The following is a 72,089-nucleotide window of genomic DNA, read 5'->3' as shown; positions in this document are numbered from 1 at the left end:
TGCTTCCATAGTGCCTGTAACATGGGGAAAAAAAACAGAAAGAAAGAGAATTTAAAAGTAAATCTATCTACCTTAGGATTAATTTCCTTAGTTTTTATTGGTGTAATACTGATTTTTGACTTTTTAGACTTTAGACATAGCCATTTTTATCAAGATGTGTTAATACTGTTTATACATTTGTTCAATTAATAAATGTCAAGCACCTGCTGTATTTCAGATGACATGATGAACAGAGCTAGTAGTGGACATAGAGTATTTAAGAACACACATTCTCTGTGTAGTGGAATAAAAGCAAGGAAATGGTCACAAAATATGCTGTCAAGTGAGAGCTATGATTGAGATAAACATGATCCCTGAGAGCATAGGAGAGGGAGACTTAATCCAGTCCTGATGGTTACGTAAGGCTTCCCTTATTTCAGTTTTTCTCCCATTTCTGAGGATTCTGTATTTGTCCTATTATAACACACATACACACACAGCATGTTTAGCACAGAACCAGTCCTATAGTAAATGCTGAAATGGATGCTAGATCCCATAAGTGTTTCTGACTTTTTAGAAGTATCCATGGCTCTTGTCTCATCCCCAATCTCTGCTCAACTCTCTGTCTTCCTTTGGCCAGATCCATGAGGATGGTTGTGGACTCTTGCACCATCACTTAGGTGCAGAAATTGCTGAAGTTTAGTTGTCTGGAGTGGATAAACATGCCTCCTTGATATGTTAATGAAACTTGAGTGAGCAAAGTCACCAATTTTCCCCAAACTATGGGCTTTTGTAGGGAATTTGTCATTGTCAGTGCACAGGCAGCCATAGATTTTAAATGGAGGAACTTCTTTGAATTTTGAGGAAGTGTTTATGAAACTCATTTTCCTGTTTTGAAATAAGGTAATTAAAATACAGAATACAGTGTTTTTCGAAGTGTAATTTGAAGACTGCCTGCATTAAAATCACCTGGGATGCTTTCAGAATGCAAAGATCGTGAATCCATCATTGCTTTGCTGAATTAGAATTCTGGGAATGAATCCCGGAAATGTGCTTTTTACACTAAGCAGCTTCAGGTAATTCTAATTCACAATCATGACTGAGAATCACTGGATAGTTGTTGACATTATCCATCTGCAGGAGTAGTTGCTATTAAGGCTTCGTTAGAAGGATTTGCTTACGTGAGAAGTCTCTCTTAATGGACCAGGGTGCATTCTCAGAAATACATCATGAGGATATATTAAATCAAAACTGTGACCTCATAAAATGTGTTGTTTATGGACAGAAGAGTCAGTCACTGAAAAGTTGCTGTGAAGTTGAAGGCCTCTTAAACATTTCTTCTTACCTGCAGTCATTAAGAGATCAGCTGCTTCCTCTTTTAATTCTCTGTGAGGTATCAATGTTTTTCTTTAACATCAATATTTAAATAGCTTTTAAATCAAATTATTTTGTGTAAAGAATCTTTTAATGTAATTTCTAAATGCTAAATTCTCAAAGGGGAGCCCCCAAATTTAAGGATTTCCATTTGAAGTCAAATTCCATTCCTATACATGGGGAGATAATTTTTTTCATTTCTGTCTTCCTCCTTGATCTCACAGGCAATTTGAAGAAGAAAATGTTAGGGAGACTTTCATAGAAAGAAATGTATGTCCAACCATTGGGTTTTCTGGTATTGCTCCCTCCTTCATTAGGAGGGCCCAGAGGATCTTGACCTAGGAAGTGACACTTGCAGTTTTATGGTTCTTCTTTTTTTTTTTAAAGATTTTTTTATTTATTTATCTGAGAGAGAGAATGGGAGACAGATAGCATGAGAGGGGGAGGATCAGAGGGAGAAGCAGACTCCCCGCTGAGCAGGGAGTCCGATGCGGGACTCGATCCCGGGACTCCAGGATCATGACCTGAGCCGAAGGCAGTTGCTTAACCAACTGAGCCACCCAGGTGCCCCAGCAGTTTTATGGTTCTTCTTAAGAAACACATTCTCCCTAGTTCATTTCTTTAACTCAGTTATCAGAGTTCTATCTGTATTTAAAGCTATTAATGTCTAGTTCCACCATTAGCCTGTAAACCTCCTGCAGTCAGGATTAGTGTTTTACCTCAGAACTTGATATAGTACTAGGCAAATGGTAGGTGCTCATTAGGAATATTAGTTATGATCATTAAGTATATTAGCTGACTGGATAAGTTAACACATTATTTTTTAAAAACACCTTATGGCTGTTAATGATGATTTCTTCCTAAAATCAGATTTAATAGAGGTTAAATGTTAAAATGCTTATCTCCTGAATCTCCATCCTGGTCACTGTATGGAAATGTTCCTCAGGTGGCTTTTAAGCTTAAAAGTGTTTTTAAATAATAATTTTTGATCAATTCTTTGTTTCTTATTTTGGTTTTGGTCCTTTAGGTATCATTAGACAAAGCCAATGTATGATGCAAATTACTCTGAAGAGTCTTAATTTGTATTCCTGGGACTTTCTATGTACGGACCAGTGCAGCATTTTCTCCTTGCTTTCTCTCCTGTGTTTTATGTAACAATCATTCTGGGAAACCTTCTTGTTGTGTTTACAGTGACCTTTGACCCTCATTTACATTCCCCCATGTACTTCCTCTTAGCCAGTCTCTCATTTATTGATTTATGTTTTTCTACCTTAATGGTTCCTAAGATGATTCATGACTTGTTCTCTGGGCACAAAACCATATCCTTTCAGGGATGTGTCATCCAGATATTTGTCCTTCATGTCCTGGGTGGATCTGAGATGGTGCTACTCATCTCCATGGCCTTGAACCTATATGTGGCCATATGTAAGCCCCTCCACTATCTGACTATCTTGAACCCGCAGATATGCATTTTGCTTCTGTCTGGTGCTTGGGCTATTGGCTTCATTCATTCAGTGGCCCAGTTAGCTTTTGTTGTCCATTTGCCTTTTTGTGGTCTCAATGAGATAGATACCTTTTACTGTGAACTTCCTTGGTTTATCAAACGTGCCTGCACAGACACCTACAGAATGGAATTTGTGGTTATTGCCATCAATGGGTTCATTTCCATGGGCACCTTCTTCCTATTGCTTATCTCCTATACCTTCATCCTGGTCACTATATGAAAACATTCCTCAGGTGGCTTGTCTAGGCCTTTTCTGCTCTTTCAGCTCACATCACTATGCTGATTTTGTTCTTTGGACCATGCATCTTTGTTTGTGTGTGGCTATTTCCCACCATGTCAGTGGATAAATTTCTTGCCATTTTGGATTTTAAGATTACACCTATTCTGAATCCTATTATCTATACATTGAGGGATAAGGACATGAAGATGGCAATGAAAAGATGGAGTTTGAGGATGATCTTCAAAATAACTCAGGAGAAAACAAGTAGTATGCACAAGTATTAAAGGGTTCTGTCAGCAGCTCAAAGTTCTTGGATAGTTTATTCCATGTTAATGGAATATATATTTATATATATATATTTAAGGCTATCTTGTATTTTTTAAGATTTTAATATCCTGAAAGTACACTTTTTGTGTGGCTTATATATTGACTAGTCTATGGAATCTTGTAAAGTTTTAAGGATTTCAAGGCACATTTGCAGAGCTACTGGTGTAGCTGATACTTTTCTCTGTCACTGAGTTGAAAAATATTCTCATGTAAAGAGAATGATTGGTTCTTATAAGTTATTTTTGGCAAGCAAATTAGGCTTGTTAAGTTAATTCAAGGTGCTGTTAACTTTTTTCCTTTATTTAATAGATACACTCAGTTACATGAATATAATTTTTGTCATAGATTAAATATTGTCTCATTCACATATGCAGAAAACAATCTAGTGGATGAAGAAATAGTTAAAATTATAGCTGGTTTCTAAGTGGGCAAAGTTATATCTTTTTCCTCTCAACTTTGCTTTTAACTATTTCCTTTAAATGTGTAGTGACAGTAAAAAGATATGAATTAAGAAATTATATTCATTAAAGAGAGTAGAACTATGATGGCATTTAGAAAATGTTAAATTAAAAAGAAGGAACTCCTATGCAGTATTGCTCGACCATGGATACAGTGCATTACTGAACACCACTCCAAGCTCAAGCATAAAGCCTCTGCTTTTAGACTTGTGGGCCTAACTGTTCATCACCCCACAAATCAAAACAATGCCTTTTGAAAAACTTTACTTGTTGAAATTTTTTTTCTTACAGTGAGATGGAATTTGCTTCCCTATGTATTTCATATTATATTTCTTGTTTATAATCTACGATTGTGCAGAATGAAATATCTTCCATAATGTCTCCTCTTTTCATGGTTGAAAATTAAACATGATGATATATCTTCTAGCTTTAAGGAAAATATTCCTTCTGAGGCTAAACATCTTAAGTCTTTTTAGGCACAATTCCCCATTTTGAAAATTTCGTGAGAGTTATTTATGAGGCAACCTGTAATGTCAGTTTAATTTTCTGTTAAAATCTGTTTCTTTTGGAACCCAGATACAAGCTGATATTGATTCCAGCCATGAAGCAGAGAAAAATATATGATAATATTGCATCATAAATGAAATGTCATTAAATCTGCAGCACAAGATGTATAAGGATATATGAAATAGAAATTCAAAATCTTTGACTGAAAATGACTAAAAATTTAGAAATAAAGAGTAAGAGCCAACTGAAACTCAGAAAAAATTTGGACAAGACAAAATTATAATTTACATTAGCCAAACTATCAAAGCGGTCCAGGTGTCATTTGATAGATGAATGGGTAAAGAAGATGTGTATATTACAAGGGAATATTATTTGGCCATCAAAAGGAATGAAATCTTGCTAGTCGCAACAATGTGGACAGAGCTAGAGAGTATAATGCTAAGTAAAATAAGTCAGAGAAACACAAATACCATATGATCTCACTTATATATGGAATTTAAGAAACAAAACAAATGAGCAAAAGGAAAAAAAAAAGAGACAAACCAAGAAATAGACTCTTAACTATAGAGAACAAACTGATGGTTACCAGAGGGGAGGTGGATGAGAGATGGGTGAAATAGGGGATGGGGATTAAAAAGTACACTTATAATGATGAAAAAAAAAAAAAATAACCCACAAATTCCTTTTCCAAAAAGCAGGAAAAAACAAAAAAAATAACCACGAGAGGCTTTACAGAACGGAGCCAGGCAAATTGTTACTTGCTTGAAATTTTGGAATCATACAGATGTTCCCTTATGCTCCTGGGTTGTTCAGGGAATAAAATACTTCACTCAGTGTAACTCCAAAATCATACTATTATATGTTGCAGTATGAAGCATTGTGAAATCACCCAAGCTGCAGCTGTTAAAATTTGTTTAAGGTTTGTCTTACTATGAAGAAACGGGGTATAAGGGACACTGGTTAGAATTGTTAGTTTGCTCTAAAGATAGTTTTGCTGGACATCAATAGATAAATAAGGAACCAGCTCCTAGATACCTAAAGAAGATCAGAATGGCCGAAATACAATGAAGGGTACAGGATATAAGGATTCAAAGAACCAAGAAAATGAAACCTAATTTAAGATGGAGATAAAATTTTTTCAGAAAGTTGTATAGAACCAGGCAAGTGATACTCAATATTTGTATAATTTGAAAGTGAGACAATATAACAGAATTAACATTTCAAACTTTTATTAATTTGTCAAATAAAAGGCTAGAATCTACATAATGAAATAACAGTGAACTTGGGAAAATTGGTATAAGATGCTTAATTCCAAGGCATAACCTAGAAAAATTATTATATATTTAAAATATAGTATCTTCTGAGCCTCCCATCAAAATAACTGAACAACCTAAACAGGAGAGCAAATCAGGTTGGCATCTGACTTCTTGATAGCAGTATACAAAGAAGGTGACAATGGAGCTACATTTCCAAAAGACTCAAGGAAATAAAATGTGATATAAAAATTAATATATGTCATAAGAGAGGGAGAAAAACCATGAGAGACGCTTTGCTCTAGGAAACAAACTGAGGGTTGCTGGAGGGGAGGTGGGTGGGGGGATGGGATACCTGGGTGATGCACATTAAGGAGAGCACGTGATGTAATGAGCAGTGGGTGTTATATACAACTGATGAATTATTGAACTCTACCTCTGAAACTAATGATATACTATATGTTGGCTAATTGAATTTAAATTGAAAAAAAATTAATGTATAGCCAATATATCTTTCAAATATATCAGGGTTAAAGAAAATGATTTTAAGTATGCAAACTTTTATAAGATGTTGTATGTACAAGCACTTCCTGAGATATCTAGAGGATTCTCCATGCAATTAAGAGCTGTTTGAAGACCCTTCGGCTATACTGTTGTTTAGAATTTAATACATTGTATTATAGATTTAAGACCTAAAAATGAGAGTACACATGAAAAAATAGTATGGAAGGATTAATTCTCTGATAAATTAAACATTTTTAATGGTGGAGATAGAGAAACAAAAATTGTGGAATACTTTGTTGATTTTTCTCATCAGCAATAGGTAGGAGTCAGAAAATATAATGGAACCAGCAACCCAAAAATGGAAGCCCATTTGTGTGTGTGTGTGTGTGTGTGTGTGTGTGAGGTAACTAAGCACATTACAGGAAGACAAAATAAGTTATCAAATTTTATACCAAAACAATATAAAAATAAATTTCAAAAAATTAAAAATAGCAAGTAAAGGAGACAGTATTATGGAGGCCATGTTAACAGTAGCACAAAACAAAACAAAAGCAAGACAGTAAACAAAGTAGGACAGATTTATTGCTTATCAGTGTTCAATCTGAGGTCAAGTGGGAAATACAACAATTGAAAATAAAAATCAGACTTAAGCCCAAGCATATCATTAAATATAGATGATCTTAATTAATATACCAATTAAAAGGCAGAGATTGCCAGAATGGATAAAATAAACAAGTATAAGCTGTAAGAAACTCACTTCGAATGTCACACTATATGTTGGCTCAAGTAAAAGAAAGGGAAAGATATACAAAAGAAACTATTTTTTTTAAAGATTGTATTTATTTATTTGCACGAGCACACAAGAGAGCATGAGCAGGGGGAGGGGCAGAGGGAGAGGGAGAAGCAGAAAAAAAAATCTTCAAATAATATAATCATACTAAGCTAGATATTTTGGGTCTATGAATATAGATCAGATTTTATAGCACAATACTAGAATACATTTTTTAAGTTTACATGTAACATAACTGGAAACACCAATGATTGGTTATTTAATGTCTAGTTCCTTCACTAAGGAGTATAATTCCTGAAGGCAGGTGGGAGTTTTATGCCAGAACTTAACATAGTATCTGGTGTATATTGGTTATTTTCAGTAGGTGGTCAGTGAAAACTTATTGAATGAATGAATTCTTAAAAGCACCTTGTGCTTGATAGTAGAGATTGTTTAAAATTGCCCACAATTGGAAACCAATTGAAATCTTCTTTCAACATTTCTAACATACTTAATTTCAGTTTTTTCTTTTATGTAAGCACAAAATCAGTAAATAGAGGGAACTAATTTGTGGTGAGTGAATTTCTATTCCTGGCCTTTTATAACTTTTGGCCAAGGTAACTCTTCCTATTTTCTATTTCTTAAAACATTTTCATTACCCCAAATAAACCTCATACCTTTTAGCAGTCAGTCCCATTTCCCTTTTCCTCACATCTCCTGGCAACCATGAATCCACTTTCTGTCTCTATGGATTTGACTTTTCTGGACATTTTATATAAATGGAATCTTATGTCATTTTTGTGTGTGTCTGGCTTCTTTAACTGAGCATAATGTTTTGAAGGTCCATCTATATTGTAGTATGTATCAGAATTTCATTTCTTTTATGGCTAAGTAATATTCCATTGTGTGAATATGCCACATTTTGTTTATCCATTCATCAGTTGGTGAATGTTTGGATTGTCTCTACCTTTTGGCTATTGTGAAAGTGTTTCTACAAGCATTTATGCACAATTTTTTGTTGAACACCAGTTTTCAGCTCTCTGGAGTGGAACTAACTGTATGTGTCATATAGTAACTTTATGCTTAGCATTTTGAGGAACTGTCAGACTGTTTACACAGGGGCTGCACCATTTTCCATTCCTGCCAGCAGTGTATGCACATTCCAATTTCTCCATATTGTTACCAATACTTGTTATTTTATTATTTTTTATTATGGCCAATCCAGTGATGTGAAGTGAGATTGCCTTGCGGTTTTTGATTTGCATTCTTCTAGTGACTGATGATGTCACATCTTTTTTTTTAAAGATTTTTATTTACTTATTCATGAGAGAGAGAGGCAGAGGCAGAGAGAGAAGCAGAGGGAGAAGCAGGCTCCCTGCAGAGCAGGGAGCCAGATGCGAGACTCGATCCCAGGACCCTGGGATCATGACCTGAGCCGAAGGCAGATGCTTAACTGACTGAGCCACTCAGGTGCCCTGATGTCACATCTTTTCATGTGCTTCCTGGTTGGCCATTCATTTATCTTCTTGAGAGAAATGTATTTTCAGATCTCTCATTGATTGTAAAATTAGATTGTGTTTTTATTGTTGTGTTTTAAGAGTTCTTTATATTTAGACCTGTATTTTTCTTTTTTTTTTTTAAGACTTTTATTTATTTGACAGAGAGACAGCGAGAGAGGGAACACAAGCAGGGAGTGAGTGGGAGAGGGAGAAGCAGGCTCCCCGCTGAGCAGGGAGCCGATGCGGGACTCGATCCCATGACCTGAGCTGAAGGCAGACGCCTAACGACTGAGCCACCCAGGCGCCCCAGACCTGTATTAGTTTTCTAGGGCTGCCATATCAAATTGCTACCATCTTGGTGGTTTAAAACAGAAATTTAGTCTCTTGCAATTTTGGAGGCTAGAAATCTGAAATCAGTACATTGGCAGGGCTATGCTCCCTCCTAAGGCTCTAGGGAAGAATCCTTCCTTGCCACTTCCAGCATCTGGTGGCTCCAGGTGTTCCTTGGCTTGTGACTGCATAACTTCATCCTAGACTTCCATCTTCACGTGGTCTTATCCTCTGTATTTTTGTCTTTGCCTCTTTGTCTCTTGTTAGGATAGTTGTTATTAGATTTAGAGCCAACCCACATTCTCCAAAATAATGTCATCTCAAAACCCTTATTACATTTGCAAAGACCTTTTTTTCCAAGTAAGTTCACATTAACAGTTTTAGGAGTTGTGGTAGAGTATATAGACACATCTTTTTGAGGGCCACCATTCAATGGACTACAAGACCCTCATCAGAGATATCATTTACAACTACTTTCTCTCATCTGTAGATTTTATTTTCACTTTCTTGACTGTATGCTTTGACACACAAATATTTTTAGTTTGGATGAAGTCCAGTGTATCTATTTTTTCTTTTGTGGATTGTGCTGTGGGTTTTGTTTTAAAGAAACCATTGCCTAGATAAACAAACAGCAAATAGTAATATGTTCTTTGGGAATATGCTATATATTTCTAGGATTATATCATCTGTGGTGGTTGTTGTTTTGTTTTGTTTTTCCATTCATGGCCTGGAGAAACTGAAATGATGAGGAGGAGGGTGGTTTTGGGATGTGCGTGCAGACAGAAACCACATCATGCAGGGCCTTTAGGTCTTGAAAAACATCAAATTTTGAACTTTATGCTAACAATAGTAGATGGCCTTTGGTAGCTTTTATAGTATGTATGTATGTTTACTATGTGTAAGACTCTGTTAAATGTTTTACATGAGTTATGCATTTTATCTGTAACATCTTACGAGAATGAAGTGATATTTTACAGAAACTGGTTTAGAGAAGTAGCACCAGCCAGAGACCTCTTTTCATAGGTCTGAGTTTCAAGTCTGTGGAGTCCTTATCTAAGCTTTAGTTTTAATAATGCCAGATTCTCCCCTTTATTCCTCCAGCCCTGGGGCTTTTCCCCCCCTTTGGCTGCTTTTAAAATGATCCCTTAGGGTTTTAAAAAGTTTATTATTTTTCATTATTCAGTACCTACTTATACATCTTTAAATGATATTATTTTTATTCAAAGAACAAATATTTCTTCTTTTGTCTCCTAATTCATAAATTTCTAGCAGAATGGTCCCAGGAAGCAGATCCTTAAGTATGGGGTTTGGGAATTGGCTTGATCTTGTCCTTGGGAATTGATACAGCCCAAGATTCTTGCCAATGTGGAATGGCATGCTAGTAACCCCATTACCAGCAGGTAGTGGCATTATGAATAATTGTGTTGATTGTATTGAAGTGCCAGTTGAAGCAAGTGGCTATTGGTAGTTGACCATTTTGTTACTAATGATGACATTAGTTACACATAAGGAGAATAGTGTGTGATGGATTCTTCTGAATACTCATAGAAAGAAATGACAAACTCAGATTTTTAGAAGTTCATTTCAAGTTATAGTCTGAGAACCAGAAAAAACATTTTGGAAGCTTTTAAATATCTTACTTTTGTAGTTACAGGTGTAATCTTGCTGAAATCAGCCACAAAATGTAATTTTGTTGTTTGCAGAATTACAATTTAATTTGTGAAATTAAGGGCACTGCTTTGTAAGAAGTGGAAACATATTTGGAATTAACATGCAAAGAGCCTTCCAAACTTCCAGAAGTATGTGTAATTTTTTGTTTTTTAAATGCTGGCTTCCTAGGATTTGCCTCTAGATCAGAGTAGCTTATTTTGTTGAGGTTGTGCTTCTATCCCCGTGCCTATGAACCTTCATCTTTTATTAGATCTTTGTGTGGCTTGGGAGATGCTTTCAAGCCTCATTACTCCTGAGTGGGTGCAGCCTGGCACATAAATAGCCTTCCTGTCCCCCAGGTTTATGATCTCAGGAGGGTTCTTCTTGGCTGGTTCTTTCTGTCAAATGTCTAGCTTCTCTGCTGTTTTCTTTATGGCTACCAGTATCATGGAAATTCCAACACCTTCTTAATTGCTCTTCACCAAGATACCCAAGTTTTTGAGAATACTGTTCATTATGGAATTCTCCATACCAAGGTCCAAATGACGTCAGTCACCTCAGATAGGGCTGCAGGGGTTTTTGTCTTTAAAGCCTTACTCTCCCCCAAGCAGAACCTTTGTACCACTGCATAGGAGTTGGGGAAGAGGATCTTTTTTTAAATAGAATTTTTAAAAGATTTTATTTATTTATTTGAGAGAGAGAGAGCAAGTGCACAAGCAGGTCGAGCAGCAGGCAGAGAGAGGGAGAAGCAGGCTTCCCACTGAGCAGGGAGCCAGACTTGGGGCTTGATCCCAGGACCCCGGGATCATGACCCGAGCCAAAGGCAGACGCTTAACTGACTGAGCCACCCAGGCGCTCCAAGAGGATCTTAATAATAATTTTCTTCACCACTACCAATATAGTCCACATTCTTTTTTTTCTTTAGCTAAGCATTTCTAAATTTTTATAAGTGGTCCTCATGTAATGTGGTTTTGTTTCTTTACTCTCCATGAATGGACTTCAGATTCTTGGTACTAAGTTTGATTCTCTAAATATAATCTGACGAGCACAGAGCCATAAAAGATGGGAAGAGAAGGAAGGAAAAGAAAGCAGTAGAAGGAATATGAATGAAGGTATTGTCTTTCCTTCTGGATGACTATAGCATTTATGACTTAGAAAATTATCTCATAATCTGCCTTCTGCATTACTATGTGGAACAGGTCAGAGGAATGTGTCTGTCTTCCTTTTGCCAAATATTACTTTCAGTATTACACTAAGAGAATTGTTTTCAGATTAAATATAATAAGTGAACTATCTTGTGATTGTTTCATAGAGGCATCTTTACATTTGTATTTATTAACTTGAAGGTATACATTTTGTTTGTATAGTTAATAGATTTAGTATTTAAAAGTATTATGGGGCACCTGGGTGGCTCAGTCGTGAAGCATCTGCCTTCAACTTGGGTCATGATCTTAGGGTCCTGGGATCAAGCCCCGCATCGGGCTCCATGCTCGGCAGGAGGCCTGCTTCTCCCTCTCCCCCTCCCCCTGCTTGTGTTCCCTCTCTCGCTGTCTCTCTCTCTGTCAAATATATAAATAAAATCTTTTAAAAAAATAAAGTCTAAAGTCAATCATTAACTTAAAAAAATAAAAGTATTATAGCTTTATAATAAAGATATTATATAGATAATAAATAAAAATACACATACGATAAAATTCATTCGTCATAATATGTTCTGCAGAAATCTTGATCATTTTGATATTCCACCAAACATTATACCAGTCCACTACATTGATGTGGTAATTCTGTTTGGACCCAATGAAAGGGAAAAAAAGCAAGTATTTTGGATGCCATAGACCTATCTGAGTAGATGGTGGGAAATAAACAACCTCAGTAAAGTTTCTAGGGGTCCAGTGGCTAGCATCCCACTGAACTCTAGTAGTTATTAAATGCCTAAAGTTGGGCTTCAAGTGATTGTGTGATTTCAGCTACCCATCACAAACTGAATGCTGTCTTATTCTTTAAGCCATAAAATTGAGATGCAAAAACAACATGATATCATCAAGTGGAAATGGCACATAAGAAATTGGGCTTAGAGCAGGCCCAGAGGTGTAAGAAGTTGCATTAGATTATAGTAAAGTCCTTTAACAACTACTACTGCCTGATTTCCTGCTCTCCCTCATTATACATCTATGGCTACATGGGGAGTTCCTTAAAACCCATGGACTGAAAATTAAAAATTTGGGCCCGAATATACAGTTGGTTTTGTTTGATATAATTGGCAGCAACTAGAAGTGAAGTCCACAGCTTTACTGCCCCAGTTTAGTGAAGTAATATGGTTAGATACTGGTTAGTTATGGTAGTAGTATGATTACGGCCCTGAAGGAGTGTGGTAAGGAGAAATTCTCCCATTGGAAAGAATTTCAAGCAGTACATTTGGTTGTCCACTTTGTTTGGCTAGAAGCATGGATATATATTTATTCATGAAGAGTTACTAATGGTGTGATTAGATGGTCAGGGCTTAGAATGAATAGAATTGGAAGGCTACTGACAGAGAATTCCTGGGGGAGAGTTCTGATGATACATCTCTCAAAATGGGCACAGATTATGAAAATATAGATGTCCCATGTGAATGTATACTGCAGGCTATCTACCAGAGAGGAAACTTTAGAAGTAAGGTAGACAAATGACAAATTATGAGCACATTAATCTCTTTCTTCAGCCACCTCAGTGCTTGACAAATGAGTTCCTATGCAAAATGACCAGGGTTGGATATCATTCATTGCTAAACAACTTGGAATTCCTTACAAAGCTTGATCTGGCTCTTAGTGTGATCTGCCCCTTTAATGTTGAGCAACTAAGAGGCACAATTTACTGTGGGGATCAGCCAGTGTCCTGGTGGTAAGTTAATTGTATTGAGAGGGTGCCTGGGTGGCTCAATTGGTTAAGTGTCTGCCTTTGGCTCAGGTCATGATCCCAGGGTCCTGGGATCGAGTCCCGCATTGGGCTTCTTGCTCAGTGGGGAGCCTGCTTCTCTGTCTCCCTCTGCTGCTCCCCCTGCTTGTGCTCTGTCTTGCTCTGTGTGTGTCAAATAAATAAATTCTTTAAAAAAATTGTATTGAGACATTTCCATTGTGGAAGAAGTAGAATTCTGACCTTACTGAAATAAGGTATGCAGTTTTTTCCTAACTAAATATCATAGGCTGCACTACCATCCATGGATTTAAAAAATGCTTTTATCACAATGGTGGTATTCTGTATAACATTACATCTGATCAAGGAATTTATTTTACAGCTCAATAAGTGCTGCAGTGATCTCATGACCATGGAATACACTGATATTAACACTTGTTCACTCACAAACAAATGTTCTAATAGAATGGTAGAATGGTATACTGAAGAATTTATGGCTCTTTTGGAAGATGAGATCTTCCTTCTCTGAATTTGGGAATCAAGGTGTAGAAATGGTAGTGGATCCTCTCACTGTTACACATAACAACTCACTCAAAAATTTTTGCTTCTTGGGGCGCCGGAGTGGCTTAGTCAGTTAAGTGTCTACCTTCGGCTCAGGTCATGATCCGGGGGTCCTGGGATCGAGCTCCATGTTGGGCTCCCTGCTCAGCAAGGGAGCCCGCTTCTCCCTGTCCCTCTGCCTGCCGCTCCCCCCCACTTGTGCTCCCTCCCTCTCTGTCTCTCTCTCTCTCTCTGTCAAATAAATAAATAAATAAAATCTTCAAAAAATTTTTTTTCCTTCTCGTCTGCATCACTCTGAGCTCTACTGTGTTGGAGGTCTTGGTGCTTAAGGAAGAAATGCTTCCACCAGAGTAGACAATATTTTTATTAAATGGAAATTAAGACTGACAGCCATTTGAGTTTGACTAGGGAGTATGCATAACTGCAAGTCCTCTAGATTAATGTCTGTGAAGCTGATTCTAATAGAAACCAGTGAGAATTAAGGAGAATTTGCCTATCTGATAAATACGTAAATACTAAGCTTGGATAGCATGGAAGAAAGTGACTAAAAAGTTTGAGATGAGAGCATGTAGATCTTGGATTTTGTTGTGGCAAATTATATTGCAAGGAAATCTAAGTTGTATTTTTCATTCTTAAACCCTTCTACTTTTGCAATATTAGGAAATCCATAAAAATCATACTTAACACTCAGGTTTATCTTATAAGGACAGACAGAGGAAAAAGATTCTCAGTATTCTGGGCAGAAAAAAAATTGCTTAAAACATACAGTGGTGGGCGCCTGGGTGGCTCAGTCATTAAGGGTATGCCTTCGGCTTGGGTCATGATCCCAGGGTCCTGGGATCGAGCCCCGCATCAGGCTCCCTGCTCCGCGGGAGGTCTGCTTCTCCCTCTCTCTCTTTTTTCTTCTTCTGGGATCCCAATTATTCTAACATTGTTTCATCTTACGATATCACTTATCTCTCAAATTCTGCCCTCGTGATCCAGTACTTGTTTATCTCTCTTTTTCTCAGCTTCTTTATTTTCCATCATTTGGTCTTCTGTATCACTAATTCTCTCTTCTGCCTCATTTATCCTAGCAGTTAGAGCCTCCATTTTTGATTGCACCTCATTAATAGCCTTTTTGATTTCGACTTGGTTAGATGTTAGTTCTTTTATTTCCCCAGAAAGGGTTTCTCTAATATCTTCCATGCTTTTTTCAAGCCCAACTAGTATCTTTAAAATCATCATTTCTGAACTCTAGTTCTGACATCTTACTAATGTCCGTATTGATTAGGTCCCTGGCAGTCAGTACTGCCTCTTGTTCTTTTTTTTTTTTAGGTGTTTTTTCAATCTTGTCATTTTGTCCAGAGGAGAATAAATGAATGAGAGAACAAAATGCTAACAGGGTAACAATGACCCCAGAAAAATATACACTAAACAATGAGAAGAGACCTGAAACCGGGGGAAAAAGAAAGGGAAAGAAAGAAAGAAAGAAACAGAAACTGTATCCCAAAATTTTAAAGAGAGAACAACATATATATATATATATATATATATATATATACACACACACACTAAAAATAAGGTTAACTACTGTGAAGGGATAGAATATGACTCTAAAAATGAAAAATAGAAAAAGATTTTTTAAAAAAGGGATTGATAAGATGTTGGTTGAAAAAGGGAAAAAAAAAATTTCCAAAAAAAAAAAAGAAAATTAAAAAATTTAACTTTGAAAGACTAAAGAATCATGGGAAAAAAGCCATGAATTGTATGTGCAGTATTCCCCTAGCGCTGGAGTTCTGCCGTTCTCATTGATTCGTAAACTTGGTCTTGGCTGGCTGTTCTTGCTGATCTTCTGGGGGAGGGGCCTGTTGCCGTGGTTCTAAAATGTCTTTGCCGGAGGCGGAATTGCCCCGCCCTTGCCGGGTCCGGGCTAAGTAATCTGCTCGGGTTTGCTCTTAGGAGCTTTTGTTCCCTGCAAGCTTTCTGTACAGCTTTGGAGGACGAGAGTGAAAATGGTGGCCTCCCAGTCTCCGCCCCGGAGGAGCCGAGAACTCGGTGTTTCCACTCCTCAGTGCGCCCCCAGCGAAAAGTAGTCAATCACTCCCGTCTTCCCCGACTCTGGCCTCACTGTGCACTGTGCTCTGTGCTCACCCGGCCTGTGACCAAGCGTTTCTATCTCTGGCCCACGACCCCGTGTGGAGTCTCCAAACCCAACAGATCCCTGTGGTGCACTCCCGCGCTGCTCCTCCCGGGGGAGGAAGGGGAGTCTCCTGGATCTGCCGCTTGTTGGGTCCCTGCTGGAGGAGCAGTGGCCCAACTGTGCCGTGGATCACGGTTTATGGCAACCCTGACCTGAGAGCCCACTCCTCAGCAACATCTCTGCAGCTGGCTTCCCCGCTCCAATACCTGGGAGCTCTGCTGCACTCAGTCACCCCCGGTCTTTCTGTGACCCTGAGGGTCCTGAGACCACACTGTCCCAGCGAGGGTTCCACCCCCCACTTAGCCACTGGAGCGACGTCCCTTAGTGGAGCAGACTTCTGAAAGTTACGATTTTGTGCTCTGCTGCTCTATCACTTGCCAGTAGCGCCTGATGGAGGCCCCCTCCCCTGCCTCCTATCCTCCCCAATATCACCTCGGATTCACTTCTCCACATGTCCTACCTTCCAGAATGTCGTCGCTTTTCTGTTCAGAGTGTTTCTGCTATTGTTTTCTTCAATCTCCTGTTGAGTTCGTAGGTGTTCAGAATGGTTTGATCCTTATCTATCTGAATTCCTGGGACCAGTCGAAATTTAGGTCTCCTACTCCTCTGCCATCTTGCTCCTCCCTCACCTGTTGGGGAACTTTAATTTACATTTCCTAGTCTCATTTTCTTAGTCATACATTGGAAATAATAAAAACATTTAAATTAATGCATATAACATAAGGGCGTAGAGTAGGCATTCAAGGATAAATGCATTATTTTTATTGTGATTTTGTTGTATTTTGTTTCCATATTACGAGAATTCTGTGTGTCAAATATTTATTTTATGACTCTTATTGTTGATTCTTGCAAGTGAATTTCAATCCACTTAATTTGTAATTCTGCAAGAAAGAAAGTAAATTTTAGTTGTAAGTTGAAACCTAGGAATTTTTTGAATGACAAAGACTGCACTTCTGTTAGCCTGATCAATACATGTTATGGGTTTTGAATGGAAAAATTGTCCTTTATATGTTCATTAAAATATATTTATTGTTTACTATATATTAACCAGTGTATTAGGTACTGCCGTTTCAAGAATTAATCAGGTAAAGGCATGGCTCTTGCCCTTGAGGAGCTTACATTTCAGGCCTTTCACACAAATGGTTAATAATAGTGTGAGGCATAATAAGTATTAGTCCTTGAGACTGAGATAACCAAGGGAAATATCATTAGGTTTTATCATTTTTTATGTGTATTGAGTTAATGGAAATGAAACACAGAATGTCATTCACTCCTATTCCCTATGTATTTTCCACTGTTACTGCATTATCTCTATTTTTTTCTCCCACGCCTTCCTATTAGTATTTGAGTAGGAAGCTAAGTTAAAGAAAAAAATAATCAGTTGCCTCTTAACAAGAGGTTAGGTGAAAGGTTTGAGGGAAGGATTCAATGTTATAGGACTACTTTCCAAATGAAGTTAGGAGAAAGTTTATTAGGATACTGTCCATCAGGATGGGTGGATGGCTTTGTGCAATGAATTTTAGGTTCTCATTTAACATAGTTAAAGGCGCAGGAAGACTGATGATTAGATAATTCAGAAAGAAGGATGATTAATGTTTGGGTTTTAGGGATATATTTTGTGGTGTTCTACTGGTTGAGTAAATATGATTTCTTGAATTATATTAACCCTATTCCTACACTTGGAGACAGCCATAACATGTAGAAATAAACTGAATGCCTAGAATTTTCAACCTATTTTACAAGGTCAATATATTACCAGTTTGAAGTGCTTACAGTAAGGTTTCTGGGCATTAAATATTTCCCTTGGAATGCATGTAGTAGAGTCTGAATCTTTTCATGGCATCTTTTATCTCTTTATTTCTCAGGGTATAAATGGCTGGATTTAGGAGAGGTGTAATAACAGAGTAAAACACAGCAAGAAATTTGTCCACCCAGGTGATGCTGAGTGGCCACACATAGATGAAGATGCAAGGCCCGAAGAAAAGCACCACCACTGTGATGTGGGCAGTACAGGTAGATAGTGCCTTGGATGCACCAGTTTTAGAGCTTTGGCAGATAGTAAGAAGAATATATGTATAGGATATCAACAACAGAATAAAGCAGGTCATGGCCAGAACCCCACTGTCAGCATTCATTAATATTCCCAAATTGTAGGAATCTATGCAGGCAAGCTTGATTACCAGTGGTATGTCACAGAAGAAGCTGTCAATTTCCCTGGGGCCACAGAAGGGCAATTGCACGATCACAGCCATTTGACTCATGGCATGCACAAAGCCAATGGTCCAGGAAGTCACCACCAGCCCAGTGCATTTTTGCAGGCTCATAATGGTCGAATAGTGCAGTGGCTTGCAAATGGCTACAAAGCGGTCATAGGCCATTACCACTAATAGCACCATCTCACCCCCTCCAATGCAATGTACATAGAGGATCTGGCACATACACCCTCCAAAGGAAATAGTCTTGTTCTCCCTGAGAAAGTCTGTGATCATCTTCGGAGTGGTGACTGAAGAAAGCCACATATCAACAAAGGACAGGTTGGCCAACAAGAAGTACATGGGGGAATGAAGACGGTAGTCGGTGATGATTAGGATCATAATGACAATATTTCCAGATATAATAATCAGGTAAAGTATAAAAAATATTAAGAATAAGACCTGCATATTCCATGAGTGGCAAAGTCCCAGAAGCACAAATTCTGACACTATAGACAAATTTCCTTTATCCATTTTATTCAGTACGTCCTCTAAAATAATCTAGAGAGAAGGATAGATTGTCAGTTAGTGGCATGGGAAAAGGTACTTAATTTTTAGAATTCAGTTGAAATTCTATTTCATTGAAAGTTAAATTTCATTGAAAATGAGCATTTATATCTGAAAGTGAAAAATATAATTGGGAAGACAAATCTTGGCAAAATATTCATTCCATTATGCCTTTTAAAAGAAGCTAAAAGCCTAAGATAGCTTTCCACAAAGCAAAGTCTGAGATGGGATTCTCATGTAAATGATTGATTGAGAGGGTACTCTCACAAGAAGTGAATGAGGAAAGTAGCACAGCTAAAGAAAATGCTAAAAAAAAAAAAAAAAGGGTTGCAGTGTCATCTGGAAATTAGCTTCAGTCCACCACTCCAGTAAAAAGAATCTGAGTGGGGGTACTACCAACAACCATTATACTAAATAACTAAAATTTAAGTCATCTATTTAGGAAAATTATAGTGAGCAGGTGTCAAAATCCAGAGCAAATGACATGGTACAAAATTACAGTTTCATTGTATTATACATAATTATTCTTTCAAGCCTCAGTTGAACCTCTTTTATAAAACATCATAAAACTAAATCTTTTGCTTATTACTATAAAATATATGTTGGGACAATCTTTTGGAGAGAAGCTATATAGAAAGCCTTATAATAAATATCTTGGCATAATAATTCAATTGCAAAATCAGGCACATAATTTATCATTAAGATCACAAATTCATTTAGTAAACTAAATGTATTGAAAAAAATGAGAGTTATATGAGAAAGGGATTATATGTGATAATTTTTATTTTGTTTTGAAATTTAGAATCTGATTTATTTAATTTTGGATAAACATGAAAAATATTTCTCTAATCAAAATTTTCAAATACGGATTGTACCATGGAAAATAAACTTTGAGGATGTGGGTGCTTTAAATATGATGCTAATTTTTCTATAAAAAATCTCAATTAAAGACAATTTGTTTCTGATAACTAAAAAAAAAAAAAAGGGATTAACCAAAGAGGAAGGAACTCAGATGCAGAGTCTGACTTGAAGTCTGAATGGTAGCAAATATATAACCAAAATATAACAAATATTCAAGCTCATCAATATAAAATATTTGTGTTCATTTACAGTTGACTTTTGAACAACACAGGTGAACTGTGTGGGTTCATTTACATGCTGATTTTTTTCAGTAGGTACAGTACTGTAAATGTGTTTTTTCTTCCTTATGATTTTTTAAATAACATTTTCTTTTTTCTAGCTTACTTCATTGTAGTAATTGAATGTATAATATATATACAAAATATTTTTCTGTCGACTGTTATCAGTAAGGCTTTTAGTCAACAGTAGGCTATTAGTTGTTAAATTTTGGATGACTCAAAAGTTGTACACAGATTTTTGACTGCATTTTTCAAGGGTCAGCTGTATATTCATGGATGCTAGGAAATCCCTAGGTTTAAAAATATTGCTGTACAAGTTTAAAATATCTATGTGTCATTTCTAAGATGTGAATAAATTGTAGACCTGTGGAAGCAAAGTACATCTTTGACCGTTAGCGCTGAGTGAGCATGAAGATAAAATTTCAGAGATTGTCAGTTATATACCTCTAAATATAATGTAAATATTTATAATTTCTTATTTTGTACAAATATTATATAAGTATAATAATGACATTGTTTATATTTATCCTTAAGTAAATTGAGTCCTTTTCTCACTGGATGTAAAAAGATAATTGCATATCATCTCTTCTCCCTTTATTATTTCTTTCCCTTTGCTTTCTTTTACTTTTTATGTGTCTCTTCCTTTTTTACCCTTGATTCTTAAGGGTGGTGCCAAAGAAAGCAGGTGAATGGTGAAAACCATTACCTCATCATAAGCACTAATTTTCCCTTCCCTTATACTGAGAACTCAGAAGCATAGGATAGACATGAAGAAGATATTCCTAAGAATTAGGCAAAACACACATTTGCTGGGGAAAAGGGGACATGTGTTAGTAGTCTAATAACTTAAAAATAAACATACCCGCCATAGTAGAGATTTAATTTCTAAAGAAAAGAACCTGATATTACACCTAATGCATTCATGTCCCTTGAGAAACTTGAACAATTTGAACTTCACGTTGATACTTAATTTTTGTAAAGACAGATCCCTTTCTGGGATTAGTTGTCAATAACTAATTTTGTGTGTGTTGGAATAAATGATACAGAAGATAGCTAATAGCAAAATTGGATTTCAGTTGTGTTTGACAGAGGATTTTGCTAAAAGATGAACATGTACATTGCTAGGGAACAATTTACCAGTAAGAAATCCTGCTGTTTTTTAATCAGTTTTGAAATTAATATTCCATAATATTGGTGCATTAATTATAGACATATTAATATTAATCCAGTAATTAGGACATTAAGTAGAGTGTGGACTTTTTTTTTATTATTATGTTATGTTAATCACCATACATTACATCATTAGTTTTTGATGTAGTGTTCCATGATTCACTGTTTGCGTATAACACCCAGTGCTCCATGCAGAACGTGCCCTCTTTAATACCCATCACCAGGCTAACCCATCCTCCCACCCCCTCCACTCTAGAACCCTCAGTTTGTTTTTCAGAGTCCATAGTGACTGTGGACTTTTTAACTAGTCTGATCTGGTCTGAAATCTAACTCAAATACTTGTTAACCTTGTGACCATGAACTAAACCTATTTCTGTTTCCATTTCCTCATCTGTGAAAAGAGAGCACTCAATCTAATAGACATGTCATGATGAGGAGTCAGAAAATATACAAAAAGCACTTAAACTTTTCGAGTACTGAGTGCATGATTTCCTTTCTTTGTTCGTTAAAATGCAGCTTAAAGCAGTACAATGTCCAGAGCTTACTGGCAGCAATCTTAGTGAATAGCCAACTACTTTATGTCAGCAAAATACATGGTACCACCTTTTTAAAAAAAATACCTACCTCTTACATTTTTTCTAAACGAACAAGCACATTCTCAGCAACCCTACAGGTTATACAGACGCAAAAGAAGTTCAGCGTGCTACCTGCTTTCAGGAGCTTTGCAACATTCTACTTTTCACTTCTGCTTTTGTCCAAGAGGGGTTATTTATATTTTAAGAAACCATACATGAGGCAGTAGCACATTCTATTAAAGGACCTTTGAAATTCTTAACTGTAACTCGGAGAATTTTCACAAAGGGAGTAATGATAACTTTGGGATTAGTAAAATTGAAAAATCAGGGAAAGGAGACAAATTGAACTACTCTTTTAGGAGTATTAAAATATAGCAACACATTTTTCATGCTCTTTTAGATTCAGTGTTCATCCACTAAAATTTTTTAAATAATAATCATCCTAAAACTGAGATTCTCAATATTTATGTTTTTACAGGAGAAACTTGGACTCAGAATTTAATGAATTGCCTGAGATACACACTAGGTAAGGCGCATAGGGAGAAAGTCCAAGTTCCTTCTACTAGCTTAAGATGCCTTCCTTTTCTCTCAGGTTGTAGTTTTATCTTACTTCTGTAGTTATTGAGTTTTATATCATTTCTCACTGGATATATAACCGTTTTTACTTCTATCTCTATGTTAAAAGTTATCTTACCGCATAACACTGTATCCGATTTGAAAAACTTTATCCTCTTAAATGGCAAGATCCACTTGAGCCAAGATAGCTGGAGGTTGCTAATATCCAGCAGCCATCAAAGAACAGAGATCTTCTAAAGCAGACCTGAGAACTTCTCTGTGGCGCTGCATGCTGGTGGTATGTACACCTTTGTTAAAGAGACCATAGAAGCGCCGTAGGAATAGGATGGGAGGAGAAAAACTGTATTACCATCTTGAAAGGTCAGAAGTTAAACAAGCCACACTCAAGTTGGCATGGGTGGGCATGGGCGATACAGATACAGATATTTTTAAAAAATTAAAGAGAGTCACAGAGAACACGAGATAACTTACCAAACACAAATTTTCTCTAAGACCAGATTGCTTTTTCCTCTTCTCTTATCCTCCTCTGATGTATGCTTGAGATGACATCCACAGTTGGGTGGAGACAGTATCTTCTGGAAGCCTAACATATAGTCACCACTAGAAGGAATCCCTTGGGCGAAAGTCTCCTGTTCTGTATTCTGGGCAGAACAAGAATCATGAAAATAATTTCCATTGGACATCTCTCGGGGATGTCCTTGTCAAGAATAACTTTTGCATATTCTAGAAATCAGAACAAGGAGATAAAAATCACACATAAAGCAGCTATGCATTAAACATTAGTGAAGTTTTAAATTATTTTTTATTTAACATATAAGTACGAAGAAGATATCTTCTGCAATCTTAGTCTCTAACTAGATTATGTCATAAATTCAGTTAAGGTTTTAGTTCCAGTTGCTAGAGAAGTCATATCTTGACGAATGTGATATATAACCACCATCATGGGTGGCTGCAAGATGAGTAGATCTCTGTATGTGCCTGCCAAATCTTCAAGTTAATATAGAGGCCTTAAGTGGGTTCAGCCACGTATACTGTCCAGATGGTCTCAACACCACATCACTCTCTCAAGGACAGTATACATACTGGAAGAGTTTTTGAAGAATTGGTCTTATTTCTTCTTTAAAAATTTGGCAGAATTTACCAGTGAATCCATCATCATCCCAGAGCAGCTTCTGGGAGCAGGGAAGGCAAGTAGAATGCACATTCCAAGGACAGGGGAGGGGGTGTGGAGCCTCCCATTGCCCGGGTCCAGCTCATGGGTCAACTGGTGGTCCTGTCCTCTTTATGACCTCCTCCTCCAATTTGCTGATTATATTTAAAGAAAATTATTTCTCCTTGCAACTCTCTCAGTTTTTGCTTCATATGTATTCAAATTCTGTTATCAGGGACATAAATAATTAAATTGTTACTGCTTCCTGATTAATTGGTTTCTTAATATGAAATTACATTTTTAAAGAGATTTTATTTATTTGAGAAAGAGAGAGCACACAAGCGAGAGCATGAGTGGGGGGAGGGGCAGAGGGGGAGAGGGAGAAGCAGACTCCTGGCTGAGCAGGGAGTCTGGGGAGGGGCGGGAGGGGAGAGGGAGGTTACCTCGATCACAGGACCCTGGGATTTTGACCTGAGCCTAAGGCAGACACTTAACCGACATAGCCACTCAGGCACCCCATGAAATGACATTCTTATCCCTGGCAATATTCTTTGCTCTGAAGTATACTTTGATATTAAAATGGCCTCTGGTGATTTCTTTTGATTTGTGTTCATATGGTATATATTTTTCTATCCTTTTATTTTTTTGAATTTTTTTAAAAAATAGCTTTTTCTTTAGAGTAGTTTTATTTTTATTTTTTTGTGTGTGTTTTTCTATGATGTGTTTTTTGTATTTTTTTTATTTTATTATGTTAGTCACCATACATTACATCATTAGTTTTTGATGTAGTGGTCCATGATTCATTGTTTGCATATAACACCCAGTGCTCCATTCACTACGTGCCCTCTTTAATACCCATCTAGAGTAGTTTTAGATTTACAGCAAAATTGAATGGAATGTGCAGAGAGTTCCCATATACCTCCTGAGCCCCCCACATGCACAGCCTCCCTCATGGTCAACATTCAATACCACAGTGATACATCCTTCCAATCAGTGAACCCTCACTGACATATCACTATCACTCAAAGTCCATAGTTTACATTAGGTTCACTTTTGATGTTGTACATACTATAGGTTATCACAAATACATAATAACATGTATTCACCATTGTAGTATCATACAGAATAGTTTCACTGCCCTGAAATAATCTGTGCTCTGCCTATTTACTTTTCCATCTTTCTTAATCCCTGGCAACTGCTAATTTTATGGATTGCATAGTTTTGCCTTTTCCAGAATGGCATATAACTGGAAACATACAAAATGCACCCTTTTCACATTGGCTTTTTTCACTCCGTAATATGCATTTAAGTTTCTTCCATGTCTTATTTCCTTTTAGCACTGAATAATATTTCATTGTCTGGATGTACCACGGTCTATTTATCTATTCACCTTCTGAAGGAGATCTTGGTTGATTCCAAATTTGGGCAATTATGAAAAACACTGCTGTGAACCTCAGTATGGAGGTTTTTGTTCCAATGCATTTGGGTAAATACTAAGCAGCACAGTTGCTGGATTGAATGGTAAGAGTTTATTTAGTTTTGTAAGCAACTGCCAAATTGTCTTCCAAAGTGAATGTACCATTTTGCATTCCCATTAGGATTAGAGTTCCTGTTGCTGCATATCCTTGCCAGTATTTGATGTCATCAGTGTTTTAGATTTGGTAATCCCAGTAAGTTTATAGTGGATCTTGTTGTTGTTTTAATTTTTAGTTCCTTGATGATACATGATGCTGAACATCTTTTCACATGCTTATTTCCCATTTGTATTTATTCTTAAGTGAGGTTTTTGATCAGGTGTCTTTCTGATTTTTCTTTTAATCAGGTTGTTTTCTTTGTTGTTGAGTTTAAAGAGATCTTTGAGTGTACTGGATAACAGTCCTTTATCAGATACGTCTTTTGTAAATATTTTTTTCCCAGTGTGGCTTGTCTTCTCATTCTCTTAGCATTGTCATTTGCAGAGAAAAAGTTCTAAATTTCCATGCAGTCCAGCTTGTCTGTTATTTCTTTGATGGATCGTGCCTTTGGTGTTGTATTTAAAAGTCATTGCCACACACAAGGTCAACTAGATTTTTTTCCTATGTTATCTTCTAGGAGATTTATATTTTTGCACTTCACGATTGAGCTGTGATCCTTTTGGGTTAAATTTTGTGAAAAGTGTAAGGTATATGTAGGTTTCTCTTTTTCTTTTTTCTTTCATTTCTCTTTTCTTTCTTTCTCTCTCTCTCTCTCCCTCCCTCCCTCTCTTCCTCATCTCTCCCTCCCCCTCTATTTTTTGGTATGTGGATGTCCAGTTGCTCAAGTATCATTTGTTGAAAAGACTATCTTTGCTCCACTGTATTACCTTTGCTCCTTTCAAAGATCAGTTGCCTAAATTTATGTGAGTCTATTTCTGGATCTTCTATTTCATTCCATTGATATTTGTCAATACCACATTATCTTGGTTACTGTAGCTTTATAGTAAGTCCTGAAGTTGAGTAGTATCAGTCGTTTGACTTTGTTCTTCTCCTTTATCCTCACATGTTTAACCTATCTATGTTTTTATATTTAAAGTGTGTTTCTGGGGCACCTGGGGGGCTCAGTCGTTAAGCGTCTGCCTTCGGCTCAGGTCGTGATCCCAGCATCCTGGGATTGAGCCCCACATCGGGCTCCCTGCTCGGCGGGAAGCCTGCTTCTCCCTCACCCACTCCGCCTACTTGTGTTCCCTCTCTCACTGTCTCTCTCTGTCAAATAAATAAATAAAATCTTTAAAAAATAATAAAAAAAATAAAGCGTGTTTCTGTGCTGTAGTATATAGTTGAGTCTGCATTGATGAGAAATATTCGTCTGTATTTTTTTTTATTTTGTGCTGTCTTTGTCTGGCTTTGGTATCAGGGTAAAATTTCCCTCATAGAATGAGTTGTGAACTACTTAGACATAGACATAGAATGAGTAGTTGTGGACTACTTCTCCATTTCCTGGAAGAGTTTTTGAAGAATTGATCTTATTTCTTCTTTAAAAATTTGGCAGAATTTACCAATGAAGTCATCAGAGCCTGGAGTTTTCCTTTGGGAAGTTTAAAAAAATGCTAACAATATCTATTTCTTATATGTCTGTTTAGATTTTCTATTATTGTGTGTTCTTAGGCATTTGTCCATTTCATATGAGTTATCTAATTTGTTGGTACATAATTTTCCATAGTATTCCTTTAAAATACATATATTTTTTATTCTTGTGGGATCATTAAAGGTGTTTCCATTGTGACCCTGATCATTTCAAACAGTAGGCCCTGGACATAGATTTTCTATATTGCTCTCCAAATAAAGTCACCTCCCTCAGGCAGGGCTTCCATGCCTCTCTTGTCTGCAGTGCTCACCCTGGGCAGAACTCTATACCATGGAGCCAGAGCCGGGCTGGGGAGATGGGAGCCACCAGTTACCACAGCCAGCCTTAGTACCACCTGGGATATAATCTCTTTATCTCAGTTTTGGAGTTTGGAGGGATAATGGGAGCTGCTTTTCCTTATGGAATGCAGCACCTGTGTAGCAAAGAACTTTCACAGCAGAGAGGTGGGAGAAATAGGAGCAGACTCTGGCTTAAGTGTAAGAGACTCCCTCTGTTATTACTGAGGTACTTGAATAAATATTTCTCAGTTTGTTGTACGGCCTCTGGTTATTTTCTTAGACTTCAAAAAGTTTAAAGGTTTTATTTTGCTTTGGGTATTTTTGTCTGAAAACTTTTTCCAGTTTCATTGCTGTTTCTCTGAAGATGCTTTTCAAATCCTAGTTTATTCCTTTTTATTGTTCAACGTATGGATATGTCACAGGTTGCTTATCCATTTAGGTTTTTGCAGGTATTGGTGATTATGAATTGAGTTTCTATCAACATTTGCAAAGTCTTTGTGTGGAATAGAAACAATATAATATAGTTGACCCTTAAAGCAGGGGTTAGGGGTAGTAACCCCTTGCATAGTCAAAAATCCATGTGTCACTTTGAATCTCCCAAAACTTAACAACTGATAGCCTAGTGTTGACTGGAAGCCTTACCAATAACATAAAATGTTTTTTTTTATACTGTATTCTTACAATAAAATAAGCTAAACACAAGAAAATGCCATTAAGAAAATCATAAGGAAGAGAAAATATATTTACAGTAGTGTACTGCATTTTTCAAAAGAAATTGGCATATAGGTGGGCCCGGGCAGTTCAAACCCATGTTGTTCAAGGGTCAAGTGTAATCAGTTTTTTTCGAATGTGATTGTGCTGGACAGCAGTGCCTGCAGAGTCTGGGATTCCAGCTAGGACCCCAGAGCTTCAGGTGCAATTTCTTAGAGTTAGACCCATTTTCCTGTTACACAAATAGAACTTCAAAGTTGTTCTCTCCTCTTGGCCAGTGCTCTTCGATTCATTATAGTATGATCAAAGCTTGTCTAAAAAAAATAGAAAATATGTAAAACCTTTGTGCTTCCTAGGCCATTTTCCCTGCCTTTCTCTATCTTTTCCCTGTCTATTCCTAGTCTCCACATGGATCAGGCCACCGTTTCTGCAAGGCTTTGACCTCAGCTGGTTGTCATAGAAGAGTTAATAAATTCATTCATGATATGATATGCATGACTGAAAATAAGCAAATGTGCTACCATTTGTATTTTTGTATATTTAAATAATGAATGTATTAAAAGCAAATGGTTTTATCACTAAAAGAATGAAAAAAATGTAGTGGAATTTCGGGTCATGTGGCAAGCTATACTGAGTGAAGATTTTGGGCAAGGGACTCTTTCGGGCCCCATTGAACACATCAGCAAATATGTCTACATTTGTGTGTGATCTATGTGTAAAGCTGTCCTTGTGCTTCCTACTCTGGCAGTGATGAGTATTTGGCATGGATGTGTCAAATAGAATTTTGACTTTTGTGGGAAATAAGGGAGTTCTCTAAATGCTTTGGGTTCTTTCATTTTCTCTAATAGTTATTGTGGCTGACCCAGGAAATCTCTCATAGCTCCCTAGCTATTTTTAAATGTATTTATCTTTTGACTGGGAGGGTAGTAGTGGAGGCATTGAGGTGTGTGCATCTATAGTAGAATAAATGTGTGTACTTGTTTGTTGTGCGGCTTCTGTTTCGGTTATGTTTCATGTTCACCAACAATTTGCCTGTAGAATGGGAATATTTCTTTATTTTTTCTGTGTGTGTGTGTGTGTGTGTGTGTGTGTGTTTTATTTATTTATTTTAAGAAGATAAAGCCTACTTTTATTGATGCACCAACAGACAGACCTGTGATTTGGAAGGGACAGCAACATTAATACATTAATACTCATCATTAATACAACTGAAACACAAAGGGTCTGATATGGCTTTACAGTGACATGATGCCTTAATAAGTTAGGGAAACAACTACTCGCTAACTGCTTTCTCGTTTCTGTTCTTCACGAACTCTTCTCCCTTTTTGATGGACGCCTTCAGCTCAGGGATGACTTCAGTTATCATCTTCTCTGGGAAAGGGGAAATGGTGCTGATGCCTAGATTCTTCTCAGTGCCCGTTTTCCCCAGCAGTAGTGGTGTGGAGAAATAGGGACACTCCATTTCTTGGGACTTAATAAACATTCGACAACTCCTTCCTTTCCATTCATTGCATCCACAAGGGAGAAGACAAATTGGGCTCCAGCATATGCCACAGATAGGGTGGTAGAGCCTGTTGCAGCTGTGGCCTTCACTACCTCCATGCTGGCCTCCTGGATCCTCCCAATAACAGCTGTCAGCTGGTCCTGGGGAAGGTCCACCTTTAGAGTGGTCAAGGGATGATGGTTTCTCAGCATGGCTGCCAGTGACAGGAACATTGACTTGAACTGGATCCAAACCCTTCAGTTCTATAGTAATTGTTGGCTCTGACAATGCCCAGGGTTGTCACCCCAAAGATTTGATTGGGTTGTATGTTCCATGTTTTTTGAAAACTTCTGTTGTGATTGGGATGGTGGAGTTAATAAAATTTGAAGTGGTGCAGATCGTGGCCTCAGGGCAATGCTGGGCACAGGCAGTAGCCAGGGTAGCCACAACTGTGGCATTGGTCTTGAACAGATATCATCCTGTGTCACGCCTGGTTTTCTCAGGACTTCTACTGGAATAAGCACCACCTCACAATCTTTCAGGCAGTCTGGCAGCTGCTTAGGTTCAAAGTAGCCTTTCACAGTTGCTTTGGTCTCAATGCGGCTTCGATCTGTGGCCATTGGGAGCATGAGCAATATGGTAGAGGATCAGGAGGCTCACCAAGGGGATGTCCTTGAGGAGAAGTGAAAGGGGCTGTCCTATTCCTACGAAAGCCTCTAGCACAGCTCCTTTACCATTGTTCTTGGCCGAGGTGCTGAAGCTGCTGTGGGAGCAGCACAGGCAGGCCAGGCAAGGGCACAGACATGCAGGTGAAGGAGCTGGTGGTAGGCAGGTGACACCAATGACTTCTACACTGCACAGGGCATCATGGCTCCACTCTGCAATGGAACATAAGGAAGTAATTTCTGAGGAATTTGGAATTTATTAGAAATACGTTTTGAGATAGTTTGATCATAGTGTAATAGACTTACCTATTATAAAAGTTGTCTTGTTCTCAATTTGACATCATTAAAGTTAAATAAAACATTTGGTTATTGTTGTGTTATTCACATTATTTGTTTTCATTGAGTGAATACACGGCGTTATTTTCCTATTTCCTTTTGTCTCTGTAACCACATTTGCTGCCACTACCTTAAATTTCTTCCCTGCGACTTCAAGGTTTTTCATAATCATTAAATTCTGGTTTTATGATTGTGGTTATATGATATGTAAAAGTGGAGAAAATAATCTAAAAAATACCTATTGATTTTCTTTTGTTGTCAAGACTCCACTTGTGTCTACAGTTAGACTTGTTAAAAAGATAAAACTTCTTGGGGCACGTGGGTGGCTCAGTCAGTTAAGCAGCCTTGGTTTGAGCTCTGATCATGATCTCAGGGTCATGAGATCAAGCCCTTCCTTGGGCTTTACACTTAGCAGGGAGTCTGCTTCAGGATTCTCTCTCCCCCTCTGCCCTTCTACTGCCCCCTCTCTCTCTTTAAAAAAAAAAAAAAAAAGATAAAACACAACTTCTTAAAGCTGCTGTTTTTTTTTATTTTATGTGTCAATGCATGTCTTACAGAGAGGACTAATGACAAGTTGTGAATGAATCTGTTCAAATTCACAGCTAGAGAAACTCCATTGAACTGTGTTTTATCAATGGGAATTAGTGATGTGATGATATCCAAATGTCATTACATTAGTTTCCTGGAGAATGATAACATGCAAAATGTAATTTATTATTAAATATTATATTGTAAATTCAGTTTACTCTTAAGGAAACCATGAGTGTGTATTCCTAAATTTAGTAACTTTTTTTTTTTCTTTTTGGAGTCAGGGACATAGATTCTGAAACTGAGAAATTTTGGAATGAGAAGATGGAAAGAAATTTTAATGATATTAGGAGCCTTAAAAGTATCTATGAAAACTCATTTTGGAGGCACAAGAAAAATGAGTGTATTTTGACAGTATATCTGTAGATACTGAAACTCAGAGTTACTGTTTTCTTAAGAAGCACCACATGTAAGTGCTGACTCAGACATTAAAATTATTGAGGAGACAGAGAACCAACCTTGGGCCCACAATAAGTGTCAAATCATTCTGACTATGCAGAAAAATGTGATAGATTTTCTGGATATTTGCTTTATTTTCCCTTTCAACCAATGCCATTCTAATACCTAAATAAAGCATATATTTGATATATCTTAAATACAAGTGAGTTTTTAATGGACCTTTTTTTTATAATTAGTTGGAATCATTTAAAATACCTAAAGCCATTCGAAAACAGTGTGGAGGTTCCTCAAAAAGTTGAAAATAGAGCTACCATATGATCCAGCAATTGCACTACTGGGTATTTACCCCAAAGATACAAAAGTAGGGACCCAAAAGGGTACGTGCACCCTGATGTTTATAGCAGCAATGTCCACAATAGCCAAACTGTGGAAAGAGCCAAGATGTCCATCAACAGATGAATGGGTAAAGAAGATGTGGTATATATATACAATGGAATATTATGCAGCCATCAAAAGGAACGAGATCTTGCCATTTGCAATGACGTGGATGGAACTGGAGGGTATTATGCTGAGCGAAATAAGTCAAACAGAGAAAGACATGTATCATATGACCTCACTGATATGAGGAATTCTTAATCTCGGGAAACAAACTGAGGGTTGCTGGAGTGGGGGGTGGGGTGGGAGGGATGGGGTGACTGGGTGATGGACACTGGGGAGGGTATGTGCTCTGGTAAGCGCTGTGAATTGTGCAAGACTGTTGAATCTCAGATCTGTACCTCTGAAACAAATAATGCAATATATGTTAAGAAAGAAAAAAAAGAAGAAGAATGTAGCAGAAGGGGAAGAATGAAGGGGGGGAAATCGGAGGGGGAGAAGAACCATGAGAGACGATGGACTCTGAAAAACAAACTGAGGGTTCTAGAGGGGAGGGGGGTGGGAGGATGGGTTAGCCTGGTGATGGGTATTGAGGAGGGCACGTTCTGCATGGAGCACTGGGTGTTATGCACAAACAATGAATCATGGAACACTATATCTAAAACTAATGATGTAATGTATGGGGATTAACATAACAATAAAAAAAATAAAATAAAATAAATAAAATAAAATACCTAAAGCCATTCATTTATTTTTTTGTTGGTACTAGATTCAAAATATCCTTGAAGGTCTGACTTTTATAAGTCTTGTATACTCTGTATCAGATCAGTAACAGTTTTTGAAAGATCTAAAGTTTTCTTTAAAAACTTTTAAAAACCTGTTTCTAAATTACATTTTAATCTAAGTATTCTCTCTTGAACTCACAAAATCACACCAGAATTTCTTCATGGCTATCTTCATTTCTTTGTTTCACAGAGTGTAGATAATTAGGTTCAAGATGGGGTGACACTGGTGTAAAATACAGCAAGGGACTTATCCACAGAGGGTTTGCTGAAGGGCCAGATACAAGTGAAGATGCATGGGCCAAGAAAGAGAATCACCACTGCGGTGCAATCAAAGTGGAATGAGTAGAAGAGTGACTCTTAATGGTCACGAGGATCAGACTGTAGGAGGTAAGCAAAATCATGAACCAGCTCAGAGAGATCATCCCACTGCTGGCAACAGTGACAATCTGTACGATACACGTATCTATGCAGGCAAACTTAGTAACCAGAGGGAGATCACAGGAAATGCGGTCCACCACTTTGGGACCACAGAAAGGCAAATTCACAACAAAAGCCCTAAGTGAAGACCTAAGAATCATGAGGTCACTACCAGCAAAACACACACCTTCCTGTTCATGATGGTTGTGCAATGTAGGGGCTTACAAATAGCGGCATATCTGTCATATGCCGTGGAGACCAAAAGTTCCATTTCAACTCCATCCAGTAAGTGAAGGAGAAAGATCCAGCAAAGGAAATGGTCTTATGCTTTTTTTTTTTTAAACCAAGTTCACAATCATCTTAGCAGCAGCAAAGGAAGTGAGGGTCGTATCTATAAAGGAGAGGTTCCCAGGAAGAAAGTACGGGGTGTTCAAGTTTCGGATGTAAAACACTGTGACCACAATGAAAAGGTTACCTGACTGTGACCACATAGACAACTAGGAAGAGTGCAGAGAGAAGAAACTATATATCCTGGCAGATGGTCAGCCCTGCAAAATGAATTCTAACACTTCAGACTGATTTAATTATTCCGTGGACTCCATTGTGTGGCTTGTTCTGGGATGACCTGTAGAGAGAAAGAAGAGGGCACTAAGGCCATGGGGGTTGCCAAGGATTTTCATTCATTTGGGTCTTTTAACAATCTCATTTGACTTTGAAATTTAGTGTTAATGTCTGTTACTCTAAGAAGGAAGATACATGTCTAAACTGTCTATCTCTAAGCCTAGCTTATAAGCCACAACCTATTCATATCTCTTGGTTCCCCTAAGCAGTCCATGAGCTCTGAGGCACATGCTTCATCTTCACAGGTTAAGGAGGTACGACCATCTTTCAGAGTTCTGTGGTTTTGTAGGAGATAAGATCCCTTAGTCTGAATTCCTTGGAGGACACAGGGGCCCAGCACAACCCCTTTAAAATTCAAATTTTGAGTCAATCTGGGAGTTACTGTTTGCCCTCAACTATTTTAAGAAATTATATTTTCATTCTAAATCAGCCCCAGAGTTTTGAAGGGCCTGTGATCCAGCAGGTACAAACCTGCTGTGCATAAGTAAGTCAGGTTTAGAGTGACGCAGACCGCTCTCTTTCCCACCAACCCATGAGTGGGCTTCTGATATCTTCATACTCTTGGAAAGCCTTTCTTGGCAAAGACTGTTTTTCCTAACATGACTGTCACTACCCATGATCTGCTGTGGCTGAAACCCACATTCCTAGAGAGGATTACAAGGTCCATAAATTGCAAAGGCAGCTGTGGTTAAGCAGCAGGCTTGAATGTTCTGAGTCTCTGAGTAGCCCCCTTACATTCTAAGAAGAGCCCCATATTATAGTGAAGCAAGAAAGATGCTTTAAGTTCAAGTGAGATTACTTGTGACCTCTAAGTGTCTCGCTTCCCACATTTAGCTTCTGTGCCAGATCCTATCTGTCTTTACAAAATGGTATGCTTTTAACGAACCAGGTTTTATAATTCATACATTAACCATATAATTTTCACTAGACCTCCCTTCACATCCATACAAAGCAACACTGGTCTGGTGATGGGTGGAGCAGAGTCCGCATGTTGGAGCCCGTAGGCTGGGAATGTCACACTAATTACTTGAAACTAAGTTGGTAGACCCGACTGGTTTCAATCTGGATGCTGCTGCTGCTACTGCTGCTGTATGTGGGTGTGCATGTGTGTATGGGTGCTTGTGTGTGATATTGCTAAAACCACAACCCAAGTAAGAAGTAGGACAGTTAATCACACCAGAGATAAAGATCAATTTGAAAGTTGTGATTTCTGTGTTTTTATGAATTAACATGTGAAAAGAATCAGTATGGTGTTTGGCAAGAACACTGAAATAAAGTTGGAAGACTAGGACTGAGAACCAGTTTTACCTCCAAAGCTGGCATATGTTTCTCTTTGAGTATGTTTTCTGATCCATAAAACCAAGTGGTTGAGCTCAGTCTCTGAGTTCCTTTTCAGGCCCAAAACTTAGTGGGCTTAGTATTAGTACATTTCTTTTTTTGGGGGGGGGAGGAAGAGGTGGGAGGAGGGGTAAAGGGAGAGGGAGAGAGAGAATCTTAAGCTGAGTGTGGAGCCCAACACAAGGCTCAGTCTCACAACCCTGAGATCATGACCTAAGCTGAAATCAAAAGTTGGATGCTTAATCGACTGAGCCACCCAGGTGCCCCATTAATACATTTCTTATTATCCTTTGAGGATCTATTACTGAATCCCCATTCTAGAGTTTTATTACTTATTAATTTGATTTTATGTTTTGATCAACTCAGATATAAATATTAGATACAAATTGTTATTTAAATTTTCTCTGTGGTAGTGAGCATTTTTTTCATGTGTCTGTTAGCCATTTTTATGTCTTCTTTGGAGAAGTGTCTGTTCATGTCTTCTGCCCATTTTTTGAGTGGGTTATTTGTTTTTTGAGTGTTGCGTTTGAGAAGTTCTTTGTAGATCTTGGATACTAGCCCTTTATCTGTAATGTCATTTGCAAATATATTCTCCCATTCTGTGGGCTGCCTCTTAGTTTTGTTGACTGTTTCCTTTGCTGTGCAGAAGCTTTTTGTCTTGATACAGTCCCAAAAGTTCATTTTTGCTTTTGTTTCCCTTGCCTTTGGAGACGTGTCTTGAAAGAAGTTACTGTGGCTGATGTCAAAGAAGTTACTGCCTATGTTCTCCTCTAGGATTTTGATGGATTCCTGTCTCACATTGAGGTCTTTCATCCATTTTGTATTTATCTTTGTGTATGGTGTAAGGGAATGGTCCAGTTTCATTCTTCTATATGTAGCTGTCCAATTTTCTCAGCACCACTTATTGAAGAGACTGTCTTTTTTCCATTGGATATTTTTTCTTGATTTGTCAAAGATTAGTTGACCATAGAGTTGAGGGTCCATATCTGGGCTCTCTAGTCTGTTCCGTTGGTCTATGTGTCTGTTTTTGTGCCAGTACCATGCTCTCTTGATGATCACAGCTTTGTAATATAGCTTGAAGTCAGGCAATGTGATGCCCCCAGCTTTGTTTTTCTTTTTCAACATTTCCTTGGCGATTCGGGGTCTTTTCTGATTCCATACAAATTTTAGGATTGTTTGTTCCTGCACTTTGAAAAATGCTGTTTGTATTTTGATAGGGATGGCATTGAGAGTGTAAATTGCTCTGGGCAGGATAGACATTTTAACAATGTTTATTCTTCCAATCCATGAGCATGGAATGTTTTTCCATCTTTTTGTGTCTTCCTCAATTTCTTTCATAAGTGTTTTGTAATTTCTAGAGTATAGATCCTTTACAAACTCATTGGTTAGGTTTATTCCTAGGTATCTTACGGGTTTTTTTTGCTATTGTGAATGGAATCGATTCCTTAATTTCTCTTTCTACAGTTACATTGTTAGTGTATAGAAAAGCAGTTGATTCCTGTGCATTGATTTTGTATCCTGCCACATTGCTGAATTGCTGTATGAGTTCTAGTAATTTGGGGGTGGAGTCTTTTGGGTTTTCCACATAAGGTATCATGTCATCTGTGAAGAGAGAGAGTTTGACTTCTTCTTTGCCAATTTGGATGCCTTTTATTTCTTTTTGTTGTCTGATTGCTGAGGCTAAGACTTCTAGTATTATGTTGAACAAAAGTGAGAGTGGGCATCCATGTCATGTTCCTGACCTTAAGGGAAAAGCTCTCAGTTTTTCCCCATTGAGAATGATATTTGCTGTGGGCTTTTCATAGATGGTTTTTATGATATTGAGGAATGTTCCCTCTATCCCTATACTCTGAAGAGTTTTAATCAGGAACGGATGTTGTATTTTGTCAAATGCTTTTTCGGCATCAATTGAGAGGATCATATGGTTCTTGTCTTTTCTTTTGTTAATGTGCTCTATCAGGTTGATTGATTTGCCAATGTTGAACCACCCTTGCATCCCAGGAATAAATCCCACTTGGTCGTGGTGGGTGATCCTTTTAATGTACTGTTGGATCCTCTTAGCTAGTATCTTGTTGAGTATTTTGGCATCCATGTTCATCAGGGATATTGGTGTGTAATTCTCCTTTTTAATGGGGTCTTTGCCTGGTTTTGGGATCAGGGTAATGCTGACCTCATAGAAGGAGTTTGGAAGTTTTCATTCTGTTTCTATTTTTTGAAATAGCTTCAGTAGAATAAGTATTATTTCTTCTTTAAATGTTTGGTAGAATTCCCCTGGGAAGCCATCTGGCCCTGGACTTTTTGTTTTTTGGGGAGATTTTTGATTACTGCTTCAATTTCATTATGGTTATTGGTCTATTCAGATTGTCTATTTCTTCCTGTTTCAGTCTTGGTAGTTTGCAAGTTTCCAGGAAGGCATCCATTTCTTCCAGGTTGCTTAATTTGTTGGCATATAGTTGCTGGTAATAATTTCTAATAACTGTTTCTATTTCCTTGGTGTTAGTTGTGATCTCTCCCCTTTCATTCGTGATTTTATTAATTTGGGTCCTTTCTCTTTTCTTTTGGATAAGTTTGGCCAGTGGTTTATCGATCTTATTAATTCTTTCAAAGAACCAGCTCCTAGTTTTGTTGATCTGTTCTGTTTTTCTGGTTTCTATTTCATTTATCTCTGCTCTAATCTTTATTATTTCTCTTCTCCTGCTTGGTTTAGGTTTTATTTGCTGTTATTTCTCCAGCTCCTTTAGGTATAAGGTTAGCTTGTGCATTTGGGATTTTCTGATTTTCTGAGGGAGGCTTGGATGGCCATGTATTTCCCTCTTAGGACCGCCTTTGCAGTATCCCATAGGTTTTGGACTGAAGTGTTTTCGTTCTCATTAGTTTCCATGAATTGTTTAAGTTCATCTTTAATTTCCTGGTTGATCCAATCATTCTTTAGCAGGATGGTCTTTAACTTCCAAGTATTTGAATTCCTTCCAAATTTTTTCTGGTGATTGAGTTCCAGTTTCACTTGTGGTCTGATAGCGTGCAGGGAATAATCTTAATCTTTTGGTATTGGCTGAGACCTGATTTGAGACACTTCTCCAAAGAAGACATATAAATGGCTAACAGATACATGAAAAAATGCTCAACATCATTAGCCATCAGGGAAATACAAATGAGATACCACCTTACACCAGTTAGAATGGCAAAAATTAACAAAACAGGAACAACATATGTTGGCGAGGATGTGGAGAAAGGGGAATGCTCTTACACTGTTGGTGGGAATGCAAGTTGGTACAGCCACTCTGGAAAACGGTATGGAGGTTCTTCCAGATGTTAAAAATAGAGCTACCCTATGACCCAGTAATTGCACTACTAGGTATTTACCCCAAAAATACAGATGTAGTGAAAAGAAGGTCATAGCAGCAATGTCCACAATAGCCAAACTGTGGAAGGAGCCGAGATGCCCTTCAACAGATGAATGGATAAAGAAGATGTGGTACATATATACAGTGGAATATTATTCAGCCATCAGAAAGGATGAATACCCACCATTTGCATCAATATGGATGGAACTGGAGGGTATTATGCTAAGTGAAATCAGTCAGTCAGAGAAAGACAATTATCATATGGTTTCACTTATTTGTGGAACATAAGCAATAACACGGAGGACCATAGGGAAGGGAGGGAAATCTGAAGGGGGAGAAATCAAAGAGGGAGATGAACCATGAGAGACTATGGACCCCAGGAAATGAACTGAGGGTCTCAGATGGGAGAGGGTGGGAGGAGGGGGAACAGGGTGATGGGTATTAAGGAGGGCACGTGTTGTGATGTGCACTGGGTGTTATATGTAAGTAATGAATCATTGGACACTACATCAAAAACTAATGTACTATACAGTAGCTAACTGAACATAATAAAAATAAATAAATAAAAGTTTCTCTGTGATAGGCCTTTTACCTCCTTTCTAAGGTAGTATTTTCCTTCACTGTGACATTTTCTTTATTACCTGCTGTACTGTTTTACTCCTAAATGCTTATGCCACTTAGTTATCTCTCTGTTTGTCCTCCTCTAAAAGTACCTTATTGTCCAAAACATTTCTCCATTGTTAATGTTTCAAAACTTTATGATGTGTAGAACCTTTGAGACAGATCTTCCACTTCTTAGAGTTTATTGTAAGGGAATGATTATGTGTATGCTCTAAAATCTTCATAGTAATATTACTGTATATGTAAAATAATTGAAGCAAACTAAATGTCTTACAATTGGGGCTTCCTTTCTTAAATGAGTTACAGGAATTTAGGATGTAATATTTCACTAACAATAAAATTATGCTTGAGAAAACCAAGAGCATGGGAAATATTCACATTATTTAAATGGAAAAAGCAGATTACAGTGCACTTTGTATAGTATTATAATCTTATTCTGTAGACATCAAGTGTATATAGAAATATATACATATAGAATTTATATATTTTATAAAATATCAGGCAATGTAACAATTAACAGATATTTTGGTTGACATGTTCTTTGTATATGTCCCATATAACCTGTCTACACTCCCTTCCCTTGACTGGCAGTCCTAGAGGATCCACTTCAACTGTGGCTGTGCGCAGTGACTTCCCTTCTGAAGAGGCTTGGTCCAGCCAACTAGCATGTGCACTTCAACACAAAAGTATCTGTGGCAATTCAAAATCATTTAAAAATGCCTTTTACAATCCACTTCTTTAAAACACACAAATTACTGCTCTCTGATATTAATGTGATTGTGAAATCCTAACTAGTATTTTAATTTAGATTCTACCTAAAACAACTCAGCGTACCCATATTTTTATGCCTCACTCTATTATATTCCTACACACCAGGATTTCTCAGCACCATTAACATTTGGGGCTGAATAATTCTTGGTTGCAGGGGCTGTCCTTTGCATTGTAGGATACTTAAAACCATCCCTAGTCTCTACTTGCTAGTTACCTGTAGCTCGTCTTCATCGTGGCTACCAAAAATGTCTCCAGAGATGGCCATATGCCCCATGGGGGACAGAATTGTCTCTGCTTGAGAACCACTGCTTTATCTTTTTCACTTTCAGTCATAATTCTATAACCTTAGATCTTGATCACATTTCTCTAGTTAGATCCCTAAATATAAGTCTCTAAACTCATTTATACAGGCATACCTTGTTTATTGCACTTTGGAGATACTGTGCATTTTACAAATTGAAGGTTTGTGGCAACACTGCATTGAGGAAGTGTACTGCCACCATTTTTCCAATAGCATTTGCTTACTTTATGTCTCTGTTGTATTTTGGCAATTTTTTTAAAGACTGTGACTTCTGTCTTTTTTCAAGTTTTTATTTATTTATTTGACAGAGCACAAGTAGGCAGAGTGGCAGGCAGAGGAGAGGGAGAAGCAGACTCCCCACTGAGCAAAGAGACCAATGCAGGGCTTGATCCCAGGACTCTGGGATCATGACCTGAGCTGAAAGCAGATGCTTAACCGACTGAGACATTCAGGTGCCTCATATTTTGGTAATTTTTGCAATAAAATTTTTCATTATATTTATTATGGTGATCTGAGATTGATCTTTGTTACTTCTAATTTTAATTGTTTTGGGGTTCTATAAACCATACCCATATAAGATGGCAAACTTAATTGATAAATCTTCGTGTTCTGACTGCCACCAACTGACTGTTTCCTCATCTCTGTCCCTCTTCATAGGGTTCTCTGTTCCCTGAGACAAAACAACATTGATATTAGGCCAGTTAATAACCCTACAATGGCCTCTAAGTATTCAAGTGAATAAAGAGTCACACATCTCGCACCTTTAATTAAAAACTAAAAATGATTAAGCTTAGTGAGGAAGGCATGTTGAAAACTGAGATAGGCCAAAAGCTAAGCCTCTTGTGCCAAACAGCCATGTTGTGAATGAAAAGGAAAAGCTTTTGAAAGAAATTAAAGGTGCTACTCCCAAGAACACATGAATAGTAAGAAAGTGAAACTGCCTTCTTGCCGTTATGGAGAGTTTTAGTGGTTTGGAGAGATCAAACCAGCCTCAACAGTCCCTTAAGCCAAAGCCTAATCCAGAGCAAGACCCTAAGTCTCTTCAATTCTAGGAAGGCTGAGAGAGATGAGGAAGCTGCAGCAGAAAAATTTGAAGCCAGCAGAGGCTGGCTCATGAGATTTAAGGAAAGAAGGTATCTCTATAACATAAAAGTGTAAGGTGAAGCAGCAAGTGCTGTTGTAGAAGCTGTAGCACGTTTAACTAGAAGATCTAGCTAAGATAATTAATGTGAAGGTGGTTACACTAAACAATAGATTCTTAATGTAGATGAAACAGCCTTGTATGGAAAGAAGATGCCATCTAGGACTTTCATAATTAGAAAGGAAAAGTCAGTGCCTGGCTTCAAAGCTTCAAAGGACAGGCAGACTTTCCTGTCAGGGGCTAATGTAGTTGGTGACTTTAATTTGAAGCCAAGGCTCAGTTACCATTCTGAAAATCCTAGGGCCCTTAGGAATTATGCTAAATCTACTCTGCTTTTGCTCTGTAAATATAACAGCAAAGCCCTATGACAGCACATCTGCTTACAACATTGTTTAGTGAATATTTTAATTCCATGTGGAGATCAACTTCTCAGAAGAACAGATTCCTTTCAATATATTACTGTTCATTGAATTTGCACCTGGTCACCCAAGATCTCTGGTGGAATGTCTAATGAGATTAATGTTGTTTTCATGCCTGGTAATGCAACATGCATTCTGCAGCCCACGGATAAGGAGTAATTTCAATTTTAAAGTTTTTTTTTATCATGTCCAATTAGCCAGCATATAGTATGTCATTAGTTTTTGATGTACTGTTCAGCAATTTATTAGTTGCATATAACACCCAGTGCTCATCACCACATGTGCCCTCCTTAATACCCATCACCCGGTTACCCCATCCACCCCCCCTTCTGTATCAAGTCTTAATATTTATTTCTTAAGGCTGTAGCTACCATAGATATTGATTCTTCTGTTGGATCTGGGCAAAGTCAATTGAAAACCTTTTGGAAAGCATTCACCATTCTTTATCCCATTAAGAACATCTGTGATTCATGGGAAGAGGTCAGAAGAGCAACATGAACATGTATTTGGAAGAAGTTGATTCCAAACCTCATGGATGACTGAGGGGTTCAAGATTTCAGTGGGGGAAGTAACTGTAGATATTGTACAAATAGCAAAAGAACTAGAATTATAAGTGAAGCCTAAAAAAGTGACTGAATTGCTGCAATCTCCTGATAAAACTTTAACAGATGAGGAATTGATTCTTTTAGATGAGCAAAGAAAGTGGTTTCTTGAGAGGAGGATCTACTCCTAGTAGAGAGATACTGTGAAGATTATGGAAATGACAACAAAGGATTTAGAATATTACATAAACTTAGTTGATAAAACAGCAGAGTTGGGGAGGATTGACTCCCAATTTTGAGAGAAGTGTTACTGTGGGTAAAATGCTGTCAAACAGCATTGCATGCTATGGAGAATTTGGTCATGAAAGGAAAAGTCAGTTGATGTAGCAGACTTCATTATTGTATTATTTTAAGAAATTGCCCCAGCCACCCCAGCTCAGCAACCACCGCCCTGATCAGTCAGCAGCCATCAACATGGAGGCAAGACCCTCCACCAGCACAAATATTAAAACTTGCTGAAAGCTCAGATAATGGTTAGCATTTTTTAGCGATGGTGTTTTTTTAACTAAGGTGTATACATTGTTTTCTTTAGACATAATTCATTTACACACTGAATAGTCTGTAGTGTAAACATAGCTTTTATATGCACTGGGAAACCAAAAAAAAAAAAAAAAAAAATTCGTGTGACTCGCTTTATTGTAATATTTGCTTATTTTGGTCATCTGGAACCATACCTGAGGATCTCCATACACACTCTTGTATGTGTTCTGTAGTGTATTGTTTTTAAATGTGGGAACTAATATTTTATTTCTGAATTCATAGTTTCATAAGAAAGAACTAACACTTGTCAGCTTTCAGGATTCCTCAGTCTCTTTCCTCACTAGAACTTCTCCACTCCCAGTAACTGCCAAGCCCACCCAGCCATAAATATTATGGTGCTCTTTTATTGACTCCCATTCTCTTCCTCCTCAGATAAATGGTAAAGTCTAATTTCTTTTCCTTACTTTGACCTAGCCAGTCTTTCCAGAGCCCCATTTCTTTTGTTTTCTAGCCCAATATATAACGAAGAGAAAGCGGGTAATGAATTTTTGTTCGTCCCATTGGGGAGAGGAATTGGACAGGGGTGTTGAGCAGATCACACAAAAAAAGGGAGCCCAGGCTTAGAGAAGTAGAGGTAATTATGAGTGAGGTCACTGGAATAAAGCTGATCCCAAGTGATCTCATTTCTGGTGTTTATGCAGGTTCTAAGAGTAGTTCAGGGCAGTCTGTATTTCTTGTCTAGCATATTCTTATATTTTCTAAGCTCTTCTTTATTCTTCCCAGCCTCACAAGGTCAGCAATATAGCTCTGGCAATTTTTTTATTGGAACTGGTGAAGCTGAAGCAACCACACCGAAAGAAAACCCCACATACAGCTACCTGTTTGGGTGGAAAATGCTTGGATTTTCTTAAATTAGCATGGGTTTTTGAGAGTTGGCTATATGTTTTAATAGTTTAGATGCAGCCTCACTCTCTTTGCAAAAGGCTGCTAGAAAGGATGATGTCAGGAAATTTAACTCTGTATCCAGAAGAAATGAATGCATCTACATAAATGAATCCTCTTGACTTTATCTATTTGTCCTTAATACCTATATCAAATAATAGATTCTCAGTGGATCTTTTCCTAACAAGCCGAGTCAGAATTAATGCTTCTCTTCTCTATGCGCCCATGGTAACTATTTGCCTTTTTAACTAGTGATGCAGTTATTTTTGATATGTCTGTCTTCCAAGATTATGAATTTTTAAAATTTATTTATTGTCATTTTAGTACCTAGCACAGTGCCTGGTAGAAAAATCTTTCCTCAATGAGGATAAATGCAGTCATTTATTGAGGTTCTGCTATTTGCCAGATTAGATTTTTAGGAACTTCATGTAAATCATCTCATTTAATTTTCATAACTCTGGGTGAAATTTTCTTTCTGGCCCATTTTCTAGAACCTATGACACATTTTTCCAAACCTGAGATTGTGCCTTTCACTACTGATTGTAACAAACTCAGTTAACATTTGCTATTTTGTGTGAGCCTAACAGGCAAATGCATTGACTTTATTATGTTTGCAACATCTCGTTTGCTTACCAGTTCAGAAGCAGTTACAGGCAGTGTGTTCAGATGGGAAAATATCTAGATGGCCAGGAGTTCTGAATTCATAGTTCTTTAAGAAGGAACAGATTGCTAAGATGTATCAACCTCTAGGGACTTCCTAACATAGTTTCTGTTAGTATTAGGTAGCGTCCAATAAGTGCTGGTAAATTCTGGGAATCTTCAGTAGGTGATTCTAATGGGAATTCTGTCTGTTGAGAGGATAATACTTCACAAAAAAGTGTTTTGTGATGATTTCATCTTTTAGAATCAGTAACAGTTTGAAAGGACGGATGGAGTTCCACCCACTACAGAGATTGGAGAGATTTTTAGAGCTGGTGGCTTGTTTTCTTCTCTTGTCTTCAGGTGGCTGTGAGACCATTAATTTTTTTAAAATGTTTGGTTGTAAAATAATCATATTAAGTAAATTTTGTTGCTGCTGGTGCCAGCAAAATGAATGACTATTCCAGCCTTATTATTTATATAACTCATTTCCAAATAAAACTCCTACAGACAAAGATATCAGATGGATGGAATCTAAGCCATGTACCTACACCTTGGCAGTAAGTGTGGTTGGGAAATAAATCTTTTAAAAAAATCATTTATTGGCAAGTCATTGTTACTCTAGTGGGATTACCAAAATGTGAAGGTGTTCAAAGCTTTTCAGAAGCCACTAAACAGGGGCGCCTGGGTGGCTCAGTCGGTTAAGCATCTGCCTTTGGCTCAGGTCATGATCCCAGGGTCCTGGGATCGGTCCTGGGATAGAGCCCCATGTCTGGCTCCCTGCTCAGTGGGGAGTCTGCTTCTCCCTCTGCCTTCCCTCCCCCTGGCCCCACTCATGCCCTCTCTCTCAAATAAATAAAGTAAATCTTAAAAAAAAAAAGAAGCCACAAAACATAGAAGTCTCTACATATAAATCATTTGCAATGACCTCAGATATAAACGCAGAAACATGTCACTTCCTACCCGATGGAAGATGTGATCAGATTACTTCCATGGAATTTAAATGTGGTTCAGTCCCTCTTTCTGTTAGCAACCTACAGTTAGATGGGAGAGATAGGAAGCAGTTTTTTAGTGTTTGTACTTTGAATTGATTATAGAGTCAAACCTCACCAGCAGAGAATAAGGAATTAATTCATATAAAATGTTGGTTAATCTGTGAAAACAAAAGAATCGTTTATTTCTGACAAGTTGACAGCAAGCTATTGAGGATATAGGCTCTTTAATTAGGTCCAAACCAGCAATGACACAGAAATGAGAAGAAAGTAAATGATCTAAGAAACTAGAATAAAAATTATGAGAATATCCTGGCAAAGCATATGGTAGCACTGATCTAACATGAATACTTTAGTCCCAGGCAAATGAGGGCTTGCTAGGGTTGTGTGATTTGCTGCCAGAGAGCATTCGAATTGTGTCCCTTTGTTCCTTCTCTGCTTTGCTTTACTTACTTTTTTTTTTTAAAGATTTTATTTATTTATTTATTTATTTATTTATTTATTTATTTTATTTGAGAGAGAATGAGAGACAGAGAGCATGAGAGGGAGGAGGGTCAGAGGGAGAAGCAGACTACCTGCTGAGCAGGGAGCCCAATGTGGGACTCGATCCCAGGACTCCAGGATCATGACCTGTGCCGAAGGTAGTCGCTTAACCAACTGAGCCACCCAGGCGCCCCTTCTGCTTTACTTTCGTATTTATTAGGATATTTGAGATACACAGCTATGATGAAGAAAGAGGAAGATGTTTATGACCTGATATGGCGGTCATACAACCTGATTTTTCAGGATACAGAGTTAAGTGAAAAGACTAAAATAATGTGTATAGGAAGCAAGCAAAAGGGAAAATAAGAGGGGAAGGAGCCATATACCTGAACATTTGTGCAAAATGAAACATAGGCAACAAACCACTAAACAATGAGTTTGGTTACCTACAAACAGTGAGTGGAAGTTAAACAAAGATTGAGGAATTGTTGAAGACATGGCAGTATACAACTTGTGATCCTGGATTGGTCCTGGACCAGAGACTTCCTTTTCTGAAAGGACATTATTCACATAATTGGCAAAAAAATTAAATAAGATCGATAGATTAGATATTCATATCATATTAATGTTGATTTGCAAATTTGAAAATTACATTGTTTTAGGAAATATATACCGAGGCAGCTAGGGGTAAAAGAACACTATGTCTATAACTTACTCTCAAAGTTCAGAAATAAAATTATACATGTATGTATATTACATATGTAACATGCATATATTTATATGTATTCATATATAGTTTATATACATGTAAATATAATTTAATATACTTACCTATCTATATACCTTATATACATATAAAACCAATATTGAATATTAATAGCAAAAACAAAAGTGTTAATTATCTATAGTAGGCAAACTTAAAGCAAAATGATATTTGCAAGTTGAAAATAACTAGGTATTAAGCTATATGCCAAGTGATGCCAAAACACTATGGTAATGGTAAAATGAAAGACAAAAAATGGAAGTGAATAGAAAACTGAAATCATATATGTTTATATGCATGTATATATATTCTGAGATACATGCACACATATAAATATGTACATATATGAAATGTACATATGTGTAATACATATGTGATATACACATATGATGTATAATGTGTGCAAGTATGTGTATACACAGACACACACACACCTATGTGATGGCCAAGCAAAATAATGGAGAAAGGACACATTAATTTGTAGCTGGTGCTGAGACTAGTGGTTTACTAAAAGGAGAAAAATAAAGTTGGGTTCCTACCTTCCCAATACATAAAGGTGGGCTCCAGAAATATTTAACAACAAAATGTGAAAAATGTGATATGATAATAAGAAAATATTGAAGAATATTTTTGTAACTTATGTTTTAAGAAGGATATCTTATAAGGAAATCTTTTAAAAATGAATGAAAAGGTAAGCTTTTATTAAATTTCAGAATACAAATAGTAAACTTTTTTTTCCTGTCAAGGAAACTAGAGATTGGTGTACAAATGACAAATTCAACAGAAATATTTGTAATATATTAAATTAACAAGGGATCAATATCTAGATCACTGCTGCCCAAAGGAACTTTCTATAATGATGAAAATGTTGTATATCTGTCTTGTTCTTGTTCTTGTCAATTGCTATTGAACACCTGAATGAGACTGATGTGAGGAACTAAAATTTCACTTTTATTTATTTTAATTTGTTCAAATTAGAATTTAAACAGATATGTGTTACTAGGTAATGTCTTGAACAGTACAGATGCACAGGATGCAAATCAACAAGAAGAGCACAGAAAAACCATTTTAAGTGGGCCAAGATTAGAGTAGTTCATAGAAAAGTTGAAAAGCTAATAGGTATGAGAGGGGCTCCAAATTCATTGATAACCAAAAGAAGGTGAATTAAAGCAACATGATATTATTTTATATGGAAACAAAAATTTAGAAAGGCAAATTATGCTAAATTTTGTAGTGGGGATATGAGCAATGGATCTTGTTCTATAGGTGGAATTAGAGTCATTCTGGAAAGTAGTCTGTAATATTTCATGAAAATAAGTGGATAAATGCTTTATTGCCCAGTTCTTTTCACTTCGGGGTGTTTATCTTAGAGAAATTCTTACACCTACATAGAGCTGTTGGACAGTTATTAATCATGAAATCGTATATGGTAATAGGAAATCATAAGCAGTTTAGCTGTCCATCATTTGGTGAATAGACAGTAAAGTGAGTTATTTGTACTACTGAATAATATCAGTGCTTTGAAGTAAGAACTCTCTCTCTATATATAAAACAATATGAATTGTATTTAGAGGAAAAGGACATAGAATGGCATTTTGTAAATGAAATCATGTAATTCATAGAACAGTGGTTCCTATTTTATAAAGAAGTGGCATATTTAAAGGGAAATAGTAAATACATTTAGAATGAGTGACTATTTGAAGAGAATTGCAGTCAAGAATTTAGAAGAAAAATAGTAGGAGGGGAGGAGTTAAATGGTGAGGTACTAGGGGAACCCTGAGCTTTTCCTTGCTCCTCGAGCACAGCTGGATCAACATCAAACTATTTTGAACAACTAGGAATATGGTCTGAGGATTAAGAAAGGAATCTGCGCAACTGGAGGGAGAGATTGTGGCAGTTGCAAGACTAATATTAACAAACAAATCAAAGCACACCTAGTTGAAGGTCCACACACTCCTCACTATAAGAAAGGAAGAATGCTGTAGAGGATAGAACAGTGGGAAAGAGCAGCCAAAACACAACAGCAGAGTGCACACAGCATACACCAGAAACACTTCCTGAAGTGCCAGGCCCTGGACAGCGTATGACCTCTTTTTAACACCTCCAGACTGGAAGTAGAGAACCATTTATCATGCTAATGGACATCAAAAGAAAGCTGGAGAGTATCCATCCTTATATCAGACAAACTGGATTTTAAACCAAAGACTTTTAATAAGAGATGAAGAAGGGCACTATATCATAATAAAGGGGTCTATCCAACAAGAAGATCTAGCAATTATAAATATTTATGCCCCTAACTTGGGAGCAGCCAAATATATAAGTCAATTAGTAACAAACTTAAACAAACTCATTGATAATAATACAATAATAGTAGCAATGGACAGATCATCTAAGCAGAAGATCAAAGAGGAAATGAGGGGTTTGAATGACACAGTGGACCAGATTAACAGATATATACAGAGCATTTCATCCTAAAGTAGCAGAATACACATTCTTTTTGAGTGCACATGGAACATTCTCCAGAATAGATCGCGTGTTGGGACACAAATCAGGCCTCAACCCCTACAAAAAGATTGAGATGATACCATGCATATTTTCAGACCACAATGCTATGAAACTTGAAGTCAGCCACAAGAAAAAATTTGAAGGACCACAAATACATGGAGGTTGAAGAACATCTTACTAAAGAATGAATGAGTTGGGTTGCCTCAGTGGCTTAGTCGGTTAAGTGTCTGAATCTTGACTTCAGCTCAGGTCATGACCTCAGGGTCACGAGATCCAGCCCCACGTTGGGCTGTGCATTAAGTGCAGAGTCTGCTCAAGAATCTCTCTCTCCCTCTCCCTCTGCCCCTCCGCTCACTCATGTGCTCTCTTTCTAAAAATAAATAAATTTTTTTAAAAGAATTAAAGAGGGCATGTGATATGATGAGCATTGGGTTTTATACTCAACTAATGAATCATTGAACATTATATCAAAAACTAATGATGTACTATACCATGGCTAATTGAATTTAAATAAAAAATAAAATAAGATCAAACCTCTGGAAAAAATTTTTAAAAATTAAAAAAATCTAAGTGGAAATTTTTAAAAAAGTGTGAATGGATTAAGCAGGAAATTAAAGAAGAATTTAAAAAAATACGTGGAAGCAAATGAAAATGAAAATGACAGTCAAAAACCTTTGGGATGCAGCAAAGGCAGTCCTAAGAGGGAAGTGTATAGCAATACAGGCCTTCCTCAAGAAGCAAGAAAAGTCTCAAATATACAACCTAACCTTACACCTAAAGGAGCTGGAATAAAGAACAGCAAGTAAAGCTTAAATCCATCAGGAGAAGGGGTGCTGCTTGTGCTGGCCTTCTAGGGGAGAGACCCACCATGCTGGCTTAGAGTCAGACCTGCCCTAGGATATATGCACTTGCGAGACACAGGGGCACAGGGTTTGGTGTAAGGGGGTCCCACATTCACTGAGGGCCGCTATGTTGCTCTCTGAAGTCCTACAGTGTTGATGGTGAGGGGGGAAATGGTGTCATCCCACTGTCTTGACCCCAGACAGGGGATCTCACACCCCCTGCTGTTCAGGAAACCCTCAAAGAATAGCGATGGCCATCAATGCACCGAGCACTGAGCACTACAGCTCTCCTGCGTTTTATCTTTGGCCTGTGGCTGGGATTCAAGACTCCAAATCTTAAGGGATTTGGCACCGAGCAGACCCATTCCTTTCCTCCAGAGAAGAGTCTGCCCATCCTGTGTCTGGTGTCCTTAGGATGACTCAAAAAAAAAAAAACAAAACAAAAAACAACAACAACTCCTGTGTTGTACACAGAATCTATGGTGTAGCACAGCGAAAAACAGCGACCAGGTTATCCAGCCTCTGTGCATACCTCTGTCCCCTGCCAGTGAAAGACTGTTTGCTGGCACCTGCAAGGTCTTTTGTCCTTGGAGAGGCAATATACCCCCTTCCAAATATACTCCAGGAAGGGGAACTTTCTCTCCCAATGTGATGCAGGAGATCCCTACAACACTTTGTGCACTCCCGGACCATGATTTCTCTTTATTTAATGGAATTTAGTCTTTAAAATTTCTGGGTTTTCAACTATAGTTAGTGGACTGGCTTTTTTTCTCTTTAATTCTTTATTACATTAAAAATATTATTAACTCCAAATGGATTAAATTTCAACTAAAAGAAGTATATTTGCAAAAAAACCAAACATGTCCTGTAAATGTAATGATGGAACAAGCATTTGATAATTTCAGTATACATTATGAATATTTTTAAAAATCTACAAACAAAACAAATTAATACCAATTTATTCTGAGGATGTGTTTGGTCCTCAGTCTACTAATGGCTGCTTTCATCTCCTGATTTCTCAGAGTATAAATGATGGGGTTCAGTAAAGGTGTAATAATTGACTAAAACACAGGAAGAAATTTATCCACTGAAAAGCCCCTGAATGGCCAAGTGTAAATGAAGATAATTGGCCCAAAGAACAGAGTGACTACAGTAATGTGAGCAGACAATGTGGACAGAGCCTTGGAGAGTCCACCAGAGGATCGACATCGGACAGTTACCAGAATGACAGTGTAGGAAATGAGCAGGAGTATGAAGCAGATGAAAGACAACAGTCCACTGTCAACAATTACCAGCAACTCCAGAATGTATGTCTCAGTGCAGGCAAGTTTTAGAACACGGGGAAGGTCACAAAAAATATCGTCTACTATGTTAGGGCCACAGAAGGGCAAGGTGATAGTAAAAACCATCTGGCTCATTGTATACACAAAACCAACAGCCCATGATAGCAGCACAGAGCCCATGCGGACCCAGCGATTCATGATGGATGTGTAGTGAAGAGGTTTGCATATTGCAATATACTGATCAACAGCCATAACTATGAGAAGAGTCATCTCACTGCCTCCTAAAAAGTGGAGGAAGAACATCTGAGCCATACAGCCCCACAAAGAAATAGTTTTATTCTCCTTGAGGAAATCTGTGACCATCTTAGGGGTTGTGACTGTGGAAATAGACATATCCAGGAAGGAGAGATTTCCAAGGAGGAAGTACAGTGGTGTGGAGTACAGAAGTGAGTCAAAGGTTACAGTGACCACGATGAGAAGGTTTCCTGCCATAATTGCTACATAGGCCAACAAAAATATGAAAAAAAAGAAAATTTCAAGTTCCCAAGTGTTGGTGAGTCCTAACAAAAGAAACTCCATTACCATTGAGCTATTCATCATATCCATCTAGTCTATGTAGGGGTTTTCAGAAAGTCATTAAAATGTAGAAAATCTGGAAAAAGTGACAAGTTAACCTGTGATAGTTTTGAAGATATTACCATATAGAAAGTAGTATTTGATTCATATATATAGAGAGCAGATGGACATTTCTGAAAAATACAGCAGATTTTTTACAAGTAGGTTTATGTTTCCTTGGTTCCTGCAAGCTTATCTTCTTTGTACCCAGTGCTTTCCTCTGATATTTCATACTTGTGTGCAGAGTGATTCTTGACTCTTCTACTGGTTCACATGTCTTTGACACTTGTACTTTGTGTGTGTTCCCATATTGAACTGACACTGATAGATCACTTTTATATACTTTTTTATTTAGATGTTTTAGTCCCAACTTTTTTTTCTTGTTTTCTTCTTTTTGAAAAACTATTACTGATACACACCAACCACACAGACACAGATACAGAATTACACGTATACACATAAACGCAAATACATACGTTCTAGTTCTGGAGCTCCAGAACAGATTGTGGAAAATCTACTCTGAATATACATTTTTGGCTTAATAGTTCATGAAATATTCAGATGTTATTGTTTAGCCCAACTATAAGAATAAGGGAAAAAGAAGAAAATTTGAACCAAGAGCCTAGATTTACATTCTAGTCCTGCCTTCTACATTTACTAGGGAAATATACTCTTAACTCTTTTGAACATTGATTTTATTTTTCTATATGCATAAACTAATACCTACTCTTCAACCTCACAGATTGTTATGAGACTCCCAAGGATAACACATATGGAATATATTTGTGTATTTCATTGTATACCCATAGGTATTATGTATGTGCATTTACAAAATTCTGTTTTTAGCATTATCTCATTTTCTGGTGACTATAAAGATACCCAAACCAATAAGAACCATAGAAGAATTTTACTATGGAAGACTTGGTAAAGAAGACTTAGTCTAAATGAATATATTTTTCTCTATTAAATTTGAATGATATAATTACCTAGTTGTCTTCATTATAAAGATTTATTATCATCGTTGGTATTCTATTTCATGTAGTAATTGAGTCACATACTAGTTATGCATAGTTTCAAAACTGTGCGGTCCTCAGTCTCAAAATACTGAAGGAAAAATCTTGAGAATTATAAAAGTAATTTTTATAGTTTGATAAGTAAAATTGGAAAATTATGAGCAAAAACCAATATTTATTAATTTAGGATTTTTGGAATTTTACGAGTCTCTATAAAATATATCCAGCCAAGTGTACATATAGATGGATTCCAATATGTTATTATAGATGAAATCATTCAATATGACAACTTGTACATATTGATATGTACAAATAAAGATGAAATATCTTTAAAATATTTATTTTTTCTACTCAGACACAAGTAAAAATAAGTTGAGTATGAAAAAGAAAAGAATTTTTCCTAACTTAAGCCACAGTTAAGCCTCAAATGGAAAATTTAAACTTTTGAGTGGTGTATATCATACAAATACAGTGAACTGAAAAGAAATGAAAAAATAATTGAATAAATGTGAATCAAAAAAGCAAAGCCAACTGCATTGAATATTTTATTTAAAAAAAAAAATGAATCAACATGGTTTGGTTTCTCTCTAGCAGGAACTTTGTCTGAGAATGGGATGGATAATCCATGACTGGAGAGCCTAGCTCTTTCTGTGACATTTATGTGACTTAAGGATGAAAAATGAGTGCACTCTTTTCAATTGTGGTTGCTTGCCTAGGGAAAAAAATGCTATGGGATGTCCAATACTGTGTGTCTATATTTAGTAATAAGGTCTTTTCTATACATTTACACAAAAGCACTTAAACAGTGTATGTGGAAATACATAACTGACAGTTCTTTTAATAAGAATAAAAGCTGTACAGTTTTTATTGATCTTGAGGGTTTTTTTTATGAATCTTTTTTATGAGAGGATTAAGTCATGTATAGATTAGATAACCTCATGCACGGGTAATAGTCACTGACCACAAAAAAATGTTTGGAATGTAAAAGTCAGATTTGCTGTCAGAATAACCAGTATAAATATTTTCTAATTAAAAAATAAACTTGTACATTTAATAGAAAAAGGCTCAGCATTATAGATACACAAAGAGCTTTGTTCTCATATATTGATCAAGTTTAAAATACTAAAATTAATTGCTTTAAATGTAGGTAGAAAAAAGGCCAGTGGGTTTAGAAGAATAGGAAATAGTCCTTGGGTTGCAAAATTACCAAAGAAATTTATTAGCAGTACAATTAGGTAATTACATTGAATGAAATGTTATATGACTTCAGGGAACAAAATAAATGTACTTGAGTGGAAATTTTTTTAATTGATTTAAATTAATAATTTATCTCACTTATTTCATGTGTTTTCTGTGATGAAATAAATACTCAGTGTGGGAAAGTAATAACAGAGGTTAAGTAATAGGAAATCAGTGTTTCTCAGTTTCTTGATATGAGACTTTATTATTTTATGTTTCAGACTTATCACAGATGCTATACTTAGCCAAGGAAGAACCTAATTTTTCCATTATTTTAATGTTCTAAATTGTCTTTTTATCCCATAGGGATAACTAATTTAAGTTTATGTTCCCAAAATACAAACTCAAACTATAAAACTGACCCCTCAAATCAGGAATGTGGCTCTTGTTCTTACTGAAACTAGATACATTCTTTAGTTGCTAGTTGACCAAAATTACCTTTTACTGTTGCCCTCATGATCGGAATAATGTGGTTTTCATTCAGTTCTAAGTTTCTTATAAAACATCTTCTCCTTTATTAAAGTATACATTTGCAGATTTTGTTAGCACTGCTATTTAAACCTACCAGTTCTGAGGAGTGGCCTCTTCAAAAACGTGCAGATACAGTTAGATCCTGAATATATATTGTTTATCTTTTTTTGCCTTCATGAATATACAGGACAGTGATTCGCAGGTACAAAAAAAGAAAAAAGAATAAAGGACAAGAAACATAAATAAGATGCAGGCTGGTGATCAGTTCCCTAAAGGGAATTATTAAAATAAACATGCTAGTGTTGCCAAGAGTTCAGAACAAGGACTTCTCTCATTATTTAAGTGGATTGTGAATTCACCAAGTATCAGCCATGTGAACTTTCTCTAGTAAGTGCTTTCCAGAAAAAGCACTAACTCAAGTGTTTTGGTTGGGGAAGGATGAGCACATTTATAGAAAATGATCTATCATAAATGATAGACTTGAGGAAATTATAATTCTGTTAATTAGATTTCATCAATCTCAATATTTATAATTAGTAATTGCATTTATTCAAGTAAAATTAAAATAGTCTACACTGAGCAAGGCATATAAGGAAATTCATATACTATAGACCAGTTCTTAACAGAAAAAAAAATCTCATTTTACTGTAGAAGGGGAGAGAAGAGAGCGAGGAGAGAGAGTAAGAGAGCAAGTGAACCAGCACACATAAGAATGAGCAAAAAGGAGAGGCTTTCATCATGGTAAGCAATAAATGATTAGTTAGTGGAGTTTAGCAATCAACCAACCATTCTAAAGATTTAGAATTCTCTAGTCCTTTACAATTATGTAGAACTTGATTATGACTCAAGACTATGAAAGGGAGATCATGGAGGCAACTATAGTAAAACTTTTATAGTAAAACAATGTAGATAAGTAAAATACTAAAGGCTAGCAGTGTAACAATGTATGATTGCACATGAGTTCATTTGCTACAGAAATTTTTCTGTTTCCTCCTACTTTAACTCTTCCATGTTTGTTTAATTGGAATGCTCTTTAAAAGATTACAAGAAAGTGAGGGGAGTACATGTATGATAAATGTGGTGCCACATTCATTTCCAAAGTCCATAGAAGACATTCCTAATAGATTTCTCACTCTTTCTGACTGAGCCTAGGAATTTTTTTTATTTAATAAATTCAATTTAGTTAACATTTTTTAAGATTTATTTTACCCACGCAGCCACTAGCAATTAGAATTGCCATGAAAAATAAGTCTTTTAAAAATTTCTGCTGTTTTTTCAGTTTAGTGTGGTATTTGAGATGCAAGAAAGAAAAGGATTCTTTAATATAGAGATTAGGAAGATAATATTAGAACAATATTGGATGTCCTGACTTGATTACCCAAATCAGTTGGTAAGGATGGTATGCATAGAATTTTTCAAGATAAAGCTGAACTGTTAGGAGTACATGGTCTAGGGCCAAACTCAAGTAGGGCAGATATACTTAAAAAGGAAGAAAAAGGGGGATAAGAAGGGAAAATACGTAAGTTTGATATTCAAGGTATATTTCAAAGCTTTTGCACAGCAAAGGACACCATCAGCAATACAAAAAGGTAACCTACTGAATGGGGGAAGATATTTGGGAGTGATATATCTGATAAGGGGTTGATATCCAAAATATATAAAGAATGTATACAACTTGGGGCACCTGGGTGACTCAGTCGTTAAGCGTCTGCCTTCGGCTCAGGTCATGGTCCCAGGGTCCTGGGATTGAGCCCTGCATTGGGCTCCCTGCTCCGCGGGAAGCCTGCTTCTTCCTCTCCCACTCCCCCTGCTTGTGTTCCCTCTCACTGTGTCTCTGTCAAATAAATAAATAAAATCTTAAAAAAAAAAAAAAAAGAATGTATACAACTCAACACCAAAAAAACAATCTGAATAAAAATGGGCAGAGGACCTGCATAGATATCTTTTGAGGGAAGCCATACATATGGTCAAAAGACTCATGCAAAGATGCCCAATATGACTAATCATTAGGGAAATGCAAATCAAAACACAGTGACATGTCATCCAGCTTACATTTGTCAGAATGTCTAGAATCAAAAAAGCAAAACATAGTAAGTGTTGGTGAGGGTGTGGAGAATAAAGAACTCTTATGTTCTTTTGGTGGGAATGTAATTGGTACAGCCACCAAGGAAAACAATATGGAGATTCCTCAAAAAATTTAAAATAGAATTACAATATGATCCAATAATTCCACTGCTGGGTATTTAACCAAAGAAAATTAAAATACTAATTTGAAAAGATATATGCACCCCTACATTTATTGAAGCATTATTTACAATAACCAAGATATGGAAGCAACCAGTGTCCATCACTAGATGAATGGATAAGGAAGATATGGTATATATACACAATGGAATATTACTCAACCATAAAAAGAATGAAATCTTGCATTTGCAACAACATGGATGGACCTAGAGGGTGTTATGTTAGGTGAAATGAGTCAGAGAAAGACAAATACCATGTGATTTCACACGAAACAAATGAACAAAAAAAACAAAAAGCAGAATTAGATATATAAATACAGAGAACAAACTGATGGTTGCCAGAGGTGAGGCAGGTGGGGGGATGGGCAAAATAGGTGAAGGTGAGTGGGAGATACACTGGCTTTCAGTTATGGAAAGAACAAGTCAGAGGAATAAAAGGCACAGCATAAAGAATATAGTCAATGATATTGTAGTAGTGTTGTATGGTGACAGATGGAATTATACTTCTGGTAAACATAGCAGCATAATATATACAATTTCTCAAATCACTGTGTACACCTGAAACTAATGTAATACTTATGTCAACTATACTCAAATAAAAGTTTTCATAATAAAATATTAAAATATTTTTAAAACTGAGACATTTAAAAAATTTATAAAAAGACATCTTGGTCTCCAAGATGTATGAATAGTTTTAGGTCTTCTAATTGCCTTTGGAAGTCTTTGTAGATTCCACAAACTCAATATTTATATTATTAATAAATTCAGGCTTCCTACCTGAAACAGTCCATTAACTATTCCCTCTGCTTTCCCTTTAGCTACATTATATTCTCTACTTAAGAGGACAGAGGTATAACATACTATAATGTATGCTGGATCCCATCCTTCTCTTTCTCAAAACACATTAACGGCTTTATGTTGAAAATAAAAAGGAATCTACTAGGCCTGAAAATTCTGGTTTTCCTTTCTATAAAATCTCAGCGTAGATCTTCTCCCTTTTATTCATCAATTTCCTTCACCAAGGTCTACCTTTAATACTTACAAACTCTTTCTCACTTCACAGTGTCTGTTTACACTGGCCCTTTTGCCTGGAATGCTCTTTTCTTTGCTCAAAGCTCTAATTCTAGAGCTTACTTAACTGGTTGGTATAAATGTCTCCCCTTAAAGTGGTCTTCTGAGACCACCATGCCTAACATAGATCCCTCCCCTTGGTTACTCTCTCCAGAACAGGGAACAGGTCTGTATCTATAACCATGTATCTGTATTGCTTTAGACAGTGATTGGTACCTAGTAAATATTTTTTTAATGTTTTATGAATGATGAAATTCAGTTGCATTGAGTGTCCATGTGATCTGGTAAAGCAAGCTACACTAAGCTGTTCATGGTTTTAATCTTTAATATTTCAGTTGATATTGATTTTTTGAAAACTATTTGAGTACTCAAAGATATGTTGGAAATATTTATTTTTAGGCATATTTTTACCTTCTACTAAATATATAGTGTATTGAGGCTATTGTGAGAATGTTACCCTCATTCAAATCACAATTCCTCTGTGAAGACTTCATAATGGTTGACAAATATTGACAGATATTTTAACACCTATTAAGTTACTAAATACAGTTTTAGGGAAAAAGATTTGATACTAAACACCATATAGTGTGTTGTCATACTAAAGTTACCTATTTTTACATACTGAGCCATTAAAACTTTATAAAATTTTTGTAATAATATTTATGATTAGGTGTTTTAAACATTCATCAGCATTGTTTCCTTGAATTCTTTTTTTTTTTTAAAGATTTTATTTATTTATTTAAGAGCGAGAGAATGAGAGAGAGAGCATGAGAGGGGGGAGGGTCAGAGGGAGAAGCAGACTCCCTGCTGAGCAGGGAGCCCGATGTGGGACTCGATCCTGGGACTCCAGGATCATGACCTGAGCCGAAGGCAGTCGCTTAACCAACTGAGCCACCCAGGCGCCGTTTCCTTGAATTCTAAGACAAGGAAGGACAAGGAATTAATGAATGCACATTTATTAATGTATTGAATCTGTGTTATGAACATTTTCCATTAAATTTTTAATAAAACTGACATTAATACTATGAATTTTGAGGGAAATAGATAGTATTTAATATTTTCATTGTAGTTATTCCAATAAATATTGGAGACTCAAAAACCCCAAATAGCAGAGACCACAAATAATCAGTTGTTATAGATATTATTTAGGAAGTGAGCCAGGAACCAAGATGCTGGCTGCTGAGTCTCTTAATAGCTGCTTTCATTTCCTGATTCCTCAGAGTATAAATAATTGGATTAAGGAGGGGGGTGATTATAGAGTAAAACACAGAAAGAAACTTATCTACAGAGTAACTATTGAATGGGAAAGCATAGATGAAGATAGCAGGGCCAAAGCAGAGAGTGACCACAGTGATGTGAGCAGATAGTGTGGACACTGCTTTGGAGGATGCAGTGGAGGAGTGCTGCCAGATGGTGACCAGCATGACAATATAGGATATGAGCAATAGAATGAAGCAGACCAGGGAGAGGAGTCCACTGTTTGCAATCACCAACAGTTCTAGGATATAGGTGTCAGTGCAGGCAAGCTTGATGATCAGGGGAAGGTCACAGAAAATGCTGTCCACAACATTGGGACCACAGAAAGGTAAACCTACAGTGAAAACCATCTGGCTGGTGGTATGTATGAACCCAATTGCCCACGAGAGCAGTAGAAACACAATGAGTGCCCTGCGATTCATGATGGTCTTATAGTGCAAGGGTTTGCATATGGCAACATACCTATCCATGGCCATAGCTATCAGAAGAGACATCTCTCCACCCCCAAAGAAGTGCATAAAAAACATCTGGGCCATGCAGCCCCACAAGGAGATGGTCTTGCGTTTTCTAAGGAAGTCTGCAGTCACTTTGGGAGTTGCAGCAGAAGAAAGACAGAAGTCAAAAAATGATAAATTTGCCAGAAAGAAATACATGGGGGAGTGAAGATGGTTGTCAACTATCACAGAGATCACAATGAGGAGGTTTCCTACTATGATGGCTACATAGACAAGAAAGAAGATTGCAAAAAGGAATATTTGAATTTCTTGAGAATTGGAAAGTCCCAGCAAGATGAACTCAGAAACACTTGATGTGTTTTTCGGGAGATCCACATTCATCCTTTTGTACGTTTGTCAGAAGTTGCCTAGATGAGGGAAAAAACAGGATGTCATAGAGACTGACAAATCAGTAAACCTGATCTTTGCTTACATCCTGTGTCACATGCAGGCAAACAACCCTGTTGGTAATATGACTGCTTCATAGATATTTTGCAGGAGATATTTCACAGGACCACATGACAATAGAAAGTGTGAAGGGAATGGAGCCAACTAAATGAAATGTGTGTGTTGGTTAGTAGGGGCAAGGTCAGTTGGACATTGAGAAAACCTCTCCCTTGTTCAGCTGCAGATCAGACTGTATGTGAACACTTAACTTATTAGAATGATGGAAAAGAGTTTTGGAAGGCATCAGAAAAATAGATTTTTATCTTTTTCAGGAAGTGCATTTACTGACACATTTTTGTGACATTCTCAGTATGTGGTAAAAAGTTTGCCATATTAAATATTGCTGAAATCACATAATGTGCATTATGCTTCCTGAACTGATTATATAGTCCATGAGCATACTGTTGATAGAAGGTTATATGTGGAGACACTTATAACTGAGATCAAAACCAATTACTGAGAAAAAAACAAAAACAAAACAAAACAAAAAATCAATTACTGAGAAAGATTAAGCTTTTTAGACTTGAATGACCCAGAATGACTCTCAAAACTACAGATGCTCATCTACATAGTGCTTAACTCTTCATATGATTAGACATAAAGTGTGTCCTATCTGTGCATTCTTAGCCAATTGCTGTAAAATTGAATTAAATAATCTATTTTTATCTGATAACTGTTTTTAAGTCATATGTTTTCATATATGATTGTATAGAAACATCTAAATCACTATTATTAAGATTAGTGAACTTTACCATGGTAGTCTTTTTTTTTTTTTTTCCGACCATTGTAGTCTTGTTCCACTTTCCTCCATTAGTGAGGGGTAAAGGGTAAGGTGAATCATTTACCTTTGTAAACATGACTTTAAAAAATTTGAAATGTGATGGATTGTTTGAATAGAGTGCCATCTTGGGTTACTTAGCCTCCTTGGACCTATCCTTTCTCACAGTTACTTCCTTAAAGTTCTTTTAACCTTTAACTTTGCCAAAATAGAAAAAGTCATAGATACTATGTTACTGACTGAGGTGGATTCAGCTAAGCTAAATGAACTTTTAAAAAATACACACATATCAAAGGAATAGGTCAGTGCTCGTTGTATATACATTCACTTTTTAAAGACCTTCCTGTTTGCCTGATTGTAGCTCTATTTTTCAAGTCTTAAATCCAGGCTTGTTCATCTCCAGTCCTTTCCTTGCTTTTATGAGAGCCTAGACCCAGTACTAATGCAGATTGTCAGAAAAGAAAATAGAATATATATAGTTTTGGGGTACATTTTCACCTTTTAGTTACACAGTTCAAATTTTTTTTTTTTTTTTTTTAAAGATTTTATTTATTTATTTGAGAGAGAGAGAATGAGAGAGAGTGAGTACATGAGAGGGGGGAGGGTCAGAGGGAGAAGCAGACTCCCTGCCGAGCAGGGAGCCTGATGCGGGACTCGATCCAGGGTCTCCAGGATCATGACCTGAGCCGAAGGCAGTCGCTTAACCAACTGAGCCACCCAGGCGCCCTACACAGTTCAAATTTTTAAAAATATAGTATATCTAAATAACCATAATAAACATTTAATCGTATTCTTTTTTCTATGTATAGTTACTGTCACTTAAGACACACAGTTATTGTAAATGGCTCATAATCTTCCATTATGTTTGACACCATCATTCAGAGTAGCATAAAAACTTCCTTCTTTCACAAGGTAATAGAACTGAAAATGGAAATCTTTGTTAGTTCTCATTCACAGATGTGAATGTGTATTTCTTCTTAGTGCTTCATACCCTTGCTATAAGACAATGACTTAAGCTGTAGCCCCTGGACCTTCTGTATTTGTCTGAAGTATGCAATAAGTACATTTGCAGGTGCACATGGGTCTGGCAGAGATAGAGTCCTAGACAAGATACTATCTCTAATTTTTTTTTTTCTTAATGAGTGTTTACTTGGCCATTTTCAGACTGTTGCCATAGGGAAGTTAAACTTTCTCACACGGTTTTCTAATAATTCCTAACAAGTTAATGATAGCATCAATATTTTATGAGTGGTGACATTCTGTGATTTTCAAAGCCGTGAATCAGGCACTTTATCCTTGCAATTCTATCATTTATTTCTTTTAAAAAATTACATTTCTAAAAACAACAAAGGAACGTTCTCTGTATTTCTGCTATAATTCAAAGAATAAGATCATGGGATAGCCAAACAATTTGAACATACCTAGATTTCTTTTCTCTAAGAATAATTTACTTGGCCTGGATTGCTGGATTATCTTAATTTCCAGTAGTCCTTGGTATGGTGTTTCTGATTTTTGTATTTTTTTTCCAGTTGTGACAAAATAAGGTATATTCCAGTTTAATTTTCCCCTTTCAGCCCTCCCTTTAGTTATCTTTTTGGCATTTGTACTTATCACTTATGGACACATTTAAGGTTTTAATGAAAATAATGAGATAGATGTGGTATGTAAGGTAGAGTAACAGGTCAGGATTATGTAACCTACCGGTTTGCACTTGGACTTCAGAAGTAACATCAATATGAAATGGATGCTTAATCTTCATCATCCAGTGATTTTATTTTCTGCTCTGAACTTCAAATGAAGACAGCAGTATATCAATGTATCCCTTGGTAGAAGGCCCAAAGGAGGAAACTCATTTGATTGTTTTAAATTCCTGAGAGACTAGTAGTAAAAAAGTAATTAGGATGTTAAAATACACTTTTGACTTTACAGAAATGAGACACCATTTTTCATCCATAAAATTGATAATACTTTAAAGACAATTTTCAGTACTCAGGTGGTCAGTGGAAAGAGGACTAGAGTTGAATTATGAGAATTTGTATGATGTTCATTCTTTTGTTGTAGTTTGTTTTCTACATTAAGCATTGATAAATGTGATATGTAGGAAAATATAAATATTCTAGATTATTTTAATTCTAAATTTTATTAAGGCTGAAATTTTCATATTTAAACTCTAATCTGTTTGGAATTTATTGATAAATAATGTGAGATAATTTTTCATCTTTGCAATTAAATAATAATTCATTCCACTAAGAATTTGTTATGCTTTCTTTATAACCTTTTCAATTTGCCGATAGATCAGGCTCTTCTTCAGGTATGCTCATTTACTGTTTTGTTTTCCCGATAATTTTTGAGGAGGTACTACGCCTTTTACTACTCATTATGTTTACAACATATTTAATGTATGGAAGGGCAAGTCTGCTCTCACTGCTTTACTCATTCGTAGTTTTCTTGGCTAGCTTCTTATCTTTTTATTCTAAATTAAATAGATTTATTTTTTAAAGTTAAAACAAGTTACAAAGATATTTTGATATCACAGTATTAAACTTATAAGAAAGGTAGAAAAAAATGAACAGTATTACAAATGTCTGCTACTTTTATAACACAATAAAATTTTCTCATCTTCATTATCAACACATTTTTTTGTTAAATGTAATTTTGCATATTTCCTACTTTTATGCTGTACTTTATATGATCTTTTCTATAACATAATTGGTTTTAATTGCTATTGTTTCCTTTTTTTTTTTTTTACATGTTTAAGTTGTAAATGGTATCATTGTAGAAATCTCATTTGTAATTTTTTCCCAGTTAATTGTCTCCTTTGTTTTGGGTTACTGATAAATGATCTACAGACATTAATAATATTTTTTCTAATACATTTCTTGTGCCTTATTTCATTAACTAGAATTGTAGAGCAATGTTAAATTAACAGTGATGATAACTGGCTATGGCAGTTTCCCAACCATGACCCTTCCTTCTTTCTTGAAAGAAAAGCAGATTTTCTTGGGATCAGGTGTCTGTGCACATCCATGGAGTCTCCAGACCTATCCACAAAGCTGCATCTCACTAGCCTGAACCAATCACAGTTCTTCATTTTCCTCACCAGTGACTAGTTTAGCAATGAGGCTAGACCGTGTAGCAGAGACTGCTGAGAAGCCTTCTCCCATTCTTCATTAGTAACAGACACCTGAATTCATTAAGTGACATTGTGCATTCTTCCTTGCAAGTAAAAGTGGCCAATAACATAAAAGTAAACAGTATTATCAGGCAGCTACTTGGTAAAAATTCTTCATAGGGGCTGACTCCTGGGAGAGTTATGCCCTTTGTCTCTCCCCACCTCCATATTTTCTGAGATCTAATTGGGAAAGTGTTAGTCTTTATACTAACATTAAGTACTGTAAATATTTATAGTCAAATGCTATCAGTTAAACATGGTACACATATAAAACAGAAGGAGTTTAATTACTCTAGTGACAATAAGGCTGAAATGCTAACGGCAAATGTTCAGGGAATCCAAAGATGAACATCAACTGGAAGCTACCCTCAATCTAAGCTGGAGGGAACAAGAGAAGAAGACACAGTCTTACCACAGCCCAAGGGTGTGGCCATATGTTCCATTTTCTTCTTCTCCCTTAACAAGTTTCTGTAAACATAGAGGCTTCATCCAACTCAAACTTATTATCTCATAGTTGTGTAGGTCCACAATCCAACATTGGTGTCACTGGAATACAATCAAGTTGTTGGCAGGACAGTATTCCTTACTGGAGGCTTTGAGGGAGAAACTGCTCCCAGACTCATGCTGGCTATGGGCCAACTTTAGTTCCAGGTGGTTGTAGAATATCATCTCCATTTCCTTGCTGATTTTTAGTCAGGGATTATTCTCACTTTCTAGGCATTGCCTATATTCCTTGATCATGTCTTCTTCCTCTTCAAAGCCAGAAACAGTGCATTAAAGCCTCCTCAAGTCTCATCCTTCCTGGCTTTTTTTTTTTTTCTTTCTCTGGATCCATGAAAGGTTCAATGCTTTTAAATACTCACGTGTTAGATTGAGTCCACCCGGATTATCCAGGATAATCTCCCCATCTGAAGGTTTATAAACAATTATATCTCCAAAGTTCTTTTTGCCATGTAAGGTAACATATTCACAAGTTCTCTGGTTAGGGTGTGGACTTATTTGGGAGACCATTATTCTGGTTATAACAGCTTATATACAAAAGTCAGAAGTGTTGTGGCCCATTTCACTAGGAGAGCTAGAGCCATGGAAGTGTTGTTGAGTTCCAGAGTGAGCCACAGAAGTACTGCAGATGTTTGGGCTAAGGCAGTGTGAATGTGTGTGTGTGTGTGTGTGTGTGTGTGTGTGTGTGTGTGTTCTTTGTTGTCCTTTCCTCCCACCCTATGTTAATCTAACAGTGACACTCATTTGTAACCATCTGGAGGTCAAGTGACTTAGGGTCCTGGAAATTCAGTCTTCATGGATAAGGGCTGCCTATAATACAGCAAATTTGTAGAAATGAAAAGAATGGATTGGAAGGAAAATGGACCTATAATGGCACACATCCTTTTATTATTCAGTCTTTCTGGAATACAAGTGTGGTGTGTGAAATTTTTACAGACATTTTGTGACAAATTATTAAAAAAAAAACCACACACACAGGAGGTTTTGGAGCCTCTGGTGATACTGTGGTACTACTATATCAACATTGGACTAAAATGATTTATTTTACACTAGAAAATAAACCTCTGTCTAATTTAACTGTAACACTGTAATCATGGTTGATTACTAGCAGACCAATAATTTTAGTCAAGGACATATATATACAATTACTTATAGGGGCATTAAGTGAAATTTTCAATATTCCTAAGATAGAGCATAAGAAAAACAACATTTTTTCTTCCCAGATTAAATCAGTGTGAAGGATAAAGTGTGAGGACAAAAACCTCATTCATTGAAGATGGCAGGGTCCTGCCACATTTGTGAAGTTTTGGAGAGTTTATATAGGGCAAGTATGCTGAGACATCAGCTTAAAAGTTAAAGTATTGCATCTTGTACCTCAATCACTATACCACTAAGAAGAAAGCATAATGTCTGGTAGTCCTCTCTAAGTTCTAGAGGCAGTTTATTCCAACATGTGTATATTACTTACTTATTGATTGACATGAGGGTTCTAATTTTTGTGAACTTAGTTCAGGAAAGGCATGCTAGCAGATACAGTACAGAGTGAAAGGAGCCTTACCACTAGGGCCATATGTCCAGGTAAATCCTACAGTATTAAAGTTGTGTTGCCTTTATCAATTAAATCAAAAGAAGCAGAAAATGTGAAACAATATAAATATAAAACATTTGACAAGAAAGCAGATTTTAATCCAGTCATATCAATAATAATCCTATTACACGTCGCTCATTTTACAGGACCATTGTCATGCATTTATATATATACACCTAACAAGACATCATACTATTTTTTGTACAGTCAGTATTTAATACATACTTATTTATATATATCAACATATTTGACAAGCTACTACATTCCTTTTTGTGGTCTTGAAATGTACCAGTTCATAAGATCTTTGTACCCTTGTACCAATTATCCTCTCTCTCTCGAATTTTCTGTCCCTGTGTAATTCCATGGGTGTGTCTTTCAAGTTGTCTGGTTATCAACTAACCCCTGCTCTGAAAGACCTTGCTTAACAACCAAAAGCAACTACCATCTCCCAGTCAAACTTTATCATAACATTATTTTTTATTTGCTTCAGAGCACTATCTCTTTTGGATCTGTTTTCAGTTTAATAGTTTAATCTGTGTTTATCTACTTGAATATAACCCCAAGAGACCTGGAATCTTACCTGCCTTATTCACATAGCTAGAACAGTGCCTAAAAATTGCAAGTACTTAATAAATGTAGTATTTGCTAAAATGACTGACTGATTTAGTGCATTAATGAATAATTGATTTAATCAATTCCAACTGGATTTTCTCCTTTGTTGTCCCATTCTTCTATTTCATTCGGCAAACCATGTGACGACTCAGTAACCTCTTCATGGAAGCTTTCACTTCCTGGTTGCAAAAAGTATAAATCACAGGGTTCATCAAAGGAAAAATGACTATATGAAAGAGAAAAACCACTTTGTCAGCTGGGAAGGCTCTGAATGGGCGAGTGTAGATGAAGATGGCAGGTCCAAATATCAGAAACACAATGATAATGTGTGTGGTACATGTAGAAAGGGCCTTGTTCTTCCCTTCAGAGGAATGTCCCTTCACACGGCAGAGGATGACCGCATAGGAGGCCAGAAGTCCCAGGAAGCACAGCAGGGTGAGCAGACCACTGTTGGAGACCATCAGGAGGTCCACCACAAAAGTGTCTGTGCAGGCCAGCTTGATGACCTGTGGCACATCACAGAAGAAGTTATCTAGCTGGTTTGGGCCACAGAAGGGCAAGTGGAGAATAAGGGCTGCTTATACAATGGAATGAGTAAAGCCCCCAAGCCACAGAGCCAACAGCAAGGTGTAGCAGACTCTAGGGTTCATGACAGTGGAATAGTGCAAAGGATGACAGATGGCGATGTAGCAGTCAAAGGCCATCACAAGAAGAAACATCTCCCCTGCCCCCAGGAAGTGCAAGAAAAAGAGCTGAGTGATGCAGCTTCTGTAGATTATTTTCTTCTCAGAGAGGAAGTCTGCCAGCATCCTGGGAGCCACAAATGAAGAAATAGGATGCATCCAGGAAAGCCAAATTGCCGAGAAAGAAGTAGAGGGGGGCTGTGAGGCCAGGGTCTGATCTGATGGTGAGGATGATAAGGAAATTTCCAGGGAGGATGATGAGATAGAAAACTAAGACTAGCACAAAGACCAGGAGTTGAGCATGTTGAGACTGGGTTAGACCAAGGAGGATGAATTCTGTCACCACTGTTCTGTTCTCCCTCTCCATCTCTCCTCTGTCTGCAGAATAACAAAGTATTATCTGTTATAACCACCTTTTCATCTACTCCATAGCTCTTCTCCAGATAAATACATTTACCACATCCAAAACTTGCCTAGCTGAAAAAAAATGCATGTCCTGTAAGTGTCTTATGTTTTGAGTTGACCCTTCTACCCTCCATTTCTTGATCCTTCCCTAAGACATTGTTCTCATAACCACACTCTCATTCCCATTTTACCATGTGCTTCTATATAATTGTGCTCCTCTAGGAGTCTGGGCTACTTTGCTTGAAGAATAGTCGAAATTTCCTGATTAAAACAAAACTTAACCATTATTAAATTTGTCAGGTGTGTTGTTTTCTCAGTTAGCTGTGGTGCACTGTCTCTAATGTTTAGATTTGTTGCTGGGTTTTCATCACTTCTCTTTATTCCCGCAAAGCAAAGTGCTTTTGCCAAGTGCTTCTTTCCTTTGGCTCCTGTAGAATCCCTATTTCCTGGTTGGTATCTCTATGTCTTGTTTTCTAAATGTGTGCCTTACTTATTTCTATTACACTGTTCTGCTTTGGTGCCCTTGTGCACCTTTGTTCCAAACTGGTTTAGGGTTTCAAACAAGAATCCTGCATTCTCCTAACATAGAGGTATTCCCATAGGTACACCCTTGGTTGGATCCCAGTCCTGAATCTGCTACACACCCTGTTCTTAAATACTAATGGATACTAATCCATGTTTATTTGCTTGCCATGTATCCATAACCTACTTTTCCCTCAGATCTCAGAATGATAGCCAAATGATATCCTGCCCACAAATATTTTCATATAAACTTATCAGAATATATAAAATATTTTGAATATCTCAGTATAATCAAAGCATGCTAGAGCTGGAATGATCATGTAGAACATACAGTATGACATACTCATTTGACAGATGAGAAAAATAAAGCAATTGCATTTCAGATTCTTAGTTTTGCAATGATTTTTCTTTTTTATTATCATTCACAAGTGGTAAGAAAAATAAGAGGTGTGTATTCCTCATTTTAAACCAATTAGGATATTAATAATCAGTGTCCATCTATTGGTGGTATTTTATTTAGGTGCTTAAATAGTCATAATATTGCTTGCATAAATATTGCCCCTTTTCAGGCTGTAATCTAGTCTATGAATTCTGTTTAGAATTATATTTGTGGTTATTTTCTTGTATATTACTATATTGCTATATATGTATTTGTATATTGCTGTAATTGTAGAAACATATTTTATAAATACTCATATATTGTGATATCTGTTTGTTGACATGAATGATTTAAAAAATGAAAGATTGCTAATTGTAACACAGTACTGTAATGTGACATATAACAATATTTCTCTTGATTTTGAATTACATACAATAGTTGCTTTTCAAAAGTACCATGGATACAATGGAATGCAGTTTGACAATAAAAAGGAATGACGTATTGTGACATGCTACAACATGAATGAACTCAAAAACATTATTCTGTGTGAAAGGAGCCAGTCACAAAGGACCATATCCTGTACAATTCAGTTTATGAAAATCTGCAAACAAGGCAAATTGATAGAGACAGTAAGTAAAAGAGTGGGTGCCTAGGGCTGTGGGTAGAATGGGGAGTGACTATAATATGACTGTAATATGAGTTTTCTTTTGGGGAATATGAATATGAAAATGCTTTAAAATTTATCATGGTAATGTTTGCATATCCCTGTACATACACTTAAAACCCTTGAGCTATATATTTAAAATGGTAAATTTTATATGTTGATTATATTTCAATAAATCTTTTTAAAAAATTTATTTATTAGAGAGAGCGAGCAGGGGGAGGGGCAGAAGGAGAGGGAGAATCTCAAGCAGACTCTGTGCTGAGTGTGGAGCCCAATGTGGGGCTCCATCTCACAACCCTGAGATCATGACCTGAGCTGAAATCAAGAGGCAGACACTTAACAGACTGAGCCACCCAGGACTCCGAATCTTTTTTTTTTTAAGTGCCCTTAAAAGTGATATGGAAAGGGGTAACTGGGTGGCTGAGTTGGTTAAGCATCTGACTCTTGATTTCAGGTCAGGTCATAATCTCAGGGTCTTGGAATCAAGCCCTAAGTTGGGCTCCCTGCTCAGCAGGGAGTCTGCTTGTCTTGCTTTCCCTCTGCCTCTCTCCCTGCTCGCTCTCTCTCTCTCTCTCTCTCATAAATAAATAAATCTTAAGAGTTATGTGGTACACTGATATGAGGAATTCTTAATCTCAGGAAATAAACTGAGGATTGCTGGAGTGGGGGGTGGGGTGGGAGGGATGGGGTGACTGGGTGATGGACACTGGGGAGGGTATGTGTTCTGGTAAGTGCTGTGAATTGTGCAAGACTGTTGAATCTCAGATCTGTACCTCTGAAACAAATAATGCAATATATGTTAAGAAAGAAAAAAAGAAGAAGAAGAATGTAGCAGGACGGGAAGAATGAAGGGGGGGAAATCGGAGGGGGAGAAGAACCATTAGAGACGATGGACTCTGAAAAACAAACTGAGGGTTCTAGAGGGGAGGGGGTTGGGAGGATGGGTTAGCCTGGTGATGGGTATTGAGGAGGGCACGTTCTGCATGGAGCACTGGGTGTTATGCACAAACAATGAATCATGGAACACTATATCTAAAACTAATGATGTAATGTATGGGGATTAACATAACAATAAAAAATTTAAAAAAAAAAAAAAGAGTTATGTGGTACAGCCACTCTGGAAAATGGTATGTAGGTTCCTCAAGAAGTTAAAAATAGAGCTACCCTATGACCAAGCAATTGCACTACTAGGTATTTACCCCAAAGATACAAATGTAGTGATTCAAAGGGGCACCTGCACCCCAGTGTTTGTAGCAGCAATGTCCATAATAGCCAAACTGTGGAAAGAGCCGGGATGTCCATTGACAGATGAATGGATAAAGAAGATGTGGTATATATATATATATGCAATGGAATACTACGCAGCCATCAGAAAGGATGAATACTTACCATGTACATTGACGTGGATGGAACTGGAGGGTATTCTGAGCAAAATAAGTCAATCAGAGAAAGACAATTATATGGTTTCACTCATATGTGGAGCATAAGACACAGCACAGAGGATCATAGGGTAAGGGCAGGAAAACTGAAGGGGAAGTCATCAGAGGGAGACTAACCATGAGAGATTCTTAACTCTGGTAAAAAAAAAAAATGAGGCTTGCTGGAGGGCAGTTGGGCAGGTGGAGTAATTGGGTGGTGGGCATTAAGGAGGGCATGTGATGTGATGAACACTGGTTATTATATGCAACTGATAAATTATTGAGCACTACATCTGACACTTACTATATGTTGGCTAATTGAATTTAAATTTAAAAAAAAATGATGGGGAAGACTGGAGAAAAAAAACTTCCCAATAGACATTTGGCAGAAATTTTTGATAGCATCACTAGGAGGGGAAGGTAGGAAGAGAAGAAAAAAATGGAAAGACTAAAGAAAAATCAACCTTAAAAAGTCTATAAAGAAACTCATGGAAAATTTAGGCAATATGCTGGTGTTTTAGGGCACACTTATTAAGAAACATCAGAACATATGTTCTATGTGATTAGTAACATTTGTAACTAGCACCCAAATGTTAAGGAAAAGGAATTTATAACACATGGGCACATATTTGTGCACAGAGATACTTATTCATATATGTATAAACAGATAGTGCGTCTAAGCAAATTGAAATAGGAAAAAAATATCTTGGATGTCCTTCAAATTAGCTTTGGAGTTTCCTTCTGTCTTTTATCCACCTAGATACCAATTGGCCTCCGCATTCCTTTCTTACTCTCCCTATAGAAACCTGCTCTTAGGAAAGTGTCAGTAGCTCTTTCTGCCTAATCTTAAGTTTTGCACATTTCAGGGGCTCGCTTACAGTTATTTCATGCTTTTGGGGGTTGACAATTCCAAGCCTGGGGAGCATTCTGAGAGTTACAGTCTCCCACTCTTCCTCTGCTTTTATTTTTCCAGATCCACTTCTATTCCCTGTTACTAACAGATGGAATTGCATACTACTTCCCCTCTTCAATCCACTTTCTTCTCCAGTTCTCATTTACATACTTTCTGTTCCTTTGATTCTCAAATTGTGCTCATCACAAAGACTGAGGACAGACTTGCATCAGATGAACATTACTCTGCATAAAATGAATTCCTGGGGAGAAGAAGCCCAAAACAATGACTCTCACAGAGACCAGCGTTTTGCTCTAGTCGGATGGGCAAAGAAGTATTGTCAGTGTAGGCTAGGATAGAGACCTGAATGTTTTCATCATCCCTAACCCTCCTTGTTATTTCAACTGATACAAAAACATATCTGGCATTGAAGATGTGCAGGTGGAGAGGGGTTCATATCCTCCTCTCTTTTTCAGAGTGCAGACACACAGCATCCACAGGCCACACTGAGCATGCCTAGATTCCAACTGCTATGAGATCAGCTCCTGGAACCAGGTGTTTAGGGACTGATCACCTTCCTAGCATCTCCTCCTTCATCTCTCCCCATTCATTTCCTCTTCCTCCTTTTTTTTTTAAATTTTTCCTATTTGCCCATTCTCTTCCTGCTAATTCTATTTTACACACTCATTTTCTCAGTTATTCTTTTTACATTTGCCTTATCTTTTATTCCTTTATTTTTCTTGCAATTTCTCTCCATCGACCTTTTGCTTTTCCTTCCTCATTGCTCTCTTTCTTATCATTCTTTCCTTCTCTCATTTGCCCACATTCTTTGAGTCTTAATTCACTTTCACTGTGTTTTGTGCTTGTGTTCTACTTCATTATATTCAATGCCTGTCTTTCCACTAATTCTGAGACAATAGATTGTTTTTCTCCAAGGTAAAGGGAGCATGGTACATGCTTCCTAAGTGTTCCATTCCAATGAATTTTTTAAATTCAATTAGCCAACTTATAGTACATCATT

At 37.0% G+C, this 72,089-nt stretch overlaps 3 protein-coding genes and 4 pseudogenes across 3 annotated transcripts; 1 reads left to right on the top strand and 6 right to left on the bottom strand.

Annotated features, from left to right (window-relative positions):
• Positions 1–2,399: 2,399 nt before the first annotated feature.
• Positions 2,400–3,361, top strand: LOC116640468 (annotated as a pseudogene).
• A 14,438-nt stretch (positions 3,362–17,799) lies between these two features.
• Positions 17,800–18,738, bottom strand: LOC116640632 (olfactory receptor 4K14-like). The gene has a single exon (XM_032417765.1). The coding sequence runs from the start codon at positions 18,733–18,735 to the stop codon at positions 17,800–17,802; it is 936 nt and encodes a 311-aa protein (XP_032273656.1). The 5' UTR covers positions 18,736–18,738.
• Positions 18,739–28,742: 10,004 nt separating this feature from the next.
• LOC116640466 lies at positions 28,743–31,205 on the bottom strand (annotated as a pseudogene).
• A 1,079-nt stretch (positions 31,206–32,284) lies between these two features.
• LOC116640465 lies at positions 32,285–39,486 on the bottom strand (annotated as a pseudogene).
• A 10,896-nt stretch (positions 39,487–50,382) lies between these two features.
• On the bottom strand, positions 50,383–51,210 carry LOC116640666 (olfactory receptor 4L1-like). Its single transcript, XM_032417808.1, has one exon. The coding sequence runs from the start codon at positions 51,208–51,210 to the stop codon at positions 50,383–50,385; it is 828 nt and encodes a 275-aa protein (XP_032273699.1).
• A 7,191-nt stretch (positions 51,211–58,401) lies between these two features.
• On the bottom strand, positions 58,402–59,349 carry LOC116640464 (olfactory receptor 4K13-like). The gene has a single exon (XM_032417513.1). The coding sequence runs from the start codon at positions 59,347–59,349 to the stop codon at positions 58,402–58,404; it is 948 nt and encodes a 315-aa protein (XP_032273404.1).
• A 6,875-nt stretch (positions 59,350–66,224) lies between these two features.
• On the bottom strand, positions 66,225–67,155 carry LOC116640821 (annotated as a pseudogene).
• Between the last annotated feature and the right edge of the window lie 4,934 nt (positions 67,156–72,089).

Source organism: Phoca vitulina, unplaced genomic scaffold, assembly GCF_004348235.1.
Source record: "Phoca vitulina isolate PV1807 unplaced genomic scaffold, GSC_HSeal_1.0 scaffold20, whole genome shotgun sequence".
In the NCBI taxonomy this organism is placed as follows: Eukaryota; Metazoa; Chordata; class Mammalia; order Carnivora; family Phocidae; genus Phoca; species Phoca vitulina.
The sequence above is the reverse complement of the archived record's forward strand: the minus strand, read 5'-3'. Positions and strand labels throughout refer to the sequence as shown.

What these genes read in the sequence shown, in the direction of transcription:
- LOC116640464 (XM_032417513.1), bottom strand. Translation starts at nt 59,349, where the DNA reads ATGAATGTGGATCTCCCGAAAAACACATCAAGTGTTTCTGAGTTCATC.
- LOC116640666 (XM_032417808.1), bottom strand. Translation starts at nt 51,210, where the DNA reads ATGGATATGATGAATAGCTCAATGGTAATGGAGTTTCTTTTGTTAGGA.
- LOC116640632 (XM_032417765.1), bottom strand. Translation starts at nt 18,735, where the DNA reads ATGGATAAAGGAAATTTGTCTATAGTGTCAGAATTTGTGCTTCTGGGA.